The sequence below is a fragment of the Eleutherodactylus coqui genome, chromosome 6, assembly GCF_035609145.1.
Source record: "Eleutherodactylus coqui strain aEleCoq1 chromosome 6, aEleCoq1.hap1, whole genome shotgun sequence".
Taxonomy (NCBI): domain Eukaryota; kingdom Metazoa; phylum Chordata; class Amphibia; order Anura; family Eleutherodactylidae; genus Eleutherodactylus; species Eleutherodactylus coqui.
Genome location: NC_089842.1, coordinates 77,206,468 through 77,278,556, shown reverse-complemented (window position 1 = coordinate 77,278,556; position 72,089 = coordinate 77,206,468). Strand labels below are relative to the sequence as shown.

At 44.1% G+C, this 72,089-nt stretch overlaps 1 protein-coding gene across 1 annotated transcript; it reads left to right on the top strand.

The window, feature by feature from the left end:
• The first annotated feature begins 20,339 nt into the window (after positions 1 to 20,339).
• ADAMTS8 (ADAM metallopeptidase with thrombospondin type 1 motif 8) lies at positions 20,340 to 49,756 on the top strand. Its single transcript, XM_066607011.1, has 9 exons — positions 20,340 to 21,487; positions 29,008 to 29,247; positions 31,762 to 31,894; positions 32,001 to 32,168; positions 36,752 to 37,050; positions 37,209 to 37,392; positions 37,721 to 37,884; positions 38,891 to 39,066; positions 41,491 to 49,756. Exons 1-9 carry the CDS (start codon positions 20,798 to 20,800, stop codon positions 42,221 to 42,223), a joined length of 2,787 nt encoding a protein of 928 aa, XP_066463108.1. The 5' UTR covers positions 20,340 to 20,797; the 3' UTR covers positions 42,224 to 49,756.
• The last annotated feature ends 22,333 nt before the right edge of the window (positions 49,757 to 72,089 follow it).

Below are 72,089 nucleotides of genomic sequence, written 5' to 3'. Positions count from 1 at the left end.
GAGTAGGAACTGGTCAACTATCTGAATGTGGAATAGGTCGAATAGCAGATGGAAGATTCGGGTATTGAACTGCTCCTGTTTTCTTCATTGACAATCCTGCCTTTATAGGTGGAGTCAAGCAGAAATAGCAGTCATCTGCATGGTTTGTAGGCTTCCACCAAACCATAGGCACTTCAGAAGCCATAGCTCTTTTTTTTTTTCAGCCATTTTTGTAGTTTAACTGAACAAGAGTTACGACATTTATGTAGAGCTCATGACTTATCCTGGGCCCCTACCTTCATACCAAAATAATGATGATGGGCAGTCTTCACAAGAGGCGTCAGATTGCGTTTTTGTGATAAAAATGTTATTTCACCACAAATGTAACAAAAAGTATTCACTAAATTTACACATTTTCATGGCATTTTGATATAGCAATTTTTCCACTTCAAAAGCACTCCAAAACCAGAAATTCTGAAAAAAAGAGAAACAGAAACAATCTGAAACTCAGTCATAGCAACACTTATTATGTTTATAACCTCCAAACACATGGAGAACGTTGTGCTATGTCAGGTGAGAGGTGTGACAACCCCCCACCCCCCAAAAAAATCCCCACAAAATAAAAATGTAAACTCTAAAAAATGACAAGTCACTGTATCTTCAAAGCAAGAGTTAATCGGTCATTTATATAGTGATTTTTAAATCCAGCAGATGGAAATACATAAGAATACGCTAATTTTGAGCCCGAAGCAAAATCATCGTGGGCAGTGTTATTCTCAAAGTAATTACATTATCCAATCTTCCGTAAAGTATTGTTTACTTGGTAAACCAGTGCAAAGCCTTTGTATTCATGGCATCATATCTCGCACCTGTTACACTTCCACAAAGTCCGTGCAGTCCCCTGCTGAGATACCTGTAGTGCTGGGGACCCAACTCCTTCCGCTATGTAAGACTATGCTCAAGTTTCTCTATTCAGAGCCTCTGACACAGATGTTATACTCAACAGCAAAAAAAGTGCCACATAAATATGACATACACCTTGCAAGAACCTGACAAATCCCACTATAAGGCGGGCCTCACATGGGCATATTTGAATGCACAAACTTTGCACATGCAATACATTGATTTCAATAGGATCATTCACATTTACATAATTTCTATGCGCATTTCGGTCGCACACAAAAAAAAAAAATAGGACATGCTCTATTTTTCTGGTTATTTGTGCACCCAAGGTGCCCATAGAAGTCAATGAGTGGTGCGCAAATGCTCACAATAAGTAAGGAGATGCATAAAACACTGTGTAATTCCGCTGAAAAATGAACACATCTGGAGCTCATTAAAACTAATTAGTCATTTCAATCGGTGCGCCTTTGTTTGCCATGCACAAATGAGCATGCCTTGCGGGTGCAAAAAGTACAGTAAAACACACACAAAAAACATTAGTTAATTCTGCATCTACGTAGTGCTAGGGGGCGAATACGCTTACACCCTTGTGAAGCTGACCTAGGTCAATGCAGTCCATGGGTGCCGATCATGCAACGGTTCCGGCAGCGCGTTATGGCTTCTGTTATGAATGGAAGCACAGCAGAAAATGTGAAGAAAGCGTATTTGCGAGATCAGCAAACTCCTCTCCTGAAATCCTCGGCGCCGTGTAAAACAATAGACTGAAGATATCCTAAGAAATTCACTGTTGAACACTAAATACATAAAAGACGTTGTGACCCCGATGACTGACTTTAATCCCGCAGAAGATCTGCGCGAAGCACATTGCCGGGAAACTGAGCATTTTTAACAAAAACACGATCAGCACTGTAATTATCTACTCCCCATGTCTGAGATTTCCCATTATTAATCCCAAAACTAACAGCATTTAGAGATGAAACTCTGCTGAGAAGACAGGAATCGCTGACAAGAATAACAATGTACAAACAGCGGCAGGTTCTTTATATAAGAACGAAGATTTAGATTGTCTTTATTGATTTGCACCAAGTTCGGATCCCATCACCGAGGACTACACATAAAGGGTTCTCCGGGAGTTCAGCATTGGTTTTTATTGGCATACATTATATGAAAATACTAAAAAAATATATTTACCAATAAGCTATGTTATAGAGATCCGCCCTTGGTCCCCACTGCCAAATGGTCATAAGGCTGCAAGGAAATAGCATCCTCGGGATACTTACGTGTACAAGCCGATGTCGCACACATTGCTATGGTGAAGTGCGCACATAGGACTGCATCATTTAAACAGCGGTGCCAGACTTCCTAAAGAAGAATATTATTGCTACAGTTTTTATTTTAAAGGGGTTCGCCGGGCAAAAACTATTAACCTATCCCCAGGATAGGCCATCAATAGTTAATTGCCAGGATCCCTCAGCTCAGATTCCCCAGCGATTAGCTGATTGCCCATCTGCTATCAGGGCAGGACATGCATCATAGGTGACGGGAAAGGAAGTGCTATAGTTGGCTTCACTCCCATTGAAATCAATGGCTGCTAGAGCTGGCAATTACATTTCCAGCACTTCCACCTCAGGCATCGAAAGCGGCCGTTAGAAGTGTAATAGCCGCTTCAACACCCATTGATCGAAGTGCGAGTGAAGCCAGCTATGGCACTTCCTCTCCCATCCCCTATGACATACTGATCAGCTCAAAGTGGGGGATCATATGAGGAGTGGTCATCAATAGTTTTTGCCTGGAAAGCCCCTCTAAGGTCATTTATATGTAAAATAATATTTTTGCCAAACTTCTTGAAAACCTCTTTATAAATCCTTAGGGACATTCGCTGCATATACATGACGCTGCTGCCAAGGACTTAGATCAATCCGCTGTAAATGTAGGGTGGAGTGTTAAGTGGTCACCATCAGGGAAATGCGGTGGATATCGTATATCATAACTTTGGTAAAACATTTGACAAAGTATCTCATACCATACTTATTGAAAAAATGACCGATAAGGGATTGACAAGGCAACTGTTAGGTGGATTCACAACTGGCTGAGTGATTGTACTCAGAGTGGTCATAAATGGCTGCACATGCAAATGGAAGAATGTATCAAGAGGGGTATCACAAGGCTCTGTCCTAGGCCAAAATGGAGGAGGGAATTGAGGGGAAACTGATCTAGACCTCATCTGGAATACTGTGTCCAGTTCTGGGCACCCTAAATTGATAAAGATATGGACAAACTGGAGCAAGTTCAGAGAAGAGTTACCAAGATGGTGAGCGGTGTACAAACCATGTCCTATGAGGAACGACTAAAGGATCTGGGAATGTTTAGCTTCCCCAAAAGAAGGCTGAGAGGAGACTTAATAGCTGTCTACAAATATCTGAAGGGCTGTCACAGTGCAGAGGGATCAGCCTTATTCTCATTTGTACAAGGAAAGACTAGAAGCAATGGGATGAAACTGAAAGGGAGGAGACACAAATTAGATATTAGACAGTGAGGGTGATCAAAGAGTGGAACAGGTTACCACGGGAGGTGGTGAGTTCTCCTTCTATGGAAGTGTTCAAACAAAGGCTGGACAGACATCTGTCTGGGGTGATTTAGTGAATTATGCATTGAGCAGTTTTGAACGCCGCAGTACAACGCTCCCATTGATTTCAATAGGCACTAGCAGACTTGCGCTGAAATGCAGCGTTTTATAACGTTGCGATATTCTAGCGCTGTCTGCTGTATTTTGGAGCGCTTTTGTGCTTATTAATGCACTTCAACACCCATCACAATGACGGTGTTTGTTAAAAAGCGCTGTCAAACGCATTAACATGCATTCAAAAACACCAATAAAAATTATTGCATTTTGCCGAAGCCGAGTGTGGCCTAAAATACAACTGGTCCCTAAAACAATGGGTTTTGGAACGTTTCTTGAAAAATTGCTTCAAAACTTCTGAGTCTTCTAATGTTCTAAAACAGGAGTGTCAAACACAGCAGCCTAATAGCTGCCTTCAATGGCCTGATTGTAATTTTAAGACTGTATAGTAGTAGTGACCCCCATAGTGGTCGTAGTAGTAAGAGCGCCCCCGCCTATTGCCCCTTAAAAAAATATGGCAGATGGTAATGAGTAAAGGGGTTTTTCAAAGCTAAAAACGAAAAAAATGTATGGGCACAGTTCAAGCTAAAAAAAAAAAAGGAAAACAAGCACCGGAGCGGCGGGGAATCCATTGGGGGACCGTACTTTTTCTTTATTTTAACACATTTTCTGCTGTCACAAAAATTTGCAAAGTCTCAGACAACCCATTTTTACTAATTTACTAGTAAAAAGTGAGATGAGACCGCCACCTGCTGGATGAACGATGTCATGACCACATGTGTTTTTAGGACAAGTTGTACTTAGCTTTGTACATTATATACGGTATATTTTAGTCAAAATTAAAACACTTCAGCAAAAAATAAAAGTTGCTAAAATAGTTCATTATGATAAACACATTTGTGGATGTTTATTATCAGGTCAGTCACATCTAAGGCTCAGTGCACATTGCACCTTTCACGGATGGTAAACAATGGGAGGATTTATATCTCTGACATGTGCCACTATATAGACAGACATACAGCGGTATACACTGCCCATAAGGTCCCATTGTAAAGGGGGAAAAAACTGTCTATACCACATATATTACATGGAGTATACTTTTTTTTCAGTGTGTTACTCTGTAAGTATACTTATATAATTTTTTTAAAATGAAGGCTGATATATAACAGCCCAACATCGGCTTCACCGTATACATATCGGCCCGGCTCGTGAGTTACCGGCTGGTGGTAGTCCTAGCTGTATAGTAAATTATAAGGGGTACTCCTCACATTATATACAGTTCTATGTGGAGTACAGGGTGTAAGAAGCTATGGAAGTTGCACAGTGTACAGGGGGTGTACAGTATATAAGAGGGGTATGTAGCTTAGATGGAGATATATGTATATAGTATAATTCAGAGCACTCTATATAATATATAATGTGTATAGCACTATATTACAGATGTACCTATATCTTTATATATGTAAAAATTTCAGTTGTCTGTTCTTTATGCACGGCCAAACAACTGGCCCAAATTTGCCACATGGGTAAATTAGGCGCTTCAGAAGGTTTTAGACTGTGTTTCAGCTCTCCAGGACCCGTTCTTGACATAGCTGTAAGAAACTGATATACAAAACGCAAACATTAAATGGGTTGTCCGTTTACTAGACACCCCCTCTTCAATGGGACCCACCGTATTAAAATAATAAAGTAAACTATATTATGACATGGCTGCAAGGATCCAGTGCTGCAGCCCCGCTGTGGTCCCGGTGATTATTCTGATAGATGATGTCACAGGAAGTCAGGTGACTGCTGCAGCCAATGAGCTACTGCAGCATCATGTTCCTGAACTCCTGGTATCATGGTGTTCAGGATGTGAGTGCTGATGCCTGGAGGACAAGCAGTCCCCTCATTTTCTGTGACATTATTAGTCACAGTAATCACTGGGACCACAGCAGGGCTGCAGTACCGGATCCCAGCAGCTGTGGAGGGGTAAGTATATTTATTATTTTAATGAAGGGGGTCTTATTGATGCAGAGTTGTCCTGTAATCACACAATGCCTTTAATTAAAATTTCTTTGGAAGACGATACTGGCGAGACATCAAGTTTCTGCACATAACAACCTAGCCACTTTTCCTTACTCACTGTGAACAGACTGTACTTTATTATGTACTTTATTATGTTTATTATGTTGGCTTCATATCAGTAGCAAACAAAGTTTTTAACTATACACACAAACAAAAGTTACACACACACACACATATATATATATATATATATATATATATATATAAAACAGGAGGTCCCCGCCTTATATACAAGGTTATAGCTGATGCAAAGGGAGTTTGGAACCTGGAAGGTTATATGGATATAGTGTATATATGGGGGTTACAGTAAATAACAGTAGAATTCTTACATTATATATAGCCATATATTGTGGAGTACAGATGGTATGTAGCTGAGGAGGTTGTATATAGGTGTACATAGCTTATCATAGGGGCATTTATATATTAATTGAGATGTATGATATATTACTGATGGGTCTATATACATTTTATATATATATATATATATATATATATATATAATTTTTAATTTTTAACAAGGTGTCCTTGATCTGCATTAACTCTGTTCATCCCCATTGGGGCTCCACCCCCACATCTCACAGCAATACTCCGCCCCTCGGCTCCTGCGCTCAGGTGGTGATCTGAAAGGTAAAAGGCTCTTGCAATTTGTGACATCATGTGACGCCATAACCTCGACCCCTAGATGAGATGAGTGTATAATATTTAGTGATGGGAGAGAGGGCTGTTTAGTGGATGTACCTGTGAGGAGAGCTCCAGGCAGGACATGGAGGACACTTACCACCTCTGTTTATAAGTTTTACTAGTTCTGCGCTGCAGTTTGTCACAGTTCCAAAGTATAAAGCCCTGTCCCCGTAATGTTGGTATACGCCGTATATAGCAGCCAGGGCCAGCTCCAGGTTTATGTGGGCCCTCGGATGATAGTCTCAGTTGGCCCCTTTTTCCTTTCTCTGCATCGGCCGTGATACAAGGGCGCTGCTTAGTTGTTATAATGAGCCGTCAGCCAACACCTCAGCAATGACTTCAACGACAACGAAGGGGCCACAATACCAAATATGTTTTACATATGACACATTTTACCCCCTTCACATGTCTATGCCACCTTTTACGTATAGATGCCATATTTTGCCCCTGTAAATGGCACCTTTCCCCCCTTTTACATACAATGCCCTCTTATAAATATGTAATAGAATTACTGGGGCCCACTGCATCTGAGATGCCCACAGTGCACAGGGGCCCAGGCTGCTGGGTCAGTACAGCAGTTGGGCCCCTGATTTTAATTTTATTTAGTCTAATTAATAAAATGTAAAAAACTTCATAGTCTCCTGCCCTGACGCCCCCCAGCAGCTGCAGTCAGCGCCCCCGCAGACATCCACGTGATTGTTGCGAACAGTGATAATGTGTATTTTTCACATGGTCACTCAACCCAGAAGTAAGAGGGGATAGAGGCGCCAACTGCAGCTGCCGGGGAGCGTCAGGAGGTATGGAGCTTTTTTATTTTATTAATCAAGCTGAATAAAAAGGGGGCCCAACTGCTGTGCTGACCCAGCCCCCCAAGCCCCCTTCCTCTCCTGGACTCCCTTATGCATTGTGGACATGTTAGATGCATTGGGCCCGACACCTGCCCAGGTTTGCTGGGTGCTGGTGCCGGTCCTGATAGCATCTCTAGTGCTGCCATATTTACTTACGTGAACTATACTATGATTAGTTGAAGTGGTCACCAAGCTGCCTGCCCATGTCCAGTCCGCTCCGCTGCGCCATTCTACCGAGATCAGCAGAAATGGCAGTTGGGCATCTGCACTAATGTGTGGCGCAGGTTTATGAACAGTCATATAAGAACACAACTTTCTTAGCCGCACACGCCTTCAATGCATCTGTCGCAAATGTCACAGACAAAAAACTGTGCATGTCTTTCATCAATCTTGAGAACGGCACTCCCACCATTTTTCTAGCACTCATTAAGACATTTTTGTGTTGCTTTAATTAGGTAAATAATCCAACATACAATAACATAACCCCCCATACTCCCTCATGGTTCACAGTATTTTCCATCTTAGATCTCAGCACTGTGCACACATCATCACCTGGAATGTTCACACCATTAGAAATGTCTGCGGCTATGTCTGGCATCACCAATCAACCAATGACCTGGTGCCAGTCATGTACTACACCACCTAGTATCCCTGCTCACGTAGTTATAAAAATGGAACATAAAGCTTTCCCTGGGTGGGAATATAACGTACAGGTCATTACACAGACGTAGAGCTCCCGACCATTACACAGGCATAGAGCTCCCGACCATTACACAGATGTAGAGCTCCCGACCATTACACAGATGTAGAGCTCCCGACCATTACACAGTGGTAGAGCTCCCGACCATTACACAGATGTAGAGCTCCCGACCATTACACAGACGTAGAGCTCCCGATTATTACACAGTGGTAGAGCTCCCGACCATTACACTGACGTAGAGCTCCTGACCATTACACAGACGTAGAGCTCCTGACCATTACACAGGCATAGAACTCCCAACCGTTACACAGTTATAGAGCTCCCGACCATTACACTGACGTAGAGCTCCCGACCATTACACAGGCGTAGAGCTCCCGACCATTACACTGACGTAGAGCTCCCGACCATTACACAGGCATAGAGCTCCCGACCATTACACAGGCGTAGAGTTCCTGAGCATCACATAGACGTAGAGCTCCCGACCATTACACAGGCGTAGAGCTTCCGACCATTACACTGACGTAGAGCTTCCGACCATTACACAGGCGTAGAGCTCCCGACCATTACACAGGCGTAGAGCTTCCGACCATTACACAGGCGTAGAGCTCCTGACCATTACACAGATGTAGAGCTCCCGACCATTACATAGACGTAGAGCTCCTGACCATTACACAGGCGTAGAGCTGCCAACCATTACACAGGCGTAGAGCTACTGATCATTACACAGGTGTTGAGCTCCCGACCATTACACAGGCGTAGAGCTCCCAACCATTAGACAGGCGTAGAGCTCCTGACCATTACACAGACGTAGAGCTCCTGACCATTACACAGGCGTAGAGCTCCCAACCATTAGACAGGCGTAGAGCTCCCAACCATTAGACAGGCGTAGAGCTCCCGACCATTACACAGACGTAGAGCTCCCGATCATTACACAGTGGTAGAGCTCCCGACTATTACACAAGCGTAGAGCTCCCGACCATTACACAAGCGTAGAGCTCCCGACCATTACACAGGCATAGAGCTCCCGACCATTATACAGACGTAAAGCTCCCGACCATTACACAGTGGTAGAGCTCCCGACCATTACACAGGTGTAGAGCTCCCGAGCATTGCATAGACGTAGAGCTCCCGACCATTACACAGGCATAGAGCTCCCGACCATTACACTGACGTAGAGCTCCCGACCATTACACAGATGTAGAGCTCCCGACCATTACATAGATGTAGAGCTCCCGACCATTACACAGGCGTAGTGCTCCCGACCATTACACAGGCGTAGAACTCCTGACCATTACATAGACGTAGAGCTCCCCACCATTACACAGACGTAGAGCTCCCGACCATTACATAGACGTAGAGCTCCCGACTATTACACAGGCGTAGAGCTCCCAACCATTAGACAGGCGTAGAGCTACTGATCATTACACAGGCATAGAGCTCCCGACCATTACACAGGCGTAGAGCTCCCGACCATTACACAGGCATAGAGCTCCCGACCATTACACAGGCGTAGAGCTCCCGACCATTACACAGGCGTAGAGCTCCCGACCATTACACAGGCATAGAGCTCCCGACCATTACACAGTTGTAGAGCTACTGATCATTACACAGTGTACTTAAATGTTACATCAATACATTGTGTTTCGGTCTCAATTTATTGAATCAACAGTAACCAAATATAATTTATACAATCCGGCATAACCCTTTGGCCCACATACCGCATTGGCCGGTACATCACCACTCAGGTTGTCTAAGTGGCAGCAAGGCACATGTCACTTCTAGCCTTCTCTAAATACACCTAAGGTTGCCGCCTGGCCGGTAATCAAGGCTGGTAATGGCATTTATTTTTTACTAGCCAGTAAAAAATAAATGTCAGCTGAGAGCACTTGAGGTCAGGCAGCAACCTTGCACCTTCCAGTATGTCACTCACTTTGTCTAGCTCCCGTCCGTCCACCTTCGATGTTGTAAAGAAATACAGTGGCGACTGACCTCTCCTCCCAGCATCTACGTCCTGTATGCAGTACGGATGCTGGGAGAAGAAGTCAAGGGTCACAGCCTCTGATTACAACAGTGTTGACCGTTTGGGATGTAGACAGAGTGAGAGACATACTGGATGGTACGGGGTTGCTGCCTGGCCTCAGGTTCAGGGTGGGTAGGACAGAAGGAAGGGGCCCTATTACTATTGAGGGCCACTACTGGGGGTACTATTACTTTTGGGGCCACAATTGGGATACTATTACTATTGAGGGCAATGTAACCATGTTTTCACTCATCCTGGCAGCTGCTGGAATTTCACATCCAGCTTCCTTCTGCGGTTCTTGTGTGGAAGCTCATCACCTACAGACACTTAGCATACCTTACATGCAGCACACAGGGACATTACACATCCTTGACAACACTTTAGCACACAATGCATGGACGACATCCTCTACCTAAAATGTACAATTCCTGCGCCTTACAGTATAATCATACATCCCATACTTCTCGGAAACATACATGAGAACACCCTGGGTATTGCAGGGAAGCCTGCTCTTAAGAGTATTGCAGTGCGCAGCTTTACAGCAAAATTACAGAACTCAGACTATAAAATGCCAGTCACTATCAGGTGCCCTGCTGCACCATGGCAATAAAGATATCACAGATATTGGTACTTCATCCTTTTCAATACCTATGCAACAAAGTTACTTCTATTAACTCATTTAACCCCATATATAAGTCCTTGCACTAACAATGGCACCATCTTTCACGACACACATTGCATTAACCCTTTCGGGTTGTCTCACAGAGTCAATGACCCCCACTTTGGCTAAGGATTTTACACAAGACAGTCCTTTCAAGATGGCTACCAGTCACATGAGGGGGCAGGGCTTAGCCTTCTTCCTCTCTTAGCTCTGCTCCCTGGCAGTGATGTCACCTGAGGGCAGAGCCAATGGTCTCAGGCCGGGAGAAAACAAATCACACGGGAACATTTAGGGGCCACATTACTTTATTAGTGATCGTCTACAGATTGTTCTTTCTTCTAGATTTAGCCATCATACGTACACAGCAGGCCTTACAAGGATCCAATAGTAGAATCCCACATTTTGGAAGCCAGCTCCAGAGGTCCTGACTAGAGATGAGCAAGCATACACGGTAAGGTGATATACTCGAGAGAGCATCACCTTTTTCGAGTACCTGCTGGCTCATCCCTGAAGATTCGCGGGGGTGAGCGGGGGGTTGCAGAGGGGGCGGGGAGGGAGAGAGAGAGAGGGATCTCTCTCACTCTCCTCCCCGCTCCCCCTCGCTGCCCCACACCACCCCCGACCCCTGCGGCCTCCCCGAATCTTCAGGGGCGAGCCAGCAGGTACTCGAAAAAGGTGATGTCTCTCGAGTATATTGCCTTAATGAGTATGCTCGCTCATTCCTAGGACTCCTGACACCTAGGAGGGGTATTGAGATTTGACTGAGGCTGTATTTCTCACTGGTGAGGTTCACACACAGGCTTTGAGCAATAGTGAGACACACAGAACTTGTGCATAAAAAATGCATATTTTTTTCAATGGGTTAATTAACATGAGCGATTTTGCACTTGCACTGATCGAAAAGTTGCAGCATGTCTTATTTTTGGACAATTCTGCTGTATGAATTGCCCATTCTTTCCTAAGGAGTGTGGGGAAAAAAGAACCGTATTTGCATGCTATGCGGGTGCAATGCTTTTTTTTTCCATTTCATCTATTGGAACAACATGCAATTTTTTGAAAAACACATAGTACAGCAATACAAATTGTGTGTTTTTACCATGGAAACACATCGCAGCAACCTGAAATTGTCTGCAAGATCCCCTTTCGCTGGATATTTTCCCTCACTCACACCAGTCTTGGTATACTCTCAATACCGTTCAGAAAAGCCCAAAAGGTTGCCAGTTTTTGAAACCCTGGCTCTGGCTACTCTAGCACCAATGACCAAGCCATGTTCAAAGTTGCTTAGCTCACTGGATTTTCTAATATCGACTCATGATCACTTTTTCTTCTGCAACAAGGCTCACAAATAGGATTCAGGTCTTGAATTAGTAATACTGTGTTGCCTACAGTGCATTCTCTGTGGCCTCCAGCAGGAGGGTCACACCATGGGTTTCTCAGGATCACACCATGAGTTACTGCACGCTAGCTGAAGGCTGTGTTGCAGACTTTCCTTTGAGCCAGTCTTCAGCTAGCGGGCAGTGGCAGTGCTGAGCCGCGCTCTTCTGTTGCTTCTAGTGATCGGTGGCAGTCTCAGCACTCCGACCCCCACCAATGAAAAGTTCCTATCACACATCAAAAGTTTGTTGAAATTGCAGTTCTTTCTTTAATGTCACCTATTTCTTGTTCCATCATTCAGCCAGGTGGGGGCACTGTTGTTATTTGCCTGTGTATGAGGCTCGCTGGCATCAGACAGGGATGTAGGAAGAACACTGTTGATGTGACGTGTCCCTGTGATGACTTGCAGGATGAGGTTGAGAGTTATGACTTATTACGCAACATGCCCCAGGTGAATGCGAGGGCACTCGTCAGGCAAGCTTCTTGGTGGAGTTCATATCAGCAAAAGTAATGGAGGTGTAGAGGCCAAAAATACGTGAAACATCAGAGATCCCACACACCTGGCTGCAGACTGTAGTCCAGCTTCATACACCTGTTCACAGATTGTAGTCCTGCTCCATACACCTGTTCACAGGCTGTATTCCAGTCCCACATACCTGTTGGCAAAGTATAGTCCAGCTCTGCAGATTGTAATACAGCTCCACAAACCTGTCCGCAGATTGTAATCCAGCTGCATATACCTGTCTGCAGACTGTAGTCCAGCTTCACACACACCTGTCGGAAGACTGTAGGCCAGCTTCACACACACCTGTCGGAAGACTGCAGGCCAGCTTCACACACCTATCTACAGACTATGGTCCAGCTTCACACACCTGTCCGCAGATTGTAATCCAGCTGCATATACCTGTCTGCAGACTGTAGTCCAGTTTCACACACACACCTGTCTGCAGACTGTAGTCCAGCTTCACACAAACCTGTCGGAAGACTGTAGGCCAGCTTCACACACCTATCTACAGACTATGGTCAAGCTTCACACACCTGTCCGCAGACGTTAATCCAGCTGCATATACCTGTCAGCAGACTATGGTCCAGCTTCACACACCTGTCTGCAGACTGTAGTCAACCCTTATACATCTCTTCATAGACTGTAGTCCAGCTCCACACTGTCATCCCACCAAGACCCTTTCTTCAGGCTTGGGCTCCCTGGTACTATCAGTTGTCACATTCCTGCTCTTTATTACTTTATTAATTACTGCTTGTAATTGTCCAGTAATAACATTTTCCATGGATTTTTTTACTTCTGCATGAATGAAAAGCTGACAAGATGTTGGCTGAGGCGGTCTGCTCCCCTGGAACACTCCTGGCCTCAGATGGAGCCTTTCTGTAATTTTGAGGACCGGCACAGGATATATAAAGCTACTCCTTGGGTGAGTCGGAGAAACCTGCAGCACCTGACACAATCCTAAAGGGTCAACACTGCGCCATGTTGGTCAGTGCTCTCACCTCCTTGGACAGTCCCTCTCTATATAGGGGAAGGGGTCCACCACTACATCAGCAATAGCAAGGTTGTCGGTGTCTCTCTATGGAGGACTCCTTACGCCCGCACATTACAAACAGATGTAGATTTATTTAACCCCTTAAAGATCAGGGTGTTTCAGTCTAAAGGACCGAACACTTTTTAGCAATTTTACCCACGTGGTAGTTTAATGGCCCTATTTTTTTTTCCTGCCTGTCAAAGTATATTTTATTACCTTTTTTCACTGGAATTTATTTCCGATTTTTTTATTATTAGGGATAATGTGTAAAAAAAAAGCAAAAAAGAATGATTTTTGAAATGTATAATGCTTTATTTTGAAAATATTATATTTACGTTAAAGTGAGGAATGGGTTTGTCGTTTTGTTTTGGACGTTTTGATATATAATTTGTATCAGGCGCCTTTGGCGACAGTTTTGGTTGGAGTCGGCTCGTTTTCTGTTTTTCATATACATTTTTATTTCATTCTGTAATTTTTTTTACTTAATATTGTAATTTTACTTAATATTCGCCAAGATTAAAGCCCAGTACCAAGCGCTATAAATTTATGATGCTTGTTCTTTAAAGGGTTAAATGGGCTCCATGTGAAACAATTTCTCCTACAGCTATTCTTAAATGCAATAACCTACGCGATTGCCACATTTTCATATGACGTAATTACTGATAGGGAAATAAGTTCTCAGCCCTAAAATAGCTGTCCAGCAGCGTTATCGCAGAATCCGGATCTACACACAGGACGGGGATTAACTCTGCGCATGCTGGATGTGTGACCTTGTCATACTGCAAGAAATACAATGCAGATTCAGTGACTATATTAGTCATGTGATGAGGGAGGAGAGCAGCAGCAGTGGACTTGGGACAAGTCTCTCTTATTTATGTCCGATCCCTGAAAATGTAGTGAATCCTCATACAGGATAACAGGGATGTTTCTGTACAGCTGGACTCTGAAATACATATATATCACACGGGGTCTATTCATACAGTGCCGTCATATTGCAGTTTTGTATCAATTTTTGCAAAGCTGCGGCACCTTGTAGCATTTGATTAAAAATGAAGCAAAAAAACACAATATGATTGCACTGTGTAAATATATTCATAGTCTATTCTTTTCAGGATTGGACACCGTCAGCAAGTAGGAGATGTGCTGTTGGGGGGTTACATTATGTCTTTATTTTGATTCTATGTCTCTGAGTATTATGGCTGAAGCTGGGCATGTTTATTAAAGGAGATGTCTCGAAGAAGCAGTGAATTTTTTTTTTTGCCCAGTCCCCCTAATTAAGCATACAATACTAAGCCCCCCTGTAAATGACATTTCTAGCTGGTTTGTACTTACCGTTCCAGCGTTTCAGCAACTTATAAAAGTTTCCCCAAGATGGCCGCCGGCTCTTTTCCCTTCGCTCGCTGCAGCCCGACGTGCACGCTCCCGAGACGCTACCAGCTGTGTCTCCATGGCAACCAGATGCCCCGCAGCCGCCGACCGGACCCCTGGAGTGAACACGGCCGACCAGTCACCCACCGCCAGGCAGAAGGTAACCGGCGCAGCGCGCCCCCCCCCCCCCCATCACAGCGGCAGCCCCCCCGGCCCAGCGACAGCCCCCCCGGCCCAGCGCTAGTTCCCCCGGCCTAGCGACAGCCCCCCCCCCCCCCCCGGCCCAGCGCTAGTTCCCCCGGCCTAGCGACAGCCCCCCCCCGGCCCAGCGCTAGTTCCCCCGGCCTAGCGACAGCCCCCCCGGCCCAGCGACAGCCCCCCCGGCCTAGCGACAGCCCCCCCCCCGGCACAGCGACGACAGCCCCCCCCCCCGGCGCAGCGGCAGCCCCCCCCCCCCCCCGGCCCATCACTTACCAGGACGGCAGGACAGCTGGGCGGCAGGACAGCTGGGCGGCTTCTCCGGGCAGCTGGGCGGCTCTGCACCTTCCTCTAACAGAGGATGGTACAGAATGGCCGCTCCAGCGCGCTCCCGAGCAGTGACAGCTCATCTGCGCATGCGCAGAAGAGCTGTAGCGGGGAGCACACTGAAGCGGCTCGTGCTGAAAGGAGAAGACCGGACTGCGCAAGCGCGTCTAAAAAAGCAAGCTGCCAGCGAATTTAGACGGAACCATGGAGACGAGGACGCTAGCAACGGAGCAGGTAAGTGAATAACTTCTGTATGGCTCATATTTAATGCACGATGTATATTACAAAGTGCATTAATATGGCCATACGGAAGTGTATAACCCCATTTGATTTCGCGAGACAACCCCTTTAACCCTCCTGTCATACCTCCTGTCTTGTTCATTGCAGTCCCGGGGTCTGCATACTACGTGTGGGTTAAAAAACGAACAGTCTGGTTCACATGGGAATTAGAGTACATCCTGAAAGAGCAGAAATCGCTACATCATTACCCTCAGGCTAATTTCACAAGGGCGAGTGCGATATCGGGCTGTGACACTTGGCCTGATATCACGCTCGCCAACGTGCGATTTCCCCGCGGATAGGAGTTTTTGTGTCATTTTTCAGAGAAGTGGCAAGTGTTTCCCATTGTTTTCGATGAAAAACCTCGCATGCACCTCACAGGCCGTTCGATGCTTTTGCCGGCTCTAAGGGAACACCCAAAGATAAGACATGCCCCAAAGGAATGGGGTTCATATTCGTGCGAGATTTGTGCGTCTCACAAGGCACAAATCATGTGCGATTTTCTTGGCCTTGTGAAAGCAGCCTAAGGCCTCATGTCCAAGGGGACAGATCCGCAGCGGGTGTCCCGCACACGTGATCCGCGCCCCATAGGGATGCATTGGACACCCGCAGGTAATTAAATACCTGCGGATGTCATTTTCCCCTGAGGCGCGGATTGCGTGTGCGGGAAAACACCAGCAGCATGCTCCATTTTAGTGCGGGTCTCCTGCGGGGACGGCTCCCCGGGGCTTCTATTGAAACCTATGGAAGCTGTCCGGATCCCTGTGCACACACGCAGCTGAATTCCTGCTCTCCGGCACGGGAGAGCAGGACTTCAAAAAGAAAAAAGAGTGCACGGCGCATGTGCGCGGTACACTACCGGCGTGCCGAGCACATCCGCCGGGCCAAAGAAAGAAGATCCAGCCGCGAAGGAGGGAAGATCTGCAGCATCCAGACAGCTAAGTAAATCTTCTTTTTAGGCCTCATGTCCGCGGGAAAGGAGGAACCCGCTGCGGGATTCTGCATGAAGAATCCGTGGAGGGCCTGATTTTCTCCATGGACATGCCTTAGGGTACCTTTAGACGGACTTGTTTGCAAGTGTTTTTGCAGTAGTAATAGATACGTGCACAATAGGCAGAGAATGCATAGCAGCCAATGACCACGTGCTGCTAATGCTAGCAAGATCATGCGCACTTTGGCTGCGGTACGGTTTTGGATGTGTGCAAATACTCCATGAATCTTGAAATATGGCGCAAAATAAATGTCGACTGTGAGATGTTTTCCTCTTTTAGAAAACCCTTCCACCATGCCGGCCCAATCTGACCGGCGGTACGAGATGCTTTGCATGTTTTGGTGTAGATCATGTCTCACGTGCATGAGCTGACGGATGCGTGTTTTATAACTCTACTGCACCTGCTTGTTATCAGCCGCAGATCTACACCGAGCGACGCCACGTGGCGCTCGAGGAGGAAGTTAGGACTTTTTGGAATACTTTTTTTTATGTACTTTGGTTTTCTTTTCTACTGCAGTACTTGGTCTTCGTGTTTGCTTCAGTGTTATCTCACCACGGAGTCGTATAAGAAGTGACGTCTATCCAAGGCTGGCACAATTCAGGCTGCTAGGACACGTATGACCACATAATACCCCGTCATGATTCTGGCTGCGTTCAAACTTGGCGTATTTTGGCTGCGTCTTTGAACAGCAGCAAAAGTGCATAAAAAACACGTGTCTTTCAAAAACCGCATGCTTTAAAAAAAACAAAACAATAATGCATACATTGCTAAAAACAGAATGCGGTTTTCAACAATGCATGCGGGTTTTTTCTACTCTTTTTATGCTGCATTTCAAAAAAGCAGCCTAAGGCCAGATTCACATGCGTGTATGTGTATTTGCGCGTGCATGAGCCTACCATTTTTACGTAACGAAATATGCTTTTTTGCGATCACATTGGTGTATTTTACTGTACTTTTTTTTTGCATACAAGGCGTGTGCACTTTTTTTGTGATCAAAATGCCCGTTCACACGCTCGTGTGTTGTACCCTTCCCGTGGAATAGAATGGCAATTAAATGCTTAATTCGAGCCGTCCGCAGGGTAACTCCCTCCCCCTCTTTTTTTTTTAATCTGCCATATCAGACTTGTACGTCAGCTTTCTGCGTAACACGAACAAAGACAGAGCAAAACCTTTTTGCGCAGAAAAAACACGGTCATCTGAACTCATCTATTGAAATCGAAGGTGTCGCTTTATCGCGTTATAATGGGGAGATTTTCACGTACGGAAATTTATCTGTCTGCATTCGCCCTTACACTTTACTTTTTTCACTGCAGTCTTTTTGCGTTGCATTTTTTAATGTTTTTTTAAACCAAAAAGCTGTCTTTACACAGGTCTGCAGTAAAAGGCAAGTGAATGAGACCTAACAAATGGCCTTCACACATCGCAGAATTTTTCTGCTGCGGAAAAGCATGAAATTAGAAAAATGCTGCGGTTTAGAAATCTTCCGCATGTCTATTTATGTTGCGGAATCTGCGCATATCTGATGCGAATTTAACTCCATAGAGAACAACAGGTAATATAAAATCTGCTCCAAAATCCACAAATAGAGTAATGTTGCACTTTTTGCTGCTTTTCCATTGCGGAATCACACTGAACCTGCTTGAAAATCTGTGTATGTCAATGTTAGAAAATTAAGTTGGCCGTTGCACGAACTATCATATCACACATTCCGCCGCAGAATATCCGCACATCAAAGCGCAACTACATATTCAAAATCCACAACATAAAACACAGTCAGGGCCTTTGCAGATGAGCGGGACGTTTTAACGTCGCAAGAGCGTGACGTATTTGCACTTTAAAAGGAGCGCTATTACGCCCTCTTGCAAACATAGCCACGCTCCTTTACTGTACTTTTATGCACTGCCAGGCCTGTTCTCATCAGCGCGGGACAACCGTGCCATGGTTGAACAGGCAGGGCAGCCGACTTAGCAGGCGAGCCAGCCTAATTAGTCTGCGGTGTTATTGATCAACGGTGTTATTGCGTTCAGTGCGCAATTTCGTTATAGACAGGTGCGCATGTGCGCAGCCCAAAGACTCCTATGGGGCCTCCTGTGTGCAAATGCGCACAAATATAGAGCATGTCGTGTATTTTTTCACCCAAGGTATATATGGGCGCAAAAATACTCTATGAGAGGGAACCCATTGAAATCAATGGGTTTTAATGGATGCGGTTTCTGCGGCTGAATTTCTATGCACAAAGACAGATGCAAAATCTCCCGTGTGCAGGAGGCCTCGGTTCCGCAAAGCTAGTTAACTTGGCTATCTGCAGAACCGCAGCAGAATTTCGCAGCTCAGTCATCCTATGTGAATGTAGCTGAACATATCCACCGTACCTGTTGCAGTTTTGCTGCAGATTTTCACTATTGTCTGTGAATGTAACATGTAGCGCATTTTGTTACGGATCCGCACTGAAATGTATGCAGTATTTTGTGCTGCAGAAATTGTTACGGAGAAGCACCCAAATCTGCGTCAAAATTCACACCATTTGGCGCAAATTTTGATGCGGATCCACCGCTGATTTCTCCCTGTCATTTGAAGGGGTTAAGTTTGCTGTGAACTTACGACAAAATCCAAGTCAAAATCTGCAACTTTTTAATGTGGATTTTGGTTCTCATTTTCCCCGCTACGGAAAATCCGCACCAATTCCGCTACATGTAAAGTACCCCAAGGCCGATTTCTGATGAGCAGCAGAAAATAAAACCAATGACATCAAATATGAAGGCAAAAATAGAACAAATATTGATGACATATATGAAATATAGTGGAAATAAGTCAGAATGTATTATCATCTGAACGCAGAACTCCCGGCACAGCCCGGCACAGCCCGGCAGTGACCGCAGGGCGACAAATGTGCATCCTCCGGCTTGTAGTCTGAGCAGAAAGCAGCGTGTGCCTTTACTTTAGATAGACTCTACACCACAATGTCCAGTGCTGGAAGATAAATGATTAACCCCATGTGATGGAGCTCCCAGGACAGCACCAAGGGACCGAGACTCCCGACCTGCCAATTATCCATCATCTCTGACCAGCTTAGAAACCAGTGCCTCTTGTTCTGGAAAATTAAGAGTGAACTATACATTGTCATTTCCTTCTAATGAAGAAGACTTTGGCTGACGCTGCAATTCCTTGGAAATAAAAGTTGCATAAGTTATTTCAGACAACTCATTGATTCCTTGTAAATGAACTGCAGCTCTATCATACAGTCATTAACCCTTCACATGTCACTAAATGCCTCTCCTGATCATGCAGACTGGAGAATGCACATAAGGGTATAGTTATAGGTGCTGCAGAGGTAGCAGTCGCTAATGGGCGATGAAGCCTTAGGAGGCCCTTTTATTACATAAGAAGACACCAGTATTATAAATGGCACATGGTAGGTAGGGGCCCTGTTTTTGCATTGGGACCCAAGAGCTTCCAGTTACGCCTCTGGATGCACATGTTGAGGCGCAGACCTAAAATTGGCTCCACTTCACTTTCCAGGATTAACCCTCTGCTTCTGAGAGGTGTGTAACCTGCAAGGTAAAATCTCACCCCCGCACCAGGCATACACCCAGTTTATCAGGACATGACAGAGTAGGGAAAGAGTTAAATCGCTTAGTGATCCTCTCTTTTTTGCTTCCATGTCTCCCCTCCTTCTCCTGTATGGCAAGAAGCAGAGGAGGGAGGGACAGAGGAGCTAAAGATCAAAAATAAACCTCATGGGGGTGGAGGGAGCTCAGTTGTGTATATATACCGGGATCTCTCCAAAGCAGCTTCCACTACTTCTGGGAATAGAAGGATTGGGAATAGCAGACCCAGGCGAGGAGCTGTCCTCCGATCTCACTTCTATTAGACCATTCCTGTCTGGGGGTGCAGCACAGATGAGACCCCCTCGTATCTCTCCAGTCCAGCTTGGGATGTTTCTTTCTGGATGACATCTATTTGTTACAACTGGAGCCACATGTCACCTTTTCTTACATTTCCTTCAGCTTCTGATCCGAGTGCTGCAGTCTTCTATTCTGCATGATCATTTGTAAATGATTAACATCTGCAGAAGTTTTAGGGAGACACTGGCACGTCACTCCTTGAGACGCCACAGCTTACATGTTCACTTATTTATTGCACAATCCGCATAGTTTCAGCCACTTTTCTCAGTTAACCATCTTGCAGTCCCCTCAGAATTATTCACACCTGTCAGACTGATACATCACCTAGGACCTTCTCGCCATGGCTGCCTTGTTTTTTCAGGGATCCGGACTGATTTTGGTCCTTTGCCTTCTTGACAGCCATTCATTGCCCCATGGAGAAGTGACAACCCCAGAGCTTCTTCCTGCACCTAATGGGAAGGTCACCTTGAGGTTGTCAGTCTTAGGTGAGCAGATGTCATTCCATCTTTCTCCAGATAATGAGTTCCTTGTCCCGGGTCTTCACATCAGACATTTAGGCAGGGACAGTGTTGAGGATGAAGAGACAACCAACCTGAGGAACTGCTTCTACTTCAGACAGGAGCCATTTGCTGCCTTCAGTATATGTAAAGGGATTAGGGGAGCTTTCCTAAAAGGTAGGGAGAGGTTCATTATTCTGCCCATGCAGGAAGAAATGGATAATGGGATGCTTGGTCAGCATCTTGTAATGAAAGCTCTTCCAATGGGCAGAAAAACTGATGACCACGAGGAAGACATCATCTCTAAGCAGAGACAGCAGCACAGAAGAAGAGAGGACAGTCCCGCAGAGGGACAGGACAGAGCAGATGCAGACAGGCAGCAGAGCATCCCGCAGGTATTTGCCAACAGCCGGAGAAGCAATGCTACGGATCAGCACAGCCGTCACAGGAGATTCGTGTCTGAGGAACGTTTTGTGGAAATTTTGTTGGTGGCTGATGCCTCCATGGTCCGGTTCTATGGGGAGGATTTAAAGGTATGAACATATATTCTCTTTAGTCTCTGCTCTAAGCGAGGGGAACTCCACTTTTGAGTAATATTTCAGTTTAAATCTACATAGAAAGCTTTTAGATTTTACACTTCTTTTCTCTTGTGTCGCTTCATGTCATACTCCAGTCACATCCAGATCTGTAGTATAAGATGTAACGTAAGATAAGTCTAAGGGTGCGATAAAATCACGCGAGTTTTGTGCTTTGCGAGATACACAAAAAAAGAACACATTCTTTTCAATGGGTCTATTCACATATGCGATTCTTCTCTGGCAGCAGTGCTGCAAGATGGAAAGTTCGCAGCATGTTCTATTATCATGCAAGTCTCACACAAGACAAGAACATGCAGTCTCCTGCACATTGCACAGCACATGGACAACATGTCTGTGTCCTGTGTGATGCAATTGGTGCCCAAGAATATCGGTCCCGACTCGCAATCGCCCATGTGAATGCACCCCAAATATAGCAAAGGATTTATACTTAGATTCATATTGTTAAACGTGGATTTATACCTTAGGAGCCCTGGAGCTTCTGCCCAAAGATTGGGCAAGAAATAGGTAAAGGTACAAGTGCTGCTTCCCTTCCACAAGTCCTGCAACTTTTGTAGCGAATGTTCTTGTTAGCATTGTCAGGAGACTGAATCCACTGACATTAAGTTGCAATCAAAGTTATGCAACTCCCATTGCAAAGTTGCTAAATTTACAAACTTTCAGCTGTTTGCAAAAAACAATCAAACAAGAACTCAAGCATCTCAACACAACTATAATACAGGTGGTTTCTGCTATATCTTTATATAACCCTGTGAACTGATTTCTGTTCATAGTAGTAGAGATGAAAGGGTTAGTATAAACATGAGACGAGTCGATGCATTGATTCAGTGGGCAGAATCTGGTCACCTCCATACCCCAGGGGATTAGTGCGCAGCGTACAAAGAACAGTCATATCTGGGCCTTTACGATTAGGAGATAAGCATTGCCTGAGGAGATGCAGCAACATACAATCATGCTGCAAAATATATATCTTGTATGTATCGATCCTACAATGAAATCATTGTGTAAACTGAGTTGGCCCTAAGACTAGGAGGTCCAATAAGGGTCCATTCACACAGGACAGAATATTCTGCAACAGCATTGCGGAATACACCTTCCTGCTGAATATTTAGCACCAAAATCTGTACTAGTGACGTGTGGGTTTTGGTGCGGAATTGAAAATGGCAGAATTATGCTGGAAATCCTGCCTCAAAATCCACAGTTAGCAGTGTGGAATGCAGGGACGGCATACACCGCAACGCTATTACGGAATATTTCATCCCAAATGAAAGGGATATCATATTTTACAACACAGGATGGGTTGTAAAGTGTGTACTGGCCCTTTAAAATTTACCCAGGATGCATTTGAAAGTGTGACCTGGCCCTTTAAAATGTATACCTGAGTTTGTAGAAAATGTTGCACATTTTGTATCCTCATCTCACTCATTCTACATACGACTTAAAGTGCAGTGTTAAGAGCCAAAAACCACCAATCAGCAGAGGTTAATACTGTGAAAGAATAAAGCAATTGGCTCAGTCAGGGGATCCCCTTCATTTTTATGGTATTGTCTAGACTGGAAAAAATTGTAACAAACCCTCAGCTGTAAGAAATATTAGGTCTGTGCACGCTTTTTTTTAGCCTCTAAATGTAAACCATGAAGATTCCCATTCTCTGACCGCAAACAAAGATCTGGGAAAAGCTGATGAATTGAAACAAAGTCTTTTAGAAAGTTGCAGAACTTTTCATTCTGTAATGAATGAACTTTATTTACATGGAAGCAGAACAGCAAATAGATATGATCCGTTAAAGTGAGAGAAGAGGGGAGTCTGCTGCTCTCCTCCAGACACCTGTAACACATTGCAAGGTCTCTGACATAATTCCCTATGGACGGATGGCGCTCCTGCTGCTTCACATTATGTGGTCAGAGCTCATACCCTGCGGTCACTGATGCATCTCATCTGACAGTTAGGAAGGAAAGAACACTTCCCTCTCACACAGGGCGCAGCTCAGTTCATGACAGCCCTGAATGAGGGGGAAAGTAGTATAGATTCACTCCCTTAGAACCGCACAACTTTTACACAACAGCAAATGACATAATATTACCACTGTACAAAGTATTTGTGGGGGCCTCATCTGGAATATGCAGCTCGGATCCAGGCACCAGTTTCTAGAAGGGATGAGTTGGAGTAGGGGCAAATACAAAAAAGAGCAACTAAATTGATAAGGGGCATGGAGGATCTTAAACCCTTTTTACATGGAACGACTGGCGGGCACTAAAGCCCCCAACAGCCGTCCCAGCGATGATCATCGCTCAGTGAATGGAGGAGGAACTGCATGCAGGTTTTAAGCCATTTTCAATTCCACATCAAAATCCGCAGGTAGCCTACAGATTTTGGTGCGCAATTTACCGTGGCTTGCGGTGTGTTGTGCGGCATATTCCATACGAAAGGTCCCTAAGGTGAAGTTATTTTGAAAGCTGTTCCATGTAAACCGCCTTAAAGACAAGAGGGCACTCTGGAGAGAAAAGGGTCATTCTCCAGTGGCAACAAGGCTTCTTTTTTTAACCATACAGGTGCAACCACACATGGCGGAATTTCCACAGTGGAAGTTCTGCAGCAAAATCCGGAAGGATCCCAGGCTAAATCCATGTGTTAAATGCAGATTTGCTACAGGATTTGCCTCTCATTGAAAGTAGTGACTACCATGGTTAAAACCCACTGAAAAAAGATTTACATGCTGCAAATTTAAAGGGCTTGTACCAGAATTACAACTTATCCCCTATGCACAGAATAGTGGATAACTCACTAATCACTGTGGGTCTCATTGCTGAGCCCCCCACCCATCCTGAAAATCCGTGTCCCCCTTTTGTCATCACTGCTTCTGCCCCCATAGTGACATCATAGTGAATGGAGTGCTGGCTGACCATCTCCGGTCAGCCCTCTTTTCATTTCATTTCACGGATATACCCAAGTGCTTGCCACTCAGCTATTCTACAGTCCCATTGAAATACTCGCTTACATGAACGTCGCTCTATTCATTCTCCTCCTCATTGTCAGGGGTGCTGTAAGCCAGCTGTGGGGAGAATGGGGGATCGGTAAGGGTCTCAACAGTGAGACCACCACCAATCAGCAGGTTATTCCTTTACTTTTGGACATTGGATAACTTGTAATTTTATACAACCCCTTTAATAACCGCACAACTGGAGAATTCTGCTGTGATTCCATATGGAATTTTTCCACAGCATATGGATGACATTTGTTACAATTTCATCCACTTATCTACTACTGAAAACACTGGAGATTTTACACCCACAATTTCTCTGCAGTTTACACTCCGTACGGCCATACCCTAAAAGCTGTGACTCTATGGAATAGTCAGTCACCTCAACAGTGGTCACAGCCTTAAATGGGTTTTTCCACTATATATGCAGAGGATATATACGTCTGATCGAACTCAAGATCTCAAGATCTGCCTAATGTGAATGGAGCCGAGGTGCGCAAGCATCACCATTGCTCCATTCACCTCTGTGTAACAGAGAAAGATTGCCGAGTGCATCGACCTCCCTCCATCCTATAGAATTGATTTGAACAGTACTCATGCATGCCCACCATCACGCCATTCACATGGTGCATTTTGGATGTGTAGAACTTGGAGCCCCAGAGATTGAACCCTGAGTGATTGGACCTTCTTACTCTTGTCCTGCGGGTAGGGCATAAATATCTTTAATTGGAAAACTATTTTAACTTATGATGATTCCAAAAAGGCATATAGAATTCTTGCTTGACTGTTGATCTGTTCTGATTGCTGCTTGGGATCAGGAGGGAAAGTTTTCTTTTTTAGGGTTGATTAGTTCATTCTATTTGGGTTTTTAGTTTACCTTCTTCTGGATTACTATGGAGAAACAGAGATCTTATGTTTTCTCCTATCCCTATCTTTCACCCACATTCTCTCCCATCCCTTCATTGAATTTGATGGACATATGGTTTTTTTGCAATCATACTCTGTAACTGCTAATTGGAAAGAATGAAATATATTTGCTGTTGGTCCCTTTGTAACCAACGCTGATCTGTCCTCTATAGTGATATGTAAGCATCTCCGCTCAACTATGGTTACATCATGTGTACACAATGAGGTCACCAGGTTGTAACATCACATGGGATGAAGGTAATATTTGGGTGGTGCTGATTATACACCTGAGGTCATAGTGAAATTCAGCAATGGTTGGGAGTGGAGCTGTGACTACCTGTCCTACTACTTTCACCGCTGATGCATGAAATGTCAGATACAGAAGTACATGTCTAGAGAATATATGGGGGGTGGTGGTTACCGGAAAGTTCTTTATGGGTCTTGTATATGCTTGGATCATGGGATTATTTGTCTACTATCTGTCATGTGATCACTATTACCTGGTGATTGGTAATCAGTTATAGTGCAATCACTGAGGGTACAAAGTACTTGGTGGATTCGTTTTGCCCGGTGGCTGTGTGATGTCCCTGCTTGGGTGTATTAAAGCGCCGTGTAGTCATTTAAAGAAAAAAAGATTTGTCATTGCAGATTACTCCAGAAAATTGGCTTCCAAAAGTTTCCTTTAATCCTATAACAAAGCCTCCAGTGAAGTGCTTAGCCTTCCTTTATGGCAGCCCACCCCCTACCTGTGCGGCTATAGTTTCAGAGTCAGGCAGTTCCCAGACAAAGTGGTCCTACGGCCCCAGAAGGCTCCTTTATCTCCAAGTAGTCCTCCCTCCCTCTTCCTATTGCAGCTCTGTGGGAAATGGTATAGGGGCCAGTGGGTGGCAAGGTGGGTCAAGGCTCTATTCTGGCTTCTGTCCTGGTGCTTAACTGTATCACTGCTGGATAAATGCACCGAGACCAGACTGCCAGCAGTCAGTTGCACAGAGGACTCAGGGCAGTCTCCAAGATCTATGCAACCTGTTCTCTCTAAATTGAGTGTGGGGGCTCCAGGACTTACTATATTGCTACAGAAAATGTCTATCAGGTCCCGCTGCACATTATTACCTCCATCAGGTTATTATTTATATTACTTTCGGTACATTTCAATATCCCACTGATTTTTTGGTAGATGCTGAACTGCTTAAGAACTTGGAACATGCATGAAAAACTAATTTTTCATGCAACAACTGGAAGCAGATTCCTTTATTCTTCTGTCATCCTCCTAGGATCTGTTCCCTTGTGTGCCATTTCTCAAACTCTTAGCAGCTAGGCATAGAGGGGGTTGCAGGTACTTCAGTGGTCATAAGACGGGGATTCGCCAATATCGGGAACTGGTGGGAGAATAGGCGGTCCCAGGGTTATCCCCACTCCTTTCCACTGTTGCTTTGATGGAGGTGACCACATCCTTGCAGTAACGGAACTGCTTATTGAACTTGACAAGCGTGCTTTCTTCCAGAGTTGGGCTGGATCCCTGGATGGTGCTGAGTGGTAGCTGGAGACAGGGTTACTCCGCTGAAACAGGGTTGTGTCCTTTTTAACTGGGATAGGCCTGCTATACACCAAGCGGCACTGCGGGCACGTGCATGCTTCTCTGGTGCCTATCACATCTGCTCAACGCCTAGTGATAACTGACTCTCCCATAGTCTGGGACAGCACCATCTGTTCATCACAGCACCAACATCTGGGGGGCACAAATACTTATAAACCATAAAAAAGTTACTTAACAGTATAACTATTCAACACCCTGTTAGGAACCACTATTATAATTGCGCCACCACACAATGTTCTGTAGGACAAACTGAGCTCTCCGGGGGCCTATATAGTGTGTGACGGATCTTATACAATATATTGGTCTGGAAAACCAATCAGGTTAAAGTCTTTATAGGTAATGTGCTTTTTCAGTCAATAATGCTTGAATTCTACGATATATGCACAATTTTTTTATTGGTGATATGGGTTGTGTGTGATATATGGGGTTTGTAGGTTATTGCTGTGTTTCGTGAGCCCCTTATGCGGTTATGATTGAAGTATTTTGTAGCTTTAAAGAGTAACCTTTTTGTATTTTTTGCATAAATCCTCAGTGCAAACAAAGATAAGAAACTTTTGTGTTACACCACACCCCTCCCTCCTTGCCTCCTGCATTGATCACTCACTGTGAATGAACTTGTTAAAATCTATCTTTAGTGAAGCAGAGATGAAGACTAATTATGACTTTTGCTGAGGGATCAGGTTACAGTTACCCATATAAGTCTATAGAATGAGGAGGGGAGGAGGAGGGAGTTGTTAGAGAGAAAGAGGAGCAGAAAGACAGACAAATGCTGCTGCTCTAGTAATTTTTTCATCTCACCCCAGTGCTGAATTCACAGCTACACTGCTCAGTACTACTGTAATAATGTATTTAATGCTGCTCCTGAGTGTATGTTAGAGAGACAGAGAAGCAGGATCTGCTCTTCTCCATGTGTGCAGTGTATGGAAACATTATAGCAGCTAGTCTCCTCCCAGCAGCTCAGTGAAAACTGACAATTACTGTTGAGATCGAGCCTGCAGAGACCTAAAGCTGGTGAAAACTGCAGAATACAAATATAACGTTCAGAAATAGTGGTACTTCTCATATACACGCACGGCAGCTTATTCTAAAAAGTTACCTGAAATGATAGTTCTATATTGGCCTGAATCTGAACCTCGATAATCTTGTCCACACGTATACTGTACATGATTGTTATAAAACTGCCCCACTCCTGTTGGTTCTATGGGAGTGCGACATCCCATTGTGACCACAGAAAAATATGTGACATATTTGGAGGATGAAAGTTATTGTTGCTTTAGAATAAAAAGTGTGGTTTTGCTTTTTTATTTAATCCAGTGGTATCCTAGACCTAGAGCGCTCCAGAGCATCGCATTCTTAGCAGGCAGATGCTGAACCAGAAAGGACTGCTAGGAGTTCGTAGCTCAGTGGAATTGTGAATGCAGCTCTGGATGTGACTCAAGTATTAGACCAGATGTAACTTCAGATGAATGCAAGATAATTAGAGCAAACAATGTATGTAGTTACTGAAGATGTTTGCAGATAAATCTTTAAGGGGTTTTCAGATTAATATATATATTGGTGGCAGTGGGGGGACGAGTTATAAAAAAAATAACAGTAATACCTCTCCCCCACCATGCTACTCCCCTGCCTTTGTCCCAGCTCTGGTCTTCTGTTTACTTCGGCTGCAGTGGTTACATGGTGGTTTACCCAGGTAACAACTCCAACCAATAGGAGGCCCCGTGACAGGTTTATAGGATGTCACCTGTCAGAGCGCTGAAACGGCTCGATCTCCATGGTGAGTATATTGCTTTTATATGGTTTTGGGCATGGGGGCCCAAAACTATATCAAAAAATTAGGTTGGACAATCTCTTTAATGTAAAAATTAATATATTGTTTATAGATGAAGCTACATCTTCCTCCATCACACACTAGATGTTTGTAGTCGTAGCAGGGCATCTTCTTGCTGCATTTTTACATATTGCTTATACCCATTACAGCTTCACCTCCTGACGTTGATGTCTGTAGCGGCTCGGATCTACAAGCACCCAAGCCTGAAGAACTCCGTCAACTTGGTGGTGGTTAAGGTGTTGATCATTGAAGATGAGCGCTCAGGTCCGGAGGTCTCAGACAATGGAGGCCTCATCCTGCGCAACTTCTGCAAATGGCAGCAAAGTTACAACCCGGCCAGTGACCGTCACTTGGAGCACTATGACACAGCAATCCTTCTCACCCGACAGGTTTGTGACCGACCCCTTGAAATGACACTTCCTAATGTCTGGTGTACGGCACCGCGGCCCATTAATAACTCTCCCAGCTATTCCTGGCTTGGCTGCTGCTGTAGTCTGGCCACAACCTCCTGTCTCAGAGACTGAATATTTCCTCTATGCAACATGTGTGCAGCTTCCTGCTCCCATTAACAGCCAGATGAGAAGTCCTGACCCATAGGAACTGGATCATGTATTCCCTAGGTTCTACAGCTGTGGGTCATGTTCACCAAGGGCACACACTATGTATTAGGCAGATTACACCAAATTATGGTGTAGAGTAAGTTGATTTAATACGAGTAAAGAAATGCCACATTTTAGTAGTAAAATGGGCAACTTTTATCATTGTTCACCAAATTTGAAAAAGGGCAGGAGTGGTGTGCAGAGGAGACATGGGTGGGAGTTATGTATTAAACCTCTTGCGTCAGAATCGGGGCATCAAAAAGTTGCAATTTTGGTGCAAGTGCCAAAATGGAGACCTTTCTAGTCTTTATGCTGGCCTCCACCACTTTTTTTTAAAGTGAGTGGGGCTCAGCAGGTCTGTACAAATTTACTATAATTTATGCTGAAAACCGGCATAAATTATAGTTGAAACCTAGGCCAACTTCTAGCTGATAGAGATTTCAGTCTGCTGCATGGAAAGGCCACCAGATGCGCCTCTTAATACATTTGTAGCACCAACGCCGGTACAAGCTTTACTTAAATTGGTATAAAATTACCCTTATTTACAGAGGCGTAACTTTAAGCTCCTGGGCCCCAATGTAGAACCTATAACAGGGCCCCCAACTATAATGTTTTACTCATAGTACTGGGCTCCCTATATGGAGAAGAGAGGCCTTATGGGCCCCCTAAGGCTCCTGGGCCCGGGTGCAACCACATCCCCTGCATCCTCTATAGTTACGCCCCTGCTTATTTATCTTCAGCACCTATCTACATGTTATTGGATACAAGTCACATGTAATAGCCTTCTAGATCAGTTGCTTTATTCTTGAGTTACAATATGTATTGTGCTCCAATAATCTCTAGAACTTTAGAACTTTATATATTCCTGTCCATTTTCCATCTCTATAGAGCATATACTGCCCTGGTATCCAGTGGAACATGTAAGGCTCCATTCACACAGGGGCAGTTCGGTTGCAATATAAAAAGCGCCAAAAAGTGCATTGGTAAATCCATGTTTGTTTTTACTACCGGTATGTTTGTAGTAAAATGTGGCAAAAAACGCACGCAGTTTTTTACACAAGGCACCTGGTCCAAAAACATACTACATCTCACATAAGCTGTTAGGCTGGGTTCACACAGGACGGATTTGCTGCGGAAATTCTGTGCAGAATTTCTTTGCCGCAAATCCACCCGCGGCTTCTGATCCCAGGATTAGCCAGCCATGTGGACGAGATTCTGCAAAAATCTCGTCCACACAGGGCGGCCAATCCGTCGCGGCAAAGCCTGGCGGAACCGGCGATGCAGCGCAGAATTGACAGCCGCGGCATGTTAATTCTTTTTTTTTTTCCATTCCGGCTCACTCCTCTCCATGGGGAGAGAAAGCCGCAACGGAATGCCGGCGTCTGAACTGCATCAAAACCCGCTGCGAAATGCCACGAGTTTTGAAGCTCCGCTCTCCCATGGAAATCTCGTGGCTGTTCGGTGCGGCCAAGCCTCGAGATTTCCGTCCCGTGGGAACCCAACCTTAGGAGTGATTCTGTAGCAATCAGCTGCACTGTGAATACAGCTCTGGATGTGACTGCTGTTTAAGATACTATATGATGTAACTTAAGAGCTGTACATTTTATGGAGATAATGATTAGATGTAAATTAGTTATAAAAGTTGAAGTTGCAGGTGGAGAAGGACTCGCTTCTGTATCATTCAGGTATGAAAAGAGGAGAGATGCATGTGCTGGCTTTAGGGTACTATTATATGAGCTGTAGCGACTGCCGCCGCTCACTTCCTCGTAATAATTGCTAGGCTGAATTGCAGGTGCAGCCCAGTAATGAGCTATTACAGGAGTGTTAATGGCGTCCTGTGAATGCTTTTACATGGCAGCGTTTCTCCCCTGCCAAACACAACTTGTAATAGTAACTCAACTAATGAGTCCAGGTGCCGCTGTACTCAATGTAGCCCCGCTGTGGCTGTGTTCACACTTGAGAGTTCTTCTGCTTTGCTTTGGAACCATAGCAAAAAGAAGAAAAAAACATGAAAAAAGTGCACAGTTTCTGAAAAATTTATGTGTTTTGCTGTAGTTCAAATACAAAAGTGTGAATGCATCTTCAGAACATCCTGCAGCAATTGTCCGCTATCCGGATTACATTGATTTATTGGGTTCTTGCTGCAGGGATTTACTCTATCATGCTTGTCTGAATTCATCCTGACGTTATCTTCTGGATAGACACAGCATACATAGTGGATGTTATGTAACTAATGATAATGATCCCAGGTCTCCTGCGAGGAGCTCGGTGGGTGGCGATAACCATTTCATTCTTATGTGGCAGGATTTTTGTGGGCATGACAGCTGCGATACATTGGGAGTGGCTGACATCGGAACAATTTGTGAGCCAAGCAAGAGCTGCTCGGTGATTGAAGATGACGGACTGCAGGCTGCCTACACCTTGGCCCATGAACTTGGTAGGTTGAATATATACAAATCGCACTGTTCACTTTGAAGTATGAATGATGGTTGGATGGACAGACATATTTTCAGGAGTTTCATGTGTCTTTTGCCTTCTTTCAGCTCATGTGCTCAGCATCCCACATGACAATTCGAGCAACTGCAGAAAGATGTTTGGTGAGCTGGATAAGCACCACTTAATGGCTCCCCTCTTCCTGCAGCTGAACAAGTCCATGCCGTGGTCCCCATGCAGCGCCATGCACCTTACAGAATTCTTTGAGAGTGGTCATGGTAAGAAGCCTCAGCTGTCTGCACTACAGGGCATTATTAACATAGCTGTGTCTTATTTCTGACTTGTATTGCTCCAGATTTTTGTTGCATTTTGTATTTGCCACATTTATTATAATTTTACACTAAGATGATTAGTAATTTGCAACATTGCAGTGCAATGAGCTCCCGTCCCCTTTCCACCCCTCTCCACTATTTGCAATAGGAGGAGGCGGGTGAGGGCGGAGCTAAGTTCCAAAACTTCGCTCTGCCCCGCCCCCTCACAAATAGTGCTGAGGAGGCGGGAGCTCAGAGCACTGCTCCCAGCTTCTCCAACCTCCTCCCCCTGCAAAGAGGGACGCCCTATATCGGCCGGGCGTGAATACCCGGCCGATATACGGTTGTCTGAATAAGCCAGGCGGATTCACATAGGCACAATTGCGTATGCCTCAGTGCTAGGTACTTGTGCTATAAACAAGTTTTTTTTACTGCACATTTTGCGCCCGCAAGGAATTTTTTTTGCGCATGGAGCACAACCATTCCCAGATTTAAATGGCTTATCATTTAATGAGGTCCGGTTGTGCACTTTTTCCCATGGAATTCAGCAGCGTATTGTGCATTTCCTTGCATTTCTCCATAGCCTTCTATAGAGACCTCTAGTGTGCAAATGCGCACAAAAGTAGAGCATGCTGCATATTTTGGTGGGGGGGTTTGCATGACTTTTTTTGTGTGAAAATCGACCATTATTCCCTATGGGAACAAAAAAAAAAATAACATCCCACTCACTCAAAACTCGCATGTATATGCGAGTATGAGGCAATTTATTTATTTTTTTAAAGCTCACATAGCGAATAATGAGCAACATCACGCAAATATGGGACATGATGCGATTTTTCTCTCGCATTGCTTCTTCTCACAGGGCAGCGAGAAAAAAAATCGCACATATAAATGACCCCATTAAAAACAATGGTGTATTTTCCCATGCGATTTCTGTGTGTCTCGCAATGCCCAGAAATTCTGCAGGAAAATCACCTGTGTGAGGGCTGGTTCACACAAGGGACCTAATTCTGCGTGCAAAAAAAGTGGCTAGCTGCGCAAAAAATCGCCCATTCACACAATCTGGAGCTGCGTGTTGCAGAAAAAATGCGCTACTGTTCTGAATTCCCTCGGTCGGTAGAAATCCTGCTAATATCTTCAAAACAGGCACCTGTCTTCTTTTCCAAGTGTTGGACGCAGCTAAACTCTCTACCCTTGCCTTTTTTTCGAGCTCCCATAGGAGTCTAGGGACACTCCTGCGTTTTGTGCACCAACGATAGGTCAACACCTATATTTTTGCGTAGCAAGGAATTTCAGTCACTGATGTCAAATTTTTTTAGGTACAATTTTATTTATTTTTTTGCGCACCTAAAATTCCTTTGTCTGAATGTCTCCATAGGAAACCATTGGTTCTAATAGTCGTAATTATTTTTTTTTGCGCAGCTAACTTAGCTGTGCAAATTCCCTTTTGTGAATGAGCTCGAAATGCACCCAAACAGTGCATACCCCAGTGATATATTTGGCCTAGCTCCTCCAGCTTTAGGGCTCCTGTCCACGGGCGATTGTGCATTGCATTACTCGCGGCGATAATCCGGCCATGGGTAACGCAGTGTACGCTTTCCATAGCGTTGCTATAAAAACCGCAGCCTCCCGTCCATGAGCAAAGAATCATAGCGATTCTCCACCTGCGGGACTCAAATCGCAACATGCCGCGATTTGCAGCGATTCTTCGTGGTGAGCCTATCTTTCAGATAGGCTCACTGCAGAGAACTGACAGTTCTCTCCCCTGCTCCCGGGCAGTGGAATATCGCTAGCGATATATTCCGCCTCGCCTGTGGACAGGGGGCCTTATGCTATCTTTATTTATGTCATTGTTAACAATTGTGCCCCAATAGATCTGCATTGTTCACTGTGATAAACTACAAGCTGTTATCTATGCAGATTTCTATATAAGGGTCCTTTTACACGGGATGACTTGTAGCGTGTAGATGCCCAACAGGTCGTCCCAGCGATAATCGTTCCTGTGTAAAGCACCGCTGCGTGAATGACAGCGCAGGGTGCTGGAGATCCTTCCGGCCCGCCATCCTTCATTCACAGTAAACAGGTAGCTGTCATCAATGATCGCAGTTCAGTTTCTGCATGCATAACCTGAATGATAAGCAAACAAATTATCATTCGTTGTTCAGTCGGTGCATGCATTTAGAATGAAGGAGAATCATTCAGATTCTCGCTGGATCACAGGAATCGGCACGATTAATGCCGTGTAAAAAGGCCCTTACTCAGGTGCATGAAAAGTTAAGTGACAGCAGCTACTGGGCATGTTATGGCTTTGTTGCCGCTTATCCATCCCTATAGACCTTGAATAAGCCGGGATGTGAGGCTGTGCTGGGCAGCCACCATCCACATCAGATCGGCAGTGCATTCTTTCCAGCTGGATCTCTCTACAGAACTCTGTTGTGACCGGCAGAGAAGTCAGGCTGTGATGGGAGAGCTTATTTCTTGGCATTGGGAATGTTCCTGGATGTGCTTCTACTTAAGACAACTGCTGAAATATTCATCCATTTGTCATGTGTTGTGTATTTTAACTTTCCACTGCAGCCTGGAATGAGTTTTGTGGGTAATTTATGAGGCAGCCATGTCAGATCAGGTTCTTTCATGGATCCAAACTCCGATGTGTCCCTCTTGAGTGACATAGAGATAGCATCAAGATAAGAACTATGGGGGAGATTTATCAAACAGCTGGACTTTGTCCCAAAATGCAACTTTTTGTGGTCTAGGTAGCATGCGCCTGATTTATGGACCTTGTGCACCTACTTTTAAAATCTGTATGCCAAGTCACAGTATTTTCATTTCAGTCTAAATGTATAGGCATGGTTAAATTTAACTGGCGCAGATCTGATGTATAACATGCGACTTTCTTAAAAAGTTGCATAAAAAGTTGCATAGCTGCTGCGGTGCTGGGGAGGTGTATTTTCAGCATAAGCTTTCATTCCACAGAGAAAGAAGGGGTTTGTGCTTAATTTAGCATGCTTTGTGTGACATTTTGAAGAATTAGGCGCATTTTAGGCATCAGCATAGCCAAAAAGTTGCAACAAAACTGTGCATGTGATAAATCTCCCCCTTTGTGTTTCTGTGTCAGCTTTCCCCCTCCCGGGTGAGCGGTGTCATGCCTGAGCCTGATCCAACCTACAGAACAGACAATTGGCACCTGTGAAAGTGATCTGCATGAAACTTGGCAGACTGCAGGAATTTAGGACGCTTTATTACAGATTACCGAGCGTTACAGACCCTATACCAGCCACAGAAAGGACACAGATGGGGATGGTAGCTGTTCAGTATGATCACAGCTCTTTGTCTGCCCTTGGGGGAATAGTCAGCTCAGTACTCCAGTAACCAAGGGCCGTAACAGCGCCATTTTTGATGCAACAACTTTATGCGTCCTTTAACCCCTTTAAGGTTCACACTGGGCTGTTTGATAGATCTTAAAGAGAAGGAAAGTATAATATGAAGTAGCATCCACACCTCCTTTTTCTGGATATACCAGGGGCAACAACATCCCCTCATATTTCCTACTCTGTACTGGAAGGAATCTACATTCATTGCCGATTCTTCATGGTCTGTATGGAGGTGCTTTTCAACATCTGTCTTGTCCCTGGTGATTCCACTTTTCCTTTATGAGGGAAGTTATGAAGGCAGAGAATGGGAACAGTGGAGTCTGGAGGATGTAAGGTTGTTCTCCTCTCACAACAGCACATAAATCTGTCAGGGCTGCAGATATGTGAGCATGCAGCAGGTGGTTTCTCTTTTTTCTGAACTTGAAATACTCATCAATTTGCGGTGCTGTCATTAAAATGAATAGAGTCGGTGCACATCTGCAACCTCTTCTCCATTTGTGCGAAGACCATCAGGGCCCCCTGTTCTTGTGATCAGTTGAGGTCCCAGAGGTTGAGATCCTGTGGATAGAGGATAACTTTAGATCTTGGTAAAACCCTTTTAAAGTGGTTGGACAGAATTAAAAAAACATGACTGCTTTCATCCTAATAAGTTAGCATACCCTTCCACAGATAACTGCTCAGCCACATTCACTTCAGTGAGCTGAAGTAGAATACCAGATGCAATCTACATTACAGTTGTGGCGCTGTTTCTAATCACGCACAACCCCTTCTATTGGGCACCATGTAATTCTTGACTTGCCTTGTGAAGTTGCAGGGATACTGAACCCTTGCTGTCAAGTTCTCCTGCAAATGACTACTTGGTATGGCAGCAGTAGGACGCCCTCTAATTAGCTCTTATGCAATCTATCTCAAAGCCATTGTTGTCATTTCCATTGATATCTTTGCTTCTTTTGCATATTACACAGCACGTACATTTTATGGGATTTGCTTAGGTTCGCATTTTGCTCTCTTATGTAGCTTTTTCATTTACTGCTGAGAAAATGTGCCTTGGCTAGACATTCTCTTGGAGACGACTGTTGATCATCAAGGAAGGGGGTCAATCAGTTATGTGACCTGATTATAATAGTGGACACTAATTATAATGTCTCATCTATATTTCCTTCTTTGCCTCATTAGGGAGTTGCCTGCTGGACAAGCCTGGAAACTCTTTTGACCTCCCCCTGGAGCTCCCCGGGGCATTGGCTCGCTACAGCTTGGACAACCAGTGTCGGCAGGTGTTTGGGAAAGAGTTTTCTCACTGTCCTAACACCAGGCAGGAAGACATCTGCTCTCAGTTGTGGTGCAAACTTCAAGACGAGCTGCTATGCCACACCAAGAATGGGAGCCTGCCCTGGGCCGATGGGACCCAGTGTGGGGAGCAGCAAGTGTGCTGGAATGGGGTCTGCCAGGCAGAAGAAGAGGTTCTTAAGCCTCAGGTAATGTCCTAACTGCAAAGGAACCACTGACTTCAATTGATACATGTAAGATAGTCCAGGTATGGGCACTGCGATGCCTTGATCCTAGATATTTGTTACGTGATACAAAGAACATGCTAATAACCTCAAACATGTAACATGTGTCGTATGTGTATCAGGTGCAGGTGGATGGCAACTGGGGCATCTGGAGCCCATGGGGGGCATGTTCCCGGAGCTGCGGTGGAGGCATCCATTTCTCCTATAGAGAGTGTAATGACCCCCAGCCTCAAAATGGAGGGAAATACTGTCAAGGTCTGAGAGCCAAGTATGAGTCCTGCAGCACCCAGGAGTGTCCAACAGAAGGTAGGGACCACTGATACCTCATGCCCCCTCCAGACAGACTGCAGGTTTTGGGCCGTTTCACACGGCAGTATTTTGCATCAGTATATGTATGCCAAAACCAGTAGTGAGTCCACAATACAGAAGACGTGTATATTTTCCCATTATACTTTGTTTGTTTCATTCTTGGTTTTGGCATAGAAATACTGATGGGGAAATACATTCCAAAATACTGCTGTATGAAAGTGGCCTTACTGTCCTTATAAGCACACACTTGAGCCCTCGACCTTCTCAGATGCTGATTTCTCCTGGGCAATTTGACTTTCTAAAATCTTCCAATTCTGATTTCTAGAGAAGAGTTTTCGGGATTTTCAGTGTGGAATTTACAACTCCAGGGACAGACATGGCAATCTCATAGAGTGGATTCCTAAGTACTCTGGAGTGTCTCCGAGGGATCGATGCAAGCTAATCTGCCAAGCACGTGGGGAAAGTGAATTTAAAGTTTTCCGCTCCAAGGTCTGTTTTCATTTTTACTTACACTGGGGGAAAAAGTGGTGAATGTCAGTGATAGTAATCCAGCTTCTGCTAACATACCTTCCTTGTCAGAGGCGTAACTTGAAGCTTCTGGGCCCCCATGCAAGATCTGAAACAGGGCCCCAAATATAGTACTTTATTCATAGTACTGGGTTCCCTATATGGAGAAGAGAGGCCTTATGGGCCCCCTAAGGCTCCTGGGCCCGGGTGCAACCGCATCCCCTGCATCCACTATAGTTACACCCCTGTTCCTTGTTAAGGTATTCACCTAGAGGTTTGGTTGCATTTTAGCAAATGTGAATATGACTGTATGTACACAGTGCGGTCGAGGTGCTTTTTTTCGATGTGGTTTATGCTGTCATTGTATCAGAAACTACATTGGTTCACAGCCAAAACATGCAAGATTTTTTTCCTGTGCGCTTTTGACTGGACCATGTGAATATAGTGGATTAATGCATTAGTAGCAGGTATAAGATGTCAAGGAGCAGAGTATTGTGCAGAGGTTGAAGGAGTACAGAGTAGGAGGCGCACACTGCCCTCCCAGCATACTATTTGCGAAAATATCTGGGAAACATCCATGGAACGTAGAGCCAATGAACGCTTTCTCGAATGTTACAATATTACATGTTATAGTCACTAATTCTGTCAGAAGGGTTGTTGAACCAGGGATTATTCTGATTGCCAGATTCAAGTCGGGAAGGACATTTTTTTGCCCTTAAATGTGGAAAAATGGCTTCTACCTAATAGTTTTTGGGTTTTTTACATCCTCTGGATCAACACTGGGGGGATAGGCTGAACTGGATGGACATATGTCTTTTTTTGGCCTAACATACTATGTTATAAGTCTCCTCTGTGATAATGCTGTCCACATTGCCACAGTGTCCTGAAGTCCAAAATGTTTATTAGTTGCTAGGTAATGAATGCAGACATTGTATATATGATGAGTGTGGCTACACTGGCTCTTATTTCCCGGTTTCCTCATTTCCAGGTAGTAGATGGCACCCTGTGTGGGCCGGATAGTCTCTCCATGTGCGTGCACGGTCAGTGTTTCAAAGCTGGATGTGATCATATATTAAACTCCACCAAGAAACTGGACAAATGTGGAGTCTGCGATGGAGATGGATCGAGCTGCAGAAAAATAACGGGATCTATCAACAAGTTTAAGTATGTTGCTTGGTATTACTTTTGTGCATATGAGCTGCCAAGACCAAGTAATATCTAATATACCTGAGTGCTCCTTTCAGAGGCGTAACTTGAAGCTCCCGGGCCCCGATTCAAAACTTGTAATAGGGCCCCCAACTATAATGTTTTACTTATAGTACTGGGTTCCCTATATGGAGAAGAGAGGCCTTATGGGCCCCTTAAGGTTCCTGGGCCCGGGTGCAACCGCATCCCCTGCATCCACTATAGTTACGCCCCTGGCTCCTTTTACCTTGCAGAGTAACGGCATGCATTAGCTGTTTTTCTCACCTGCATGCAGCATCCATCTCTGTATGAATATTGAGACAGGGAAGGCTGTCAATCACTGATAGGACCACCTAGATGACTACTAAACCCAAAATGAGCAGTGGTTTAAATAAATAAATAACAAGTTATTCTGGAACTCTTCCCATAAAACTATATCGCAGATTAAAGAAATGCAGCAGCATCAGCGGGTGTGGAGAAAGCAAACCAAGACTTTTTTTCTCCCATGGTGAAACAATATGTCAGTCTGCTCAGCATCTCCTGCACTATAGATTGCGCTGTATTTTCAATGTGATGGGAAGCCTGCAGCTATGATAACTAGAGATGAGCGAGTATACTCGCTAAAGGCAATTGCTCGAGCGAGCATTGCCTTTAGCGAGTACCTGCCCACTCGAGACTGAAGGTTCGGGTGCCGGCGGCAGGCAGGGAGCTGCGGGGAAGAGCGGGGCGGAACGGAGGGGAGATCTCTCTCTCTCTCTCCCCCCCCCCCCCCTCCCTCCTGCTGACAGCCGCTACTCACCGCTCCCCTGCGCCGGCACCCGAACCTTTTGTCTCGAGTGGGCAGGTACTCGCTAAAGGCAATGCTCGCTCGAGCAATTCCTTTAGCGAGTATACTCACTCATCTCTAATAATAACCATAGAATAAATGCCACAGATAAAGAAAACTAGTAGATACTTTTGGATACACTACAACTCTCAGCTTCTCTTAAAGGGATTCTTACAGAATCCAATGCTACGTGAACATATTGTACATAACTTAAGATGTCAGTGAAGAATTTACTTCGGTGGATATTTTACAATTATTTTTTCTACAAAAAGTAATTGGATACCTGAGCAATTTTTACTAATGTCTGATACACTTCAACTGGTATTTCCCTTCATTCATCCTGCAAATTTCCTGCAAATTCTCTCAAAGGTTGGCTTCACTCACTGCATTTTTTGGAAAATGCACTTTCAGTTTCTGATGCACTGTTGTGAGTCAAAACTAAAAGTGAATCCAACACGATGGAGAAGTATAAGTCTTTTCTTTATAATTAGCATTCTTTTTTTATCTACTTCTGGCTTCGACTCAAAAAAGTGCATCAAAAACTTCTGGTATGATTTCCAAAAAATGTTGTGTGTAAAGCCACCCAAGGAAGATACTGTACATTGACCCTTCTACAATGGTCCAAAGAGCGTCATCATTGCACAGTTGAGCAACGAAAGAACGTTCTATGGAGTGATATATCGCGCTACTCCATCTGTAAATCAGATGAACATATCTGAGTGTGGTGGATGCCTGAGGAACGTATATTTCCTGAGTGTGCTGTGTTAAAGGCGGAGGTTCCGTTATGGTCTGGGGATGTTTTACGTGTCGTGGTCTCAATCCATTGGTTGTAGTGGCAGGAACCATGACCACGGAGGGGTACCTTAAGATTCCTGACAATAATGTGCTGCTGATAATGTGACAATTCTCTGGAAAAGGACAACAATACTTTCAACAAGACAACACACCTTGTCACAAATCCAACACTGTTCTACATTGGATTGAGGATAGGGATGTCCCACGATTGGACTAGATACAGAGTCCCAACCTGAACCCTACTGAACATTTTTGGGATGAACTGGAAAGTCAGGTCATAAAATATGAGCAGCATCCATCTTCTTTGAGTGAACTTCCTAGAGGTTTGCCGGATGAATGGAAGGAAATACCAGCTAAGGTCTGTCAGGTGATAGTAGAAAGTGTACCCTGGAGACTATCTATTGTCATTGGGGCCAAATGAAGCCCCACTAAATACGAACATATGTAAATACTACTTTTGATTCTTGCTCAGGTAGAATAGATGGTAGTGTATAGAGATTGGCCTCACTTGCATCACTCACTGTCCCTATTGAGGCTTACAATCTAAATTCCAAATTAACCTAATAGTATATTTAGGAGTTTCAGATGAAACTGGAGGAAACCCACATAAACACAGGAAGAACATACAGTGTATGTAATATATTATGTATTGCTGTGTTATGTGTAATGATGAAGTTAATTATACCTGGAGATGTGGCAATGTATTACAAGGTAGATGTATTACAACATCAGATTGTTGTATGTTGGAATTGCTTTTCAGCTAATGTTTTGTGTGTACACAGGTATGGATATATGGATATTGTCACCATCCCGGCTGGAGCTACCAGTATAGATGTGAAGCAGCGCAGCCACCGCAGTGTCATCTATGACGGCATTTACCTGGCAGTCAGGAGAGCCGATGGAAGTTATCTTCTCAATGGGGATTTCGCAGTGTCTTCCATTGAACAAGATGTGCATTTAAGAGGAACCGTGTTGTTTTATAGTGGCTCTAACACTACACTGGAAAGAATACAAAGCTTCCAACCCCTTCCGGAACAACTGACTATACAACTCCTGCGAGTGTCTGGAGAGTCTGTTTTGCCGAAAATTAAGTATACCTTCTATATTCCTAAGAGCATAGAGCCTCAAAAGAAAGCCAAGGAAAAGTTATCCCATCATTTCCTCAGACCACTCTTAACATCTCAGTGGGTCCTAGGGGACTGGTCTCAGTGCTCCAAGAGTTGTGGCTCTGGCTGGAAAAGAAGGACAGTGGAGTGTCAAAATATGGATGGAGAGCCTTCAGATCAGTGTCCTCAAGAACTTAAGCCAGAGGACATAAAGGCATGTGGGGACCTGCCATGCCCAATGTGGAGAGTAGGAAGCTGGTCACACTGTTCTCAGACCTGTGGGGAAGGACTAAGGACACAGAGGGTATATTGTGTGGACTACATAGGGAAGGAGACCGAGGAAGGAACCTGTGACTCACGAAAACGTCCTTCGGGGGCTGTAATGCGTTGTAAGCTGGAAGAATGTTGAAGACCATGAGAGATTCTTGGCATACAGGCAGCTACAAACATGGGCCCTATCGTTGTTGAGGACGTGGGCATTTTACTCTTAGGTCTATGAGACTTCATGTTCAGTATGCTCATTTTCTACTGTGATAAACTCGTCCTTAATCAAAGATCTAAGATGACCTGAGGAAGACACCAGACTGACGACTAGACTGAACTCGTCAAGACCTTGTAGAGCAGGTTCCGCTGGGACTTTGTGTGCACTATGTGACAAGAGTAGGATGTTGCCCTTCTCTATAGACCTTTACCTGGAGGACGGAGACACTTGCTGTGTCCCACATACAGACTAGAAAACTACCTCAGCAGACGACGTACAGCCTTCTGAACCTGCTCATTGTTCGGGGCTTCTGCTCACTCTCCATGTACTTTGTAAGCTATGAGACGAGGTCAGACTCGATGTTACAGTATGTTGAAAGCGCATTGCATAATGTTTTCAATGTTCTCTTCTTCAGGCCAGCCGTCAGACAGGAATGTATTTGTAAACTGTGTTTCATCACTCCCTGTTTCTTCCTGACTTGATAGGACACATTTGAGATGTGGAATTTTACCAGTCCAGGGCAGAGATGCACCTTTATATTATTATGTGAAGCGGACTGACAATGTGATGATTAAACAGATGCTTCTTGTTAATCTTACCAGATGAGAAGATGGTAACGACACATTTAATACCTCAGTTGCATTAAGGGGGTGTACTAAGATCACAAGTTATCCCCTAAAATAAATAAATCTTGTTATTTGTGTGGCGCCAACTTATTCCACAGCGCTTTTATGTAATCTATATTACACCCCCCCTCCCCCAGCAAGCTGGGTGCTCATTTTAACAACCTCGGAAGGATGGAAGGCTGAGTCAAGCTTGAGCCGGGTACTTAAACCACGCAGGGACTGAACTTGCAACCTTCAGGTCGTGAGCGAGAGCTTAGGACTGCATTTCTGCTGCCTTAACACTCTTCCACAGAATAGAAGATAATTTACTGATCATGGGGGTCACCGTTGAGACCTCCACCGGTTCAGAGAACGGGGGTTCTATGTCTCCTGTTCTTTTCACTGTGGGCTTACTGTACTCCCTGTAGTGAGGAGGAGATTGTATGGAGTGCTGATCGCACAAGTGTATTGACACTTCATTCACTTTCAATAGGAATGCCATGTTATCCAGCAGTAAGTGCTTGGGTATTTCCATCAGCCCCATTGAAATGAACGGAGGGCTGATCGAGCATTCTCAGCCTGTGCTCAATTCATTCTGATGTCACTGCTGGGGGAGACGTGACGCTGCAGTGACAAGTATCAGGGGACACAGGTCCCCCATTCTCAAGATCAGCTGGGGTCTCAGCTGTGAGATCCCAGCGATCAGCAAGTTAGCCCGTATGCTGCGGATAGGAGATAAATTGTGATCTTGGTACAACCTATTTAAGGGCTCCCTCTCCTAATCTTAGGAGACAAGATTGAGAATTTGGCCCAAGTGTCACTCCTGCCATCGCTGATGCAAGGAATGGAAGTAGGCTAAAATAGCCCCCTATAGTTTCACCATGGTGGCATCTCATCTCCCATAAGAGGGTGAGAGGTCATTTCTATTTTTGCCCTTTCCCCTATGTAAGCCATAATATGTCAGTGATACTTAACCCCCTCATAATATTATGGGAACAGTACATGGGCAGAGTCAATATCAACAGTTAAAGGGGTTTTCCCATTACTTAAAATTGCTTCAAAACCACTCTGTCCTTCCTGGTTGCTGCTGACCAGGACATGTGACTGCTGCAGCCAATCACTGGCCATAGAAGTGACCTTCTATAGGCTGCAAGTCATGTGTCCTGGTCAGCAGCAACCAGGAAGAACAGAATGGTTTGGAAGCAATTTTAAGTAATGAGTAAACCTCTTAAAGGGATCCTGCGGCCATTTGTGTAGACTCAGAAGATGAACCTTTTCAGTTTTTTCCTTTACTCAGTTGTTAAGGCTCTGGAATGGTTTATTATATCTTGTCAACCTCTGCAGAGATATCTCCTAACTGCGAACATCCTTGGGGAGAATAAGGGTGGAGAAGATTCAGGTGTTTTGTAACTGGGGGTAAGGAAAATACATGTTTCCTGTGATCTTGTTACATAATAGGCTTAGCTGTTGGATGCTTTTAGGAATTGTATTACTCGGGCGTCTACTGCTGACTATCTCTGGGGCACTGCTGACATCAGGAGATGCTGCTGCCTTAGGGCACATGCCTACGGGTGTATGCTTACAACCATACAATATGGCTGTGTATGGTATCACACGCAGTGTGACTTTTTTTTTTTTAATGCCCCGCACGTATCATACGCAGCCTATACAAAGGTATAGCGCTCACACTGCGTATGTCCACGGAGAAATAGAGCATGCGGTGTCTACACACCGGTGTGCATGGATCAATGAAAGTCCATTGATTTCATTGACTCCATTCACTGTGCATCACGTGTCTGTGCCACACACCCATTATACGCGGTGAAAAACCAGTTGTGGACATAGGCCCTTATTGTGATTTCTCCAGTCGCATTATAGCCAACTCCTGTACTTTGGGTATTACAGCAGACTTTCTCTTGGGCTTGTATAAACAAAACCGAATTTTAAGGTTTAGCTTGCCATTGTTGTAGCTATGACAGCAATGGGTGCCTAGAATATTTTATCATCTGCTCTTCTATTCCAACTGCTTTTCCTTCTAAAATCAAAGAATCGCTCCAAAATCATTCTTTTTTTTTTTTTTTTTAAAAGCCATTAAAATATTAAGCTCTTACTATGATTTTCTCCAAGTTTTCCCCGGCTCCTAAATGGCAACTCTTGTGCAGTGTGATATATTTCCCGACCGCTGTACTGCTATAGAGTCTGAGGTTGGATTAAGCAGGTGTTGCAAGTTGCTTCCGAAATTCTTGGGTGCAACCCACATCGCACAGCACACAAAAATAGGACATGCTGTGATTTTCCAAACTCGAACTATCGGTCCAAGTGAAAAATCGTTTATGTACATGAATCCATTCAAATGAATGGGTTCTTTTCCCCAGTGAGCTCTATCCATATCGCAATGGGACAGAACTTGCATGGAAATATCACCCATGGAAATATACCTTTAGGATAGAGATGGGGCAGGGGATGCAGTTGCACCCGGGCCCAGGAGCCTTAGGGGGCCCATAAGGCCTCTCTTCTCCATGTAGGTAGCTCAGTACTACCGTATGAATAAAGCATTATAGATAGGGGCCCTGTTACAGGTTTTGCATTGGGGCCCAGAAGCTTCAAGTTACACCTCTGAGTCCGTTCCATTTACTCATACAGGAGCGTCACAGCCCCTTCATTGTGCTGTTCAGCTGGGGACCCAGAGGTTGGAAGTTGATGACCTGGCCCAAGAGTAAGATCCCACTCTGTGATAAACCCATACGGCAAAACTCCGTCCACCCCTAAAGATTTTGCCAGTACTTACTGCCCTTTTACTGGCAAAATCTTCCAGCCATTGGCTGATGTGGGTGGACAGGGTCTCAGCTGCATGCAGTTTACCCCACTGTAAGGCCGCCTTCACACAGGCGTAAGCGTATTTACATGCATATTCACACATCTGTGTGCATCTTACTGTATTTCTTGCGCATGCAAATATGCAGGGCAAGCATGCGCAAAAAACAGTAAGATGCATGAGTATGCTTCCATTGATGAAAAATGAAGTTTAATATGTGCTAGTATCATAAAGTCCCGGAGAACTACCTTTAATTTCTCTTTAAAGGGCCACAATCCAAGCCGTTTAGGCCAGATTCACACGGGTGTGTTTGTGTGCGCATTACGCAGTGATTAGAGCCCATTGATTTCAATGGGTTTGTTCACATGCATGTAATGTTCCTGCGCAATAAATCTGCAGTATACTCTACTTTCCTGCACACCAAAAGCCCTCATAGAAGTCATTGGGCATTCGCAGTTGGCTGGGAGATGCGTGAAACACTGTGTAATTATGCAGGAAAAAGAACACATCTGGAACTCATTAGACCAATTAGGCATTTCAACTGATGCATATTTTTTTGCCACACCCAAATTACGCAAATATACAGCGCTCATGCACGTGATAATACGCATACGCTTGAGTAAAGCCGGCCTAACAGTAGAGGAGAATGGCTGATATCGGTCACATATGCATGTACACATTAATAGAGGTTCTGAGCACTGTGGATATGTGACAAAAAGTAGTCATTTTGGGCGCAGGGAGGTTTCTGCACCCATTGAAGAAGACCACCGTCAGCCTTTTCCCATGGCTGATAACAGAGAGCAATAGATTGTATTCATCTGTCCTACAGTCAGTCTCTCCCCAATCCTGAATGGGCTGCTAATAGGAAGCAATAGATTGTAATAACCTGTCCTACAGCCAACCTGTCTCAGCCTGAAATAACCAATAGGGACATGGACTGTGGCTGGGGAGGACACAAATTGCAGGAAAACTGTGCCTAAAGTTTTGTGCTGAACAGAAACTTATTCCGATAATGTGTTTATCGTATGCAGCAGAGATGACGTCTGAAAACGCGGCAGCTGGCCGCTCTCCCCCCCACCCGGTACCTCCCGTCCAGGCACTGCTGCTGCAAATTCACTGAGAACATTAAAATGGATTTGTTGTGCAAGAATCTCGATCGCTGATTGCCAAGTATGTGTTACAGTGACTCTTGCAGCGCTGTATTTCATGAACGCAACCCGCCATAAAAAATGGAGGCTGAGTCCAGGCTTCAGTCACACTGGGCAGATCTGGAGTGTGTTTCCAGACAAAACCAGAAGTGAATCCTGAACTTAGGAAAAGTATGAAGGAAAGTATTATACCTACACCCCACCCCACTTCCCTTTATCATCCAGTCCTGAATTTGTCTGATAAACCACTTTCAAAAACTGCACTGAACAGAGATGCCTACCGGACGTCTGAAAATGGGATCCAAACACAGCTTTTGTCACTAAAAAAAAGGCAACTAAAATGCATGAATTCGACCCAAGGTCACTTTCAGATGGGCATATTTTAACCCCTCATTTGGTCCGTGTTTTGCAAAGTGTAATAAAGATCGAATGTAAATCTATGTCTCTATATATGTGACCGTGTTTTAAAACACAGCAAGCACTATTTTTGTTTTATTGACTCTGTATTCACACTCATTGCTATTATCTTCTATCAGGCAAATATGTATCCATATCCGCCCGGTATAAAATAAAACCAATGAATGCAAATATGGAGGCAAAAAAAGCAACAATGAAATACTGAAGCCCAATGTTTTCACTAATTCGTCTATATTATGGACAAGTGACAATGCCCTTGTCTGAAACTGGCCTTAGTTCCCATTTACATGGCTGTGTATTTGAGCCCATAATAGTCTTTGAGGCTATTCACATGGCTGGTTTTACACACAGCCTGGTGGTCCGTGTAAAAAAAAAAATTGGTGCCTGTCCTATTCTTGTCTATTTTAGCAGAAGAGAATGGCACATGTGATCTGTGGGGTTTGACAAGTGTCCATGTGCTGTCTGATACAAGATGCACCTGAGTTCCTTGGGCATAACTCGTATACGGCCATCTGAAGCCAAGTACCAAGGTAGCATCTCCAGAACCTGAGGATCATAAAAGGCTCATACAAAATAAGTCATCCTCTGATTTCCAAAACCAAAGGCCGCCTAGCATGGGAATAATGGTGGGAAGATCTGGTTGAGGAACAGCAAGTGGACCATTGAGTTTTTTGCTGACCAGCACTCTACCTCCATTCACAGAATGACTATCACTTAAGGCCACTTGCTTGAGATTTGTGCCTTGTGAGAGATTCTATTGAATGGAGTCTTATACATAAACAATTGTATTTGCCACACCACATCACGGTGCAGGAAAAAATCGTGGCATGTCCTGAATTTTCCCGTTCCTCGGAAAACATTGCCCATTGCGGCTGAAAAAAGGTCACTGCTGGGGTCAGTGATTGGCTGCAGGAGTCCAATGTCCTGGTCCGCAGCTGCCAAGAAGTACAGAGTGTCTGTAAAGCAATTTCAGGTAATAGGAAAACCCCTTTAAAGAGCATTTGTCGCCATGAGCAACAACCCTGTACTTATCTGTGTTTAGCTGAATAGACTTATATTCCAAGGATGTCATTCTTATCTCTAAACTCCATTCACTCCCCTGCAGTAAGACTGCAAAGGGCACATGTTCTGCATCGTAACTTCTGCATACAGCAGGACCCCTAGATATTTGATTAGCATACAGACTCGAACCATTCATTTACCAAGCTTTCCATTCATTATGTAGCTAGCCCCCAGTATATACATGTTAGCTAGCATTACCTTGCTTAGTTATTCCTTTCTATCTAAAAAAATTCCCTTCAGTTGGGTCATGTGATCTAATGGTGACCCCCACCCCCACCAATTGAAATTGCTTGCCTTTCTGTTCTCTCAAGGGATCACCAGAACTTCATGTATGATGAAACTACGTGGACTGTATCACACATGCTGTTCTCAGGGGGACAGTAACTCCTGTCACATTACTGCTGATATAATAAAGGTTCCTGACAATCAGTTGTAGTGAAAAAGATGATAGTTCATCCTCAGTGACTAAATATTTATGGTCTATAGCTCATTTAGGTAAATGTAGAGGTTAATAATATTAACACTGTCCTTCCAGCAGGCAAAAAAAATACAATTTATAGCTGCTCATGTTATGCTGTGCTGATACATCATGGGATTGATAAACACAGAAAACAGTGAAAGTAACAACACAATGGTAACTGATAAGCATCAGACAGGAGGCTGCACTGCATAGAAGCGCCTGCAATATACATAGGAGAACTCCAGAGTGTTACAGGCAATGATGGTGCAATGATGGAAAAATGTATGTTCATGGGGGCACTTCTATAAGAGATGTCATCGCTCTAGGTGACCTCTATACATTGGACAAATAGCACGAGTAAAGTTTTTTACTTTTTGTGGAGTTGTCCTTTATGCTTCCAAATGCTGTACAATACTATCTTTTATTTGGACATGCCTGGAGATTGACATGATATGTGGTGCTCAGAGTTACAGAGCTATACCTTTGGGGACAGGTAGTGATGCAATCTGAAAGTGGGGGATTAATGTGACATTCCTCTTTTTCTTTGGCAAGTTCTAACACTACTTTTCAGAATGTGGTTGATTATGATTAAAAACTGAACCAGTTCTAAATGACACCAAATGTGTTCCAGAGTTCATTTTCTGCATTAGTGACGTTTAGTTACTATATTTCTGTCCTAAAACCAGAGCGGCTCATGTGGAGTTTTATATCTGTCCATGGGGAGATTATTACAGTTCATCTGTTATTAATGTCACTTATCAGTCTGCACCACTGATGGACAGGTAAACTGTACCGCCTCTGCTATTATCCAAAACCCTTGCAGCCGGCCAACGCCCCGGATCTCCTGTCCTGACTATGAATGTATGTGTAACAATTACCGACATTAATGTCAAATTCTATAAATAAAAAAGGCACAAAAGTAAAATATCAATAAAAGTTTCTAATTTTGTAGAAGTGACGTGTCCGTGGTGAATTACTCTGAAGCCAATCGCTAACTTAATTGGACCATAAAGCTGAGTTTTCACCACTGCAGCAAGCTGAATCGTGTTTAATGATTGGGTTATGTTGGAGATTGTAGTGTTGGAATACTGGCAGATCCAGGATTCATGACCATAGTATACGTGTTATACTACAAGTGTGATGCTGCACAGTTGTACATTGCTGATGCAGTTCCATAACCAACAGCTACCAGTAAATTTGCCATTCTGTCTCCTGTTTTATACAATATATGGCTCTGCACCTTCCATCCCTTTTAAGGAAAGACAGATGATAGGAGTGTGCCCTCAATATGGATGGCATCCAACGCTGACCACATAGAGTCTCTGATAACCCACTTCTTCACCATTTGTTTCTTGTTGATGACACAAAGCTGAGGAGCCACTTCACACTGGACAAGTGCGGCAGGACAAGGGTTTTGGCTCTCTCTGCCTCCCTGGTGACGTTTTTCATGATGCTGATGTCCATCAAGACTCACTGTAACAGCTGGTTAGAGATGAACCTGAAGCTCAAGGAGGAATTGAGGTATTTTTTAAAGTATTCCAGGGATTTCAGCTTGATCCACAAGCATCATGAACCTAAACCCATGTATGACAACTGACTGATAAAAGTTTTTTTTTGCCCACTGGGTTGATTAGTGCGAAGCAAAGCATGAAGAATAAATCTTACAGTATTAATGCAAGGATGTGAGCCCTCAGTGCTTCTATAGGATGCTGCTGGTTAAGCCTAAACAGAGTGTAGTGCAACCTCAAAAGCTTGGCCTTGTATGATCATGGTGTGGTTAAGCCCATTATGAATGCAAGCAAGCACAAACCTTCTCATTACCGGGCATCCATTCGCTTTACACATTCTGGTTATCCTGAAATAGTAATATAACAAAACACGGACAGATGGAGAGCGCATTTTCAATGGGTGAAGGTCGTCCACAGCTTTAGTAAAAAACGATACCCAACAAATAGCATTTATTAATAATGATCTTTATTTATATAGCGTCAACATATTCCACAGTGCTTGGCATTTCAATGGCATAAAGCCTTAAACTTTCTAACAGACTTGTAGTCTTAAAGGCTGCCTGACATACTTTCAATAAATAAGAGATGCATTCCAAATGTGTGCTCATCCTAGTGTATGCAAGTTCATCATGGGGTGTGAGGCACCTCCCACTGTCTAGGAACCAGCTGTACTAGTGCACCACACTGGCTCTCTCCAAGCAACCACTGGACCACCCTGATCAACCTTCATGGTTGCCTGAGTCTATCTGAACAGTAGACAAGCCTTCTAGCCTGTGTCTCTCCCACTAACTAATAGCAAGTAATGCCTGCATACCTCCACGGGCTCCCCCCGAGCAACAACTAGTCCACCCTGACCAACGTTCATGGTTGCCCAAGTCTGTCCGAACTGAGGACCAACTGTCTAAACTGTATCCACCCACAGATGAGAAACCCTGCTGTTCAGCTTGTGGTTATCTTACTGTGGCCCATTGCTACCAACTCCAGGTGTGTGAAGTGCCACAAACCCACTTTACAAAACAGAACAACACAACTTATGAAAAAAACGACTAGGTGGGTGGGCCTTGCTATCCCTCACCTGCTTTTCTTTAAATCCCCTCACCTTACTTCACCCCTAGTCTCCTCAACCAGTTACCTAACTGCCATACAAATAACCGATCCCCTGTTGTTCCTCTTAATTATCTGGCACTGCCAGCCATGTGGTGTGCTCCATTTTACACAAAGGAACCCCTCTTCTATCCCAAACTGACTGTATAAGTTCCCCTCTACTACATATTCTTCCTTATGGTTCTTTATTGGCATCTCCCATTTATTAGAATCATGTTATTCAATCTGTCATAAAAGATTAAATGCCCATGTGTATGTGTATGTACATATATGTTACTGCTGTACTTTATTTATGTTCCCGTTAGGACCTTCAGAGAGAGGTTACATCGATTTGTTGTTGCTATATACTAAGCGGACCTGAGCTGCACAATGATTGGCTGAAGGACTGGGTGTAAAAGAAAGTACTGTTCCTGGAAAGTGCAGGAGAGAAAGAGACTCAGTCAGTGAGAGCTGCAGCAGAGCTGTCCCACAGCTGAACTTGAGTACCCAAGCAGGAGATCCTCAGGTGATCAACTCAGCATCTCTGAACTGCATGGGAGAAACAGGAACTGGTAGGAATGGGCTGTGCCACCACCTAATGTGGTATGTGTGGGTGTGGACCGCATCATCCAGCAACGTGTACCGTCATGAGATATACAGAGACCAATGTCCAGGGCGAATTTAAGTGCAACAGCAACTGTGGAAAGTGAAGTAATCAACCGAGGAAGCATCCAGACACTGTCACCTTGGTAACACATATTTATAAATAACATTGCACTTTAAAAACCCCAGTTCCTTAGACAGAGGGTGACCCCTGGAAATCAGTTTTCAGCCGAAGGTCTTGTGATAACATATCAGTTTATGGATAGAGATTATTTCTAAGTAAAACAGCCTACTCCTTCTCCCAAATCTGAACTTGCCGTACCCACTAACTATCGGTTAAGTGTGTTCCAGAGCTTGATAGTCTATCACTACTTGTCTTAAAGGAGCTCTCTAACTTTATTCCAGAATCAGTGGATTACTATTCCTGGCCAGGGAGGAATGTACATTTGCTTGTGATTACTATAGGGCAGTGATGGCGAACCTTTTAGAGACCGAGTGCCCAAACTGCAATCCAAAATCCAGTTATTTACTGCAAAGTGCCAACACGTCAGGGGGTGGGCTTATCACAACGTACTATTTTACCCTCGTCATTCTAAAAAGGACAGGACTGTTTCAAAATAGACAGCGTGCAGGTTTTGACTGCTTTTTGGATGCGGAAATACTGCAGAATGTCCTCAGCGGAAATTTCTGTGTAAAATTTTGCAGCATTTCCGCATCCAAAAAGCAGTCATAATCTGCACACTGTTTTTTTTTAAACAGCCCTGCCCATTTGTGCCACATGTAAACATACCCCAGTGATAATAGTGACCCCCCCAGCGATAATAGTGCCCCCCCAGCGATAATAGTGACGCCCCTAGCTGTAATAGTGACACCCCACAGCGCGCCCCAGTAGCAATAGTGACACCTCACAGCTGCTCCAGTGTAATACTGACATCCCACAGCACCCCCACCCCCGAGACCCACATACTTACCCCCTCCTCCAGCAGTGTTATCACAGGTGCACACTGATGTCAGTGTGCTGCCGGACACCTCCTCCCCTTGCTCTCATGGAACCAAGCAGGAGGTGTCAGGGGAGGGGGGACGAGGATCCCGGCTGCACACTGACGTCACAGTGTGCGCCGGGATCAGCGCAAATAGCAGCGCTGCTAAATGAATGCCGTCAGGGGAGCCGTGGCCCCTGCCAGTATTCACTATCATGGTGAGTGTCCGACGGCGAAGTGTGCCAGCAGAGAGGGCTCTGCGTGCCGCCTCTGGCATGCGTGCCGTAGGTTCGTCACCACTGCTATAGGGTATACACCTACTTGTTCCGGCAGCGGTTTGTTAAGAGACTATTTGCCATATATCTCCCTATACACATGTATATTGCTATTTTTCTGTAATAAAACACTTGTTTAAAGCAGTGTCAATACTAATTATCCTTAACCCTTTCCAATCCAATTTGTATCCTGGTTTTCCTAGGGGGCTTACTCTTTTTCTGCCATAATACAACGGCGCTATATGCTGGCTAAAGCCAGTACTGCATCAGTGACACATTGGATAGGCTCCGACAGGAGAGAGGATGGCAATGTACAGTAAGAGAACCCCAACGGTCGTCTTCCAACATCGGAGCTGTACAGCCTTAAATCATAATGTCTTCAGAGGTCAGACAGTGGATTGGAAAGGGTTCATTTCATTAAGCAATCTTGAGTAAAATATTGTTTACTTGGTAAGGCTCTTTCACACAAGCGTAGGCGTTTTTACATTTTCTCGACCACGCCGTTTATTGGCCTGAATGGATGTTTTTCCGCGATCACGGCAAGCGTTTTCGCAGCCATTCACACGACCATGAGTGTCGTTTTTAGCTAAAAAACACATTGCAACCCGGAAAACCCTCGCTCTGCCGAAATCCTCAGGATGCCTTCCAATGCCTATATAGAGGCACCTGTAAGCTTTTCCCCCTCCCCTTCTTTGTCCAGCTCCCATAGGAGTCTATGTGAGCTGTCAACATATCTCTGACAAAAGATAGTTCCAGAACTATCGTTTTGTCCAGTGTACGTGCGTCGGCGCGTATTTGGCTCGTGTATGTTCCATCTTTCATAGGTCGTCGTTTTTATGCGCCGTATTTTCACCGTATAAACGGATGCATTGGAAACCAATGCCTCAGGTGGTCGCATATGTCAGTCGGGCGTAAAACATCGCTGTTTATGCACTTGTGTGAATGAAGCCTAAACCTGAGTAAAGCCTTTCCATTTACTGCCGTACCTGTCCCCCATTTCACTATCCCACAGGAAGCTCTTGTTACATATTTGTAGATATTGGAAAATAATAATCTGGCGGAGATGTGGGTGGGGATCAGTAGAGCAGTAAAAACCATTATATAATTGATATAGGTTAAAAAAAAGTGCCACCACCAGTAGCATATTATACAAATACTGCTTCTTCCGCTATGTAATTCTCAATCTGTGATTTCATACATGATCAGTACCTCCACTCCAGCAATATGCAATTGATGATGATGATGATATATTGGTGAAATTATGTTCTTGTGATATGTCTATGCAACACTGTCTTTATATATATATATATATATATATATATATATATATATATATATATATATATATATATATATATATATATATACCATCCATTTATTTATATCTAATAGCCTACATTAACTGATACCACAACCGGTAAGTGACAGCTAGAGTTGGAGGACGAAAGAAAAGCTAATCATAAAGTTCTATCCAATTCTATTTTAACTTGTCACATGTTGCACACTAGGTCCCGCTTACAGGAAATCTATGCTGAGGTCTCAGTGCGCTACTTTGGTACAAGACACTATGTGAAGTGGCTGCTGTGATGCCTGGTGCCAACTCTAAAGTGACATAGAACGAGAGCCTGGCATACCACGTCGCTGGAACGTGTGGACTTTGTGCAGTTTAGAGGCTCTGAAGTCATCACACACGGTTTTACCCTTGGCACAGAGTCCTGATTAATATTTATACAGTCAGAAGGCACAAGTGCCCACACTTCTCCCATATACACAGTATATGCCAGGCTATTAATACGCCCCCACACTCAGCTGGACTATATGTGGAAATTAAACTCTGTTAATAAAACACACAATCCAGTGTGATAAGCCGCTGCCACTGACACGTTGTAACGACACCTCAGTATTAACCACATGATAGTCTCAAGTGACAGACCCGTTACTGCCCTTGATGACAAGTGCTGTAAGATACCCAGCGCCTGTCACAAGCCTGGCATACTGATATCATATCAATTACCCTACAAACTCTGAACTGTACAATTCCTCTAAAATCAGAAAACTTCAGTTCCAAAGTCTCTACTTCTATCAGAATGTAATAAAGTTTGTTCCGGCGCTACTGAAAAAGCTTCCACAAGGGCTGATGTCACCCAATTTTCCCATATTCCTTATTCAAATATATACATAATTATCCAGCGATAAGAGGAAGTATCACTGCAAAAAGAACGCTTAGCAGTGCTTCACCTTAACCCTTTCCAATCCACTGTCTTACGTCTTTCTACATTCTGATTGAAGCTTATACAGCTCCAATGTTAGAAGACGTCCGACAGGGTATTCTTACCGTCTATTGACAGCCACTCCGCTGTTAAAGCCTCTGTGGCGCGCACACACTGGCTTTAGCCAGCAGATGGCACCGTTGTATAACGGCAAAAAAAGGAAAGCTTTTTAGTAAACCCTGAACCCAAAATTGGATTGGAAAGGGTTAAAAGGGATTTTCTGGGCAAATACCATTGATGACATATCATCGGGATAGCTCATGAATAGTTGATTAGCTGGGGTCTGCTGCTTAGACCAATGAGGTAATGGAGCAAACACTGTCAGTGCCACAACACAGGGGTATGGAGCGGAAGTTGCTGCTCCAACCCCTATTTAGTGGCCAGCAATCATAATTGAAGGTGCAGTTCTCATTAAAATCAGTGAGAGATGCGCCTGCAATTACAAGGGCCGGCCACTACATAGGGGTCGGAGCAATCTGCTTCTGCTCCATAACTCTGTGTGTTGTGGCACCGGATCAGCAAAACTGCATCACAAAACACTTCTTGGTGAAATGTATGTGGTTTTCTGCAGCGCTTTGATATGTAATTAACATGCACATCAAAAACGCGATAGAAACGTTATACAAGTGCCACTTGGAAGTGCAGCCTAAGGCCAGTTTCACACAAACGTATTACAGGCATATTTCTGCATCCGTAATACAGATAAGTGTCCCAGACTGACTGCAGGTATCCTGACCCGAACTCCAAGCGTCATAATACTTATGATCCTCTGAGTTCAGCCCAGGATACCCTCAGTCAGACTTGGACACTCGTCTGTATTAGGGTGGCTACCCACTAGCAATATAGTTTTTCCTACGATGTGAGAGTGAGTGAAAACACATGATTATGAAATTAATGATTTTCAATGGTTCCATACTCCTTTTTGATTTTTACTTCTAAGTCTCACAGCGCAAAGAAAAAATCCGCAATATCGCTCAGTGTTTTCAATGGGGCCGGCGGCAGCAGTGCTAGCCCCATTAAAAACATAGGGAATACATCGCAGACTTCTGCTACAGCTGTGACAGCTATGGCAGAGGATTCCTTCATGCCCACACGGGGGGAAGGAATCCTCTGCTACAGCTGTCACAGCTGTGGCAGAAGTCCGTGATGCTATTCTATTGCCTTCAATGGTGTTGGCACTGCTGTGGCCCCATTGAAAGCAGTGGGTTGAATTGAATGAATGGCTGAGCACCATTGAAATGAATGGATGGCTGAGCACTGCCTGTGACTGGCTGAGCGCTGGGACCAATCACAGGCAGCGCTCAGCTGTCATTCAAGGGTTTAGCGCTTCCTGTGATTGGCAAAGCGCTCAGCCAATGACAACAGTGCTTTCTGGGGACGGGGATTTTTCAATTCCTGGCCAACAGAAGAAGACTGCCATGCCAGAGAGAACAGCCGGACGGTGAGTATAATTTTTTTTCTTTTACTTTTTTTTATAGCTTGGGTTGATTTTCAGGGAAGGGCTTATATTTTAAGCCCTTCCCCGAAAAGCATCGCTGAGGGGGTTGCCTGCAACCCACTTCTTTCAATGAAACCACATCAGTGCCGACCCCATTGAAAGCAATGGGATAGCATCACCGATTTCTGCCACAGCTGTGGCAGAGGATTCCTTTACCCCCGCAGTCCCCGCGGGGATGAAAAATCCTCTGCCATAGTGGTCACAGCTGTGGAAGAAGTCCACAATGTATTCCCTATGTTTTTAATGGGGCTGCGCTGACGCGATATCGCAAAGTTTTCTCTGTGCTGCGAGGCACTCGCTATCACAGCGCAAAAAAAAATATCGCAAGTGGGTAGCTACCCTTATGGATACATAAATGTGGCTGCAATACATTTGCATGAAACTGGCGTAAAACAAATGGTTCCATATTACCTGTACTTGATTGATTGACTGACTAATTGATTAATTTTATTTCTCTGCACAAATACTTACCTGAAAAGCCATTTAAAAAAGTGTATAAAAAAAAATCAATACTCACCTCCCTTCAGCTGCCGGGGCTTAGCCGTGACTTCTGGCGCTGTCCCCGGCTTCGTAGTTCTGAGCTATCAGCAGCCGGGGATTTAAAATCCCTGCCTGCTGGTAGCTCTGATTGTGATTGGCCGAAGTGCTTGAGCCAATCACAATCAGAGCTACCAGCTGGCGGGGATTTTAAATCCCTGCATGCTGCTAGCTGAGAACTATAGAGCCGGGGACAGCGGCAGAAGTCGCTGCTGAGCCCCAGCAGCCGTTAATGGCTTTTCAGGGAAGAGCTTCATAAGCCCTTCCCTGAAAAGCCTTTTATATAGAGTGAAAAAAAAATCCAAACTTACCTTCCAGGGCTCAGCCGCGACTTCTGCCGCTGTCCCCAGCTCTGTAGTACTGAGCTATCAGCAGCCGGGGATTTAAAATCGCCGCCTGCTGGTAGCTCTAATTATGATTGGCTGAGCGCTTCAGCCAATCACAACCAGAGCTACCAGCAGGCAGGGATTATAAAACCCCGGCTGCTGATAGTTCAGAACTACAGAGCTGGGAACAGCTGCAGAAGCCGCGGCTAAGCCACGGCAGGTGAGTATTATTTTAATTTTTTTGTACACTTTTTTAAAAGGCTTTTCTGGGAAGGGCTTAGGAAGCTTAGGAACGAACTGAATCCCAAATTCCAAATGTAATCCCAATAGTTGAATGTGAAGGCAGCACTCCAGATAGCAAAGTAATGTAGTCAACAGACCTTTATTTCAGCTCATGGCATGAGCCCAGCAGTGACGTTTCGACCACAAGGGTCTTTGTGACCCTTGTGGTCGAAACGTCGCTGCTGGGCTCATGCCATGAGCTGAAATAAAGGTCTGTTGACTACATTACTCTGCTGTCTGGAGTGCTGGCTTCCCATTCAACTATTGGGTTCTATATAATGAGGTCAGTAGGAACACAACCCAGTTCTCTCCGGAGATGGCACTCCTTGCAGTAATGCCGGGCTCAATTTCCAAGAAAAAGCTTTCCCTCTTAAACTTTTTCCTAATAGCTATGAGACAAATTATCCTCTGAAGTGGACATCCCCCATAAGATTGATGTGGTTGAAGACTATAGATAATCTTAAATATATGTAAGAGCTATGTCCTAGCGACGACAACAAATTCTCTAAGCTCTACAGTATTTGGGCAACCTGGATCCAGTTTCGCTCTTTACCCAAGGTGGAGTCTTGGCTTCAAAGAGATGTTATATCTTCACAGCTGGCTGTCTTGGATTCAAAGAATCATTTAAGATTGAAGTTCGGTGATAGGTTCACACTGGGTAACCCCCTTCCCTAGGGACTAGATAGGCTCCATGGAAATTTTTTATTGACGTCTCAGTCAGAAGGATGTGATAACTTCCTTTAGATATAAAGGTACAGCAGTGATGCCACCTACAGATCAAAAGGTTAATATTTATCCTGTTCTGAATCCTGCATGCATGGTAGTTTTACATAAGGTGGCAGCTGGTTAATTGAAGCATATAAAAGTGAGATCATCCCTGTTAAAGAGGAGACATCAATCAAGTTCTTCGATATGTGGTGGGCATAGTTAGAGGGGATGATCCAATCAGAGATCATATGGAGCTATATATTTGTGATATCTTGAACCACTGTTATATCTGCATTTTTTATTCTTCTGCAAATTCTTCAGCTTTGAAGACACTGGTGAGAGAACATCGATGAAGCAAAGTCAGTTTTATAGTTTGACAACAATCACAGAAAATGGCCGTTACTTACTGACTGAGGAGGGCATATAGATGCATCCTCCTCTCACCATGCAGGTAGCTGACTACCAAATTGTTTTTAATTCTTGATTTCCCCTTCTGTGATGCATTTATATTAGTGTAGGGACCCACTACAACGCAAGGAACCGTGAAGTGGTTAGTGGGCTCATGTATCTTGGCCAACATCCAACCAATGCCTTGCATTTATTTTCTATCATTCACATGCAGTGTGGCTTTAAGACTCCAGGGGGAGCCCAGGGTGGCAGTACCAATGTGGTTCACTGATGGATATGCAGGGCAACCCGCCAAATTATCATGGCGTCATTAATAGGTTGCTGGTCTGCATGGTGAACTACATATATCAGAATGGTCTTGCACCCTGTATCCACTATGTGTGGGAGTGTACACCAAGCATCCACCCCCCTCATTATCAGGAGGCAGTGTTAGTGGGTCTTTTATCGGTGTCCCGCACAGGTGTTATTGGCTCCTCCATTTGGTAGTCAGCTACCTGCATGGTGAGAGGAGGATGCATCTATATGCACTCCTCAGTCAGTATGTAACGGCCATTTTCTGTGATTGTTTTTAATTCTTGATTTCCCCTTCTGTGATGCAGTTTTATAGTTTGCTACCAGGAAAAGTTGCTGGGAACTGTGATTAGGGATAATGGGTAATAAAGGGGATGGGCTAATATAGGCAAGTATTTAAATCTACATTTTCTCCAAATCACAAAGGGATGGTAAGTTAAAGAGGGAATGACCTGACAGAAGGAGTTGGGGTATTTCCGTCCGAGTGCATGGATTTCAACTCCAAAGTAGCTAGGAGATTCTATTGCCACCCATAGTGGGGCTATTGTACCTGTTGACATAGGATGAATCTGTGAGAACAGTATTTTCTGTTTCATGGAGGGGTCTTTTCTTTCCCTAAAGTAAAACAGGAAATCACCGTTTGAATGTCCTTGAAGTCCATCAAAGGAACACTGATGGTAATCCCTGATTTGCTCAGTCAAAGACAAACTATGTCTGCGTGGATTTGCTGTCTCTAACAGGACTAGCCATCTTTCCAGGGTAAGCTGAGCCAAGGATTTTTCTTTTTCTTTTTGATTGGCTCTGTGAGATCTGGCTTCTCATGAAGGCTTTATGTGCAAGCCATAACCAAATGGTGTGCGAGTATGAGGTTATATTAGAAATAAAATACAAGGTGAGTTGCCCCCTAACATTATAAGATAAAATTACAACCCTGGGGTAATTCAAGTATAGGCTGACTACTCATAAGACCTAAAGAGTAGGGGACAGTCGAGTATTGTCTATTAGATGCACAATAAGAGGATGCTGTGTGTTCAATTACTAAAATGAATATTTTACTCCCACTATGTACCAGAATATAACTACTATAATACTGCTAATATGTACAAGAATATAACTACTATAATACTGCCTCCTATGTACAAGAATATAACTACTACAATCCTGCCTCTATGTACAAGAATATAACTACTATAATACTGCCCCCTATGTACAAGAATATAACTACTATAATGCTGCCTCTATGTACAAGAATATAATTACTATAATACTGCCCCTATGTACAAGAATATAACTACTATAGTACTGTCCCCTATAGACAAAAATATATCTACTATAATACTGCCCCATATGTACAAGAATATAACTATTATAATACTGCCTCCTTTGTACAAGAATATAACTACTATAATACTGCTCCCTATGTACAAAAATATAACTGCTATAATACTGCCCCTATGTACATGAATATAACTACTATAGTACTGTCCCTTATAGACAAAAATATAACTACTATAATACTGCCTACTATGTACAAGAATATAACTACTATAATACTGCTCCCTATATACAAGAATATAACTACTATAATACTGCTCCCTATATACAAGAATATACCTACTATAATACTGTTCCTATGTACAATAATATAACTACTATAATACTGCTCCCTATGTACAAGAATAGAGCTACTATAATACTGCTCCCTATATACAAGAATATAACTATTATAATACTGCCCCTATGTACAAGAATATAACTACTACAATACTGCTCCCTATCATCAAGAATATAACTATTATAATACTGCCTCCTATGTACAAGAATATAACTACTATAATACTGCCTCCTATATACAAGAATATAACTACTATAATACTGCTCCCTATGTACAAGAATATAACTACTATAATACTGCTCCCTGTGTACAAGTATATAACAACTATAATATTGCTCCCTATGTAAAAGAATATAACTACTATAATACTGCCCCCTATGTACAAGAATATAACAACTATAATACTGCCCCCTATGTACAATAATATAACTGCTATATTAATGTATTTATGTACAAGAATATAACTACTATAATACTGTCTCTAAGAATATAACCAGGTCACACTATGTTTTATTAGGGGTCGGCAGTCCCAGACATTAACGTCACAGCTCTTTATTCAATAGATGGAGAAGATAAACCACAGACACAGAATGATGTTCAAGACTTTCCATGATGCTGTGATAAGTGAGCAGTTGTTCGCTCTCTGCTGACATCCCCAGCGCTGTGGCCTCCTGAACATGTAAATGATTACATGGAGAGGAGCCGAGTACAAACGATGAGATCACAGGGGGGTGTCCAGATTAGATGAAGAATCTCACTGCTGTGCCAACTCAGATCACCAAAAATGCTGCAAGACAAAGTGAGTGCTATTTGTCCACTGCGAGAGAGGCAGGAGCTGGAATGACAGTTTGCTAAAACCGTCCGGATTATAGGTCTGCCCTGGGGTGACTGTCTGCTAAATACCAATGGCCTGCTTCTCATAACTGACCCTGTGCAACTTGGCACCCGAGCAAATGCTAAGGAGATGACTTCATTCCACTGTTACATTATTTGCCAGAAGTCGTTAACCCCTTGCCACCTGTTGCACCAGTGCAAGAGGCGCAGGAGATTTCATGATAAAACTTTCATTAGAGACGCCGATATTTTGATAACAATTACAAAGAAGTTGCTGGAACCTTCTACTAGTCCACGATGTCTTATAACATTGTTGCCATTGCTTGCTTGGTGCTGGAAATTTTGAATATTATCACTGGTCCAACGTAAGCTATAATTAAATCACATATTATACATTACATTATTTATCTTGCATTGATCTGTTTTAGACTCCGGAGCTGCATTCATTATTCTGCTGGTTATTGGAAACAGTCAGCATTTAGTTTGCGCTCTACACATCAGATGACTGAACAGGGCTTGTGTAAAGACAACAATGTAGGAAGCTTTGCGCAGACAACATGCATGGAATGCTGGGAGATTTAGTCCAGACTCACATGTCTGTAGGCGGAATACAGCTGCGTACTGTACAGCATATGACCGCATACTCACGCGGGTGGTCATGTGCAGTACACCTTTTTTTGTCTGTTTATATTTCCCGCGCCGTCGCTTAGTGACAACATGGATACCTGCAACCCATACGCAATATAATTGCATATGAGCTGCGGGTATATCTGCCACCATAGAGAACAATGGGCGCTATGTCACAGATATCCCCGGTAAAATAGAACATGCTGCTTTCTATTTTCCATCAGCGGATTATGCAATTCCGACTCGCTAATGTGAGCGGAATTGTGTAATCCAGTGTATTGGAATGATGCGCGTATTACCACGGATCAAACGCTAGTGGAAACCGCAAATTCTATCCAGTCGTGTGAGACCGGTCTTATAGAGATTACTTCTAGATAAGTGATAATGAAGAATGCCCTGCATGTAATATACTCTCCGTACAATGTTTAGCACCTAGTAATCCGACGCTGGGGATGTTGACATGATCCTAATACTGCATAATCCATAGCAAATAACAGCAACGGTGAAATATGACATCCAAAGCTGGGGCTCAGACACTGTCCTCTGTTCCATCTTTGTATACGTGACAATGATGCTTCTACTGAATACTGAATTTTTCACCTGCCAGCCATTGTTTCTAAGCATTGAACCAAGCATCTACATTGACATGCCAAAAGTCATGGGATAGGAACTAGTATTGTGTTTGACCTCCTCTAGTCTGGCAAAGTGAAGTAACTCAACATACCACTGATTCTGAAAATGTTTGGAAGACATCGAGAGGGATGTTAAGGCATACGGTCTGGATAGTCACCCATTGCTTCATGGTATTTATAAGTGCAGGATCTCGGATGCAATTGGACCTCCCACCACATCCCATAAATGCACGATTTGGCTCATGTCGGCCGAACGAGTAGGCCACACCATTCGTAGGAACTCTCTAAAACGCTCGTCGAACCAAGTCTGGACAACCTGGGCCTGATGGCACAGTGCATTATCCTGCTAGAATATCCCATCACTATGAGGATACATGTAGCCTATGAAGGGCTGAAAAGGTTCATTAAGCAGTGAAACATAGCAGGCCCCTGTCAATGACGTATTTAGGTGGACAAGTGGACCCAAGCCATGCCATGAGAACACTCCCCACACCAATATGGATCCACCACCAGTCTGACAGTACTTTGTTTACAACTGGGGTCTATTGCATCATGGTATCTGCACCACATACAAATTTTAAGTCCATGTATAGTACGGAGCAGCATCCAGGGGTATTTCCTATAATATCACTCACGTCATCCGGTGAAAGTAATCTTTATTGTGCCCATAACAACAACGTTTTGACCACAATCTCAGCGGTCTTTGTCAAGTCAATACATATACCAACAATAACCCCAATAAATATCCAACAGACATAGACATAACAGCCAATCCCCAATCACAGTACATATAAAATAAAGCATACCTCCAGAACTGGCGTCCTGGTTGGAGAATCCGGGTATGGGATGCAGGTGTCATTACTCCTACAAATTATCGACCTCAGACAGTCACATCACTCCACCTGTTAACAGCGTCCCCCGTTGTGATGTGACTGTCTGAGGTCGATAATTTGTAGGAGTAATGACACCTGCATCCCATACCCGGATTATATACTGAATACTACTGAGAACAGTGCAGGGAGAAGAGCCGGCTGGACACGGCTGAGGCCCGGCAGCTGCAGAGAGCTGAGTATACTTTTTTTTTTTTTTACACATTTTTAGGATGGTTTACAGGGAAGGGCTTATATTTTAAGCCCTTCCCCGAAAATTAATACAGCGCTGGCCGACAGCCCATTGCTTTCAATGGAGTCGGCTGTATTGCCGGCTCCACTGAATTCAATGGGAGAACATCGTGCTCCTCTGCCACAGCTGTGGCAGAGGATAGCGGGCAGTACTCTTTTTGAGCATCAAAACGCCCTTGTTTGACCGAGCTAGCAGCGTTTTTTCCGCCATGACACCAGCTTCAGTCACGCGATTTTTTGAGTGCATCAGTTATGCACACAAAAAATCGTGCGACAAAACGCCCGTGTGACTGAGCCCTGAGAATACAACTAAACTGCTATTATGTCAGACACAACTCAGCAGTCCTGGCAGAAGACACCGACCTACTGCCAGCACAGAGATCCGGTGGGCTGAAGAACCTGCAGTGATGTCACTGTTGTGGGAGGAGCCATTCTGCAATTTGGTAGAAAGTACTGTATGTGGATTCGTCTCATGCTCCACCCTATGGTGACGTCATCACAGATCCTAAAGGATATATAAAACACAGAGCCTAACTGACAGAAGAATAACACGGTTAGGGGGAGGACAAAAATACCAAAATGAGAATACAACTAAGTTGTTATTATCTCAGACTCAACTCAGTGGTCCTGCCAGAAGACATGACCTATCACCACCACAGGGCTGAAGGACCTGCACTGCTGTGGGAGGAGCAAGCTGTGTTTGTCTTGTGTGGGGTCAGGATGGATGTAGTAAAGCTGTTTGATGTGATATGTGTGTAATGTGAATGTGTGAGAATCAAGATGGATGTAGTAGAGCTGTGTGTGATGTGTGGGGTTTATAAAGGATGTACCATGTAACAGAGCTGTGTGTGCGAATTAGAATGCATCCGAGCTGTGTGTGTCATGTGCTGTATGTGTGTGTGTGGGGGTCAGGATGGATGGAGCAGAGCTGTGTGATGTGTGGGGTCAGGATGCATGTAGTAGAGCTGTGTGTGTGATGTGTGGGGATCATAATGGATGTACCATATCGCAAAACTGTGTGTGTAATGTCCTGTGTGTGTGATGTGAGGGGTTAGGATGGATAACGTAGGGCTGTGTGTGATGTGTGGGAGGTCAGTATGGATGTAGTAGAGCTGTATGTGTAATGTGTTGTGTGTGTAAAGTGTGGGAATCAGGATAGATGTAGCAGAGCTGTGTGATGTATGGGGTCAGGATGAATGTAGTAGAGCTGTGTGTGTAATGTGTGGGGATCATAATGGATGTACCATGTAGCACAGCTGTGTGGCGTATTGCACCACCAGAAACACTGGTACTATAATTTCCTAATAATTACTAGTCCCCATATATAGGGCAGTGGCTGGAAATCCCGTTCCCAACCATTCCCTGCAGATTTCATATGCCGTTGATAGCAGCCTATATTCTGTATGTGAATGATTCCCAGCAGCCTGTAAAATCTATATGGGGAGTATTCATAGCAACCTGAATTCTGTATATAATATAAGTGAGGAAGGGTATAGTTTTTTCTTAGGAAGAGCACCTATTGAGGAGACTTATAAGGCCATCCATGCTCCTCTGGGAAATATATGCAAATAGGGCAGGTGGAACAATGCCTCTGCAGCACCATATTTTGGAAGGCAGCATTTTAAAAAGCCTTGTAATAATGACTGGGAATACAAACCAAAGTCAGAGTCTTCTCAAGAAAGAAAAGATAAACTATACACGTACAGCTGTTACTTCCAATAGGCGGCATTGCAGAGGCATTCTTCTATCTTCCTTATTTGCATATATGATATATCTACAGTCTTGATTTTGTGGTTTGACCCTTGCAGAGCTGGTTAACTGGCGGGCTGCACATGTAAGCAGGTGTAAACTCCACAAGATGCTCTTTATGTAATCCTACTGGGATTTGCAGCTGTTTCTGAACTTGTTGGTGCCCCGTCTAAACACATTATTCGTTAACTAGAACCAACAATAAGCAGGGCGCCCATGAGAACATCTGCACCGTAGTCAAAACGTAAGAATCTTAGTGCTGGAAGTGATCAGATAGAGACAAGTGTTGGTGCGACATGCAGGGAATGCACAATTCTGAGTCATCATGACATAAGGCAGGCTCTTACCACATCATTCACCAGCAGGTTGACACACACTTACCCCGAAAAATTATGACTCAGTTGGTAAAAATTAGTGGACCGCAGAACAAGGTCCTTTGAGTTGGCCATGAAATTTTTCCCATCATAAATAATCCTGTAGATTTGAACAGCAGATGTTTTGCACTAAGAATTGAAACAAACTTGGATCACAAGAACATGTTTGTTTCATAGTTCAACCATGTGTAAGAAGAAGAAAAAGCGAAAAAAGATTTGGTACTGTGTTAGCCAGTAGAGCAATGTCTGATTGTTCTCAGTGAGAGAAACCAAGTAATCTTGTGGATATGATACCTTTGAATGCCTAACAAAAATACATGATGTTATAGCAAGCTTTCGGGGATATCTTGCCCCCTTCATCAGGCTATTGAATGAAACTAGTTTGGATGGCACATAATTATAACATACAGATGCAGAGGGGAGGGGAACACATTCCTCTTGATCTAAATAAATGTTCACACACAGAAATTTGAGACTGTTTTGCACACAAAACCTAAAACAACAGACAAACTGAGCCGAGACATAAATCATAAATCAGTCCACTGAGCTCAATAAAGTTTTATGATGTGTCTTATCTCTCCTTCAACCTGCACATGGAAGGAGATGCAGCACCACCTATTGGATGGCAATATTATTAGAAGTCAAGTTCTGGATTTTTATAAAGTTTTAAAGAAAGGGAAAAAAATATATGATTTTTTTATGATTAGAGGACATCTCTCTTGACCTCCTTCATACCTTTCATATTTTCCACTTATGCAAGAATCCCAGGCTGAGGTTAATTCCATTCTTGAGGGTATCAAACATGGCCATGAATTTGTACTCCCTAATTCTGTGATGCTGCGACTTGAAATTGCCCTTCAGTATAATAACTGCCATCTGCCCTATGCTGTGTCCCTGACCAAAAAAATGTTTTGCTACAGGTAGTTCAGTCTTTCCCTCTCTAATTGAGTGGCAATGAGATTTCATCCTGGATCTCAGTTTTTGTCCTGTTTCCCTGATATAAAGCCCCCCAACAGGACATTTACTGCACCAGATCAGGTACACAACAATGGACATGGAACATGTGAATGTCCCAGGGATCTTATAGTCCTGCTGTATGGTGGGGATCCGTATTCTGTCCGTAGTCAGTATATGGATGCAGGTCTTGCAGCTCCTTACCTTCTTGCCCTCTGACACACAAAAAAGTACTTATCCCTGTAAGGGGGATATTGAGAACTACTACCAATCATGTTGTGGGTGAGAATCGTAATAAATTAGAAAAGGTAGCTATTGTCTCATGACAGAAGAACACATCTTTCATTATCAAAAAAGCAGATAAAGGTGGTGATATTGTGATTTGGTGGTTTGACATGTACATTGAAGAAGCAAATTAACAACTCAATAATCTACAATATTACCAAAAACTACCCTCGGACCCTACTTTTGTATTTCAGACACAATTGATGTGTCTTCTGGATTTGGCTCTCAAGTATGGCACCATCACTAAACGTGAAAAGGATTTCCTTGTGTTAGAGGATCCCATGTTACCAGCATTTTATCTACTTTCCAAGATACATAAGGACATGACTCGACATCCAGGATGACCCATTATAGCGGGCATTGGTGGCCCTTGTTAAAAGGTGTGTGTATATATTGATCATTTCCCCTAACCTTTGGTCACAAAGTTGCCTTCGTATCTCAGGAACTCAATGCATTTGGTTCAATTACTTACAGATTTGGAATTACATTCTGAGTTCCTTTTGGTCACTTGGCTTACATGCTGTTACATATTTTTTGATATGGAAACCACAACAGGCCATATGGTCTAGTATGGCAGAGGGATGTGTCTTTATTCTTTAACAAAGCTAAATGACAACTCATTGAATATATGTCTGGCTTATCATTTGTCTTCTGTTTTTTTTGATTTTTCACATCTTCAGCTCCACATTGATAATATCCATATTTCTAGTTCCCATTTTCATAAAGAAACCACTATGAATAGTCTCTTGAGATTCGACAGCTTTCATCCACTACAAATGAAAAGGGTTCTGCCTGTTGGTCAGTTTCTTAGGATCAGATGAAATTGTACCCATTTTGATCAATTCAAAAAGGAATCAGAGGATCGAACACGATGCTTTAGAACTCAAGGGTATCCACGGAAACTAATAACCACTGTCTATCGAGAGGCTTATTTCAAAGATCGATGTCAAATGCTACTAAACCCTAAAGAGCAGAATTTGAATTTAGGATTTATTACAACATATATGAATAAATTGAAGGATGTAAAAAGATTATTATGTATCCACTGGAATATCCTTAGCTTAGATGATCGTATTAAGCCATTGATCCCTGTATTGCCGAAATGTATAGCAAGACTTGCTCCAAATTTGAAGGATAAGTTGGTTCACAGTCATTTCACTAGGCCATCTTTGTCTCTTGGTAGAAGTAAAAATAATTTAGATTCGTTACCTTGCAGAGATTGCTGTTGCAGCCGTTCTGAGGCCTGCACTTTGCTTGCAGGCCAGACCAGGTTTTGGGTGTGCCCTTGCGTCTCCTGGAGCTGAGGGGTGTAGTTGTTGCAGGAGCCATGTCAGTCAGCACCTGGTGCTGCATAGCTTGGCTCCTACTTAAGCAGTGTCAGCATGATCTCCTGTGCTGGTCAATCCTTCAGTTACCTTTGGACAGCGACGGAGGAACACACCTTGGCTGAAGCTCCTAGCTAAGTCCTTTTATGCTTTGCTTGGTTTTCTGTTGTTACCTTTCTTTTGTGCTAGAGCTCCCTGACAGGGACTGGTCAGTGGCTGAGGCAAGCGTGCGGGCTCGCACTTGTCAGAGCGGTCGGCCCGCCAAGTAGGCAGGGCCCCCTCCCGGGTTAGGGGACGATAGGTAGAGAATTCCCCTTAGTTTTTGTTTCCTTTTGTACAGTTGTGTCTTTTGTTTATGTTTTTGAGGTTGCACGTCCGGAGGACGCAACAGATTGACCAGCCCTTACCTACTCAGGGAGATTCTGTGCAGTTAACATGAATCCCCTTGAGGTTTTGTCGCACCAGCTCGGCACGCTGGCTGCTTAGGTCGCTGAGATTAAACAACGACAACTTGTGCAGGCCAGCTTCCCAGCAAGGAACCAAAAATTGAGCTACCTGACCGTTTTTCTGGTGATAGGCAGAAATTCGGATCTTTTCAAGAGGCCTGTAAGCTCTACTTCAGACTGCGTCCTAGCTCTTCGGGGGACGACGCCCAGAGGGTGGGCATTGTAGTGTCCAGACTGCAGGGGGCGCCACAGGCATGGGTGTTTTCATTACCCGCGGCGTCTGAGGCTCTGACCTCAGTGGATAACTTTTTTGATGCTTTGGGTCTTATTTATGACGACCCCAATAAGATAGCGGTGGCTGAGGGAAATATCAGACGTTTGCGACAGAGAGATTCCACTGTTGAAGATTATTGTGCTAAGTTTCGACGTTGGGCAGCAGAAACTCAGTGGAATGACCCTGCTTTAAAGAGCCGTTTCCATTGTGGTCTGTCCAATAAGATCAAGGATGTACTGGTAGGACATCCAGTACCTCGCAGTCTAGATGAGGCCATGTCTCTGGCTATTAAAGTTGGGAGACGGATCAGGGAGAGGCATCAGGAACTGTCTACGGATCCCGGCCTCTTACCTATAAGTATGGAAGAGCCCATGCAGCTGGGGTCTCTAGCTGGCAGGGTTAGGAGGAGAAGGACGATACAGTTTAATGGCCGATGCTTTGTCTGTAATCGTACAGGTCATATGGCTCAGTTTTGCCCACGTAGTAATGCTCAGTGGGAAAAACTAGATGGCCTGGAGGTTAGAGGAAAGGTCCCTAGGCCATCAGATTGCTTGGGTATCCTCTTCCAGGCTGGTACTTCCTGCTGAAATTCGTTGTGGCAGTGTTGACAGTCCCATACGAGTATTTTTGGATTGTGGAGCTAGTATTATTTAATACATCAGGAGACTGTCAAACGTTTAGGCTTAGAGAGGAGTGCTTTGGATGTTCCCATCCCTGTGTCCGCCATTGATGCTGCTCCACTATCTCAGTTTTTGTGTACCTAATGTCCATTTAAGGATTGGGCTGTTCCACACGGAATATATAACACTATATGTCATGGAATCCCTCCCTACGCAAGTAGTTTTGGGGTTGCCCTGGCTGCGCTTACACAACCCAGTAGTGGACTGGGAAAAGGGGGACATTGTTAAATAGAGCCCTGGTTGTCTGTCCGGTTGCATTTCTGCTAATATAGCCTCCATTCAGGCAGAGGAGTTGCCTGAATTTATAGCTGACTTCTCTGATGTGTTTTCCCAAGAGGGGGCAGACAAATTACCACCGCACAGAAAGGGGGATTGTGCCATTGAACTTCTCCCGGACTGCAAGTTCCCCAAGAGTCGCATGTTCAACATATCGGCCCCTGAGAGACAGGCGCTAAAAGATTATATCCAGGACAGCTTGAGAAGGAATCATATACGACCATCTAATTCCCCACTAGCAGCTGGTTTCTTTTTTGTAAAGAAAAAAGATGGCGGGTTACGTCCCTGTATTGACTTTAGGGAATTGAACAAAATCATGAAACGCAATCCATACCCTCTCCCCCTTATTCCGGATCTGTTTTCGCAGTTGAATGGCTCCAACTGGTTTTCCAAACTAGACTTGCGCGGGGCATATAATTTAATCCGGATTAAGGAGGGGGACGAGTGGAAGACTGCGTTTAATACCCCAGAGGGGCATTTTGAGAGTCTGGTAATGCCTTTGGTCTCACTAATGCCCCTGCGGTATTCCAGTCTTTGATCAATGAGGTTCTCTCTCAATTTGTGGGCAGATTTGTACTAGTATACTTGGATGATATTTTGATCTTTTCTCCGGACTTTGAGTCCCATGTTTCTCATGTTCGCCAGGTCCTCCAAGCTTTGCGTGAGAATTGTTTGTTCGCCAAAAGAGAAAAGTGTGTGTTTGCTGTACAAGAGATCACATTTTTGGGGCATATAATTACCCACGAAGAGTTCATGATGGATCCTGAGAAGGTCCGAGCTGTACAGGATTGGGTCCTACCAGAAAATGTGAAAGCCTTACAGAGGCTCTTGGGGTTCGCCAACTATTACCGTAGATTCATTAGGATTTTTTCAGTGATAGTTAAACCTCTCACTGATATGACTAAGAAGGGGTGCTTTCCTACTAAATGGTTGGCAGAAGCTATGCAGTCATTTCAGAGATTGAAGAGGTGTTTTGCTACTGCTCCGGTTCTGGTGCAGCCAGATACTTCCAGGCCCTTTATTGTTGAGGTCGATGCTTCAGAGGTGGGGGTTGGAGTCGTTCTATCTCAGGGAACGGAGACATTGCAAGATCTCCGCCCGTGTGCATTCTTCTCCCGTAAATTTTTGTCTTCAGAGCGAAATTATGACATTGGGGACAGGGAATTGCTGGCGATTAAATGGGCATTCGAGGAGTGGCGTCATTTTCTAGAGGGGGCGCGACACAAAGTAACGGTTTTCACGGATCACAAAAACCTCATATATCTGGAATCTGCCAAGAGACTTAATTCCAGACAGGCACGCTGGTCGCTTTTCTTTTCCCGTTTC

Bases quoted from the DNA above. Each gene is read 5' to 3' on its own strand.
- ADAMTS8 (XM_066607011.1), top strand. From the start codon at position 20,798: ATGGCTGCCTTGTTTTTTCAGGGATCCGGACTGATTTTGGTCCTTTGC. The intron at 32,169-36,751 runs GTAAGAAGCCTC...TTGCCTCATTAG, and splicing joins ATTCTTTGAGAGTGGTCATG to GGAGTTGCCTGCTGGACAAG. The intron at 39,067-41,490 runs GTATGTTGCTTG...GTGTGTACACAG, and splicing joins GGATCTATCAACAAGTTTAA to GTATGGATATATGGATATTG.